General features: G+C 42.4%; 3 protein-coding genes across 5 annotated transcripts; 2 read left to right on the top strand and 1 right to left on the bottom strand.

Annotated features, from left to right (window-relative positions):
- Positions 1-26,087: 26,087 nt before the first annotated feature.
- On the top strand, positions 26,088-28,437 carry LOC103713935 (NAC transcription factor NAM-2-like). The gene is made up of 3 exons (XM_008800988.4): positions 26,088-26,561; positions 26,742-27,055; positions 27,290-28,437. Exons 1-3 carry the CDS (start codon positions 26,369-26,371, stop codon positions 28,019-28,021), a joined length of 1,239 nt encoding a protein of 412 aa, XP_008799210.4. The 5' UTR covers positions 26,088-26,368; the 3' UTR covers positions 28,022-28,437.
- A 12,928-nt stretch (positions 28,438-41,365) lies between these two features.
- LOC103713934 (putative protein phosphatase 2C 64) lies at positions 41,366-48,597 on the top strand. 2 transcript variants are annotated; one of them, XM_008800984.6, is made up of 5 exons: positions 41,366-42,345; positions 42,484-42,846; positions 42,945-43,065; positions 43,172-43,395; positions 47,961-48,597. In XM_008800984.6, exons 1-5 carry the CDS (start codon positions 42,085-42,087, stop codon positions 48,414-48,416), a joined length of 1,425 nt encoding a protein of 474 aa, XP_008799206.3. In that variant the 5' UTR covers positions 41,366-42,084; the 3' UTR covers positions 48,417-48,597. The 2 variants fall into 2 exon arrangements, with proteins under 2 accessions (XP_008799206.3, XP_088558356.2); XM_088702230.2 differs by lacking the exon at positions 47,961-48,597 and adding an exon at positions 43,500-43,660.
- A 13,493-nt stretch (positions 48,598-62,090) lies between these two features.
- On the bottom strand, positions 62,091-67,858 carry LOC120110539 (uncharacterized). Of its 2 annotated transcripts, XR_015967690.2 has the most exons (8): positions 67,046-67,858; positions 64,109-64,249; positions 63,905-64,018; positions 63,626-63,799; positions 62,975-63,090; positions 62,735-62,816; positions 62,313-62,620; positions 62,091-62,242 (listed from the first exon to the last, which is right to left on the bottom strand). XR_015967690.2 is itself a non-coding variant. In XM_039125790.3 (7 exons), exons 1-7 carry the CDS (start codon positions 67,592-67,594, stop codon positions 62,606-62,608), a joined length of 1,191 nt encoding a protein of 396 aa, XP_038981718.3. In that variant the 5' UTR covers positions 67,595-67,858; the 3' UTR covers positions 62,271-62,605. The 2 variants fall into 2 exon arrangements, 1 of the variants encoding a protein (XP_038981718.3); XM_039125790.3 differs by lacking the exon at positions 62,091-62,242 and having other exon boundaries at positions 62,271-62,620.
- Positions 67,859-71,633: the final 3,775 nt, after the last annotated feature.

Raw genomic sequence — 71,633 nt, 5'->3', positions numbered from 1 at the left:
TCGACCTTTGTTGAACCATCTGTGCCCTAGTCCGAGTATAATTTGATGAATTTTGCTTTGATCAGACCGATCGAGGTATCAGACATTCACGCTTGGTCAGCCTTATTAGGGTGTTAGAATTTAAGATTTTTATTTTTTAAAAATAATTATAATGAAAATTTAATGAAAAATATATTTTTTTGATATTGGGTTGTAAGAAGAATTAATTGGATCTATTAGTTGGATTGCGTTCGCAAGTAATGTTCCATTTTTTCTGAATTTATCGGCAATCATTAAATTATTATATTCGTAACTTTTGAGTGGTATTATTCATGATGCATGAATTAGATGGATAGTACATTATTACGGAATATATTATTTTGGAATATTATGATGATATATAATCTTATTATGGATATGATTAATTGATTTTGACGCCGCAAGATTTTAGAACTGAAATATGAACTTAGAACCGTTTCAATTACGACTTGGCTATGTTGAGGACCCTACTAGGGGGCTAATATATTGGCACATGATTTGTCCTGAAAGTTCTTTCCAAGATGATGAGCAACATACTGCAAACAGATATGCGGTGCTGAAGAACTTTGCTGCAAGATGATGCGCAGCATACTACAAGAAGATTAGTCGATGTTATATCCCTACCACAGAAAAGATATGGTTATAGCTCGAGAATGATAAGATGAATTGAACATTTAAAGAAATTTGAATCTATGAACAAAAATTAAATATTTTAAGAAATATTTGATTCGTATATCTACATTATACTTATTTTCTCCAAATTATTATCAATTTGATTACCTGATTTGTTTAGCTAAAGTAATAATTGCTTACTCGGTTGTCTAGCTCATTATACGATTTTTTTTTTTTTACAGATTTAGAGAACTAGCCTGATCGGGATTTTTAATATGGGAGAGCGACTAGCAGAACTTTGGCATAGATTATCTTAGATTGGAGTTTATTTAAATTGATATACTACCCTACAATATTATTAGAATCATAAGACATTTAAATGTTGAGCTAGTTATTGAAATAGAGTTTGTATATTATTATTTAAATTGTTCTGCTGTATATTTATAATATTATGTTGAGATGTCCTGCATACTTGTGAGGAGGGTTCTCTATGAATATGCGGCGATTGACACGGCCTCCGGTTCATGAATTAAGATTGGGGGTGTGACAGATCCATTATGTGATAGAAATTTATGAAACTTAAATTTTGAGACTTGTGCTAGTTAGATCATCACTTTGGCTTGTGCTCATCAACAATTCAGCTTGAGTTACCGAATGTGAACCCTGAATTCCGCCGTGCATCAGAGCTTGCAGCGCAGTGCAATTAACCCAAAACAATTGATGAAGCATAGTTAGTTGTTACAAAATGTTACTAGTTGCATAGAGGGAGTCGGACTGTTGTATACGGTTGGATAAAACCTTTAACAACCAAATCATTTAAATAAAACCAGGTTATTGTCGATTGCCGGTCTAGTTGATGAAGCTACCAATAGATCCTTGCTATGACTTTACACCGGTCAAGTACTCCAAAAACAATTACCCCAAATGGAGCCTTTTTTATATATTTTATTTGGTACATCTTATATCTTATCCAGTTTAATGGATAATTGTAAATCAATGTAATGCAATGGTTGGAGGTATTCGCATATTGCATCTATTTGACTTTATAAAATTGGTGGGGAAAAAAAAAAATCTTGAACCTGTAGTAAAACAAAATTTGTGTTGTATAAAATAAAAATATACAGGAGTAGGGATCCGATGGCCTCTTAGCCACACTTCTGTAGATAAAATCAGTGCCTTGGATGTTAGTGATCGAGAAATCAAGTTTCTTGAGCAATTAGTTAAAGCTAATTAGACGATGCTAACAACCCTGCAGTCAAGCAATTAGTTAACAATTTCTATTTAATTAAAATTATAAAGAATGCCATGAGTGGAATGTATATATATGATAGGTATTCATAACTTCTAAATAGTTGAGCCAGTGTTATGTCTGGTCAGGATTAATCTGGGCCATAATGGAAATAGCCTTGGGTTTATAATTTTGAGGTAGCGTTGTCCGCTAAACGTCGGCAGCAATCTTTCTGGGCTAGCCAATCCAATGTAGACCTCAACTCTTTCTTCAGGTACACAAGCCTAAGATGATCTCTGTACACCAAAATGGAGGGGTGCTGCAAGGAGCACAAATATGAATTCCCTGTAAAACCAAGTATAGGCTTATACTTGCCGGACACTTGTCTGTTGTTTATATCTTAGCCGTCAATAGTATGGCCTAAGGTAGGTGGTTTCAAATGGAGAACAAGATACTGTTTTTGCATTTCAAATATACATCCTCTTCATGATGGATCATGGCTTATATCGGTCAGAGGTTCCTGGAATATTTTTTCATACCTCAAGCAAGATGACTCAAAATTTGTCACGCAATTGATATGGAAATAAAAGAGAGAAATAGACATGATGGGCAATTCACATCATTCTAATATGTATACGTCCAAAAAATTTAGAGAGTAAAATGTCTTAAAGTGCTCTCAGAGTTGGCATCAAGTCAGTTTACAGCACCTCACCAGCGCGCTTACCCACAAAAGAGACCCATCAGTCTGTAGCCCCATTTGCTTCTTGATAAACATGCCTCACAAAGAATGGAGTGTCCGGGTCCCCAACTATCCTGCAATGGGCAGATGGCCCTTTAGTTCTTGGGTGTAATTGATTTCCAAATATTTTTTTTTCTTTTCTTTCTCCAGGTACAATTAGGGGTTCTAGCTAACCCCACAACTTATCCTATATCCTCGCATTCACTCCACCTGGATCGAAAGCCAGAACTCCGAGCACGCCGAGACGAATGCCTACAGAGCTGGGTACTGAGGTAGAGGCCTGAATCGAACAATGCTTCTTGACTTAAATGGCGGAGAGTGGTACCAATAAGACACCCATCATTAATGTCGTTTCTGCCGAGTCTGCTATCCGTATAATGAGCTTGAGTTGCAAGAAGTTTCTCTGAGATGACTGTACATGGAATTTTCTATGAATTCTGGGTAGATTAAAAGCAGTTTAATAACTTAGAATGAGTTGGTTTAGGGCTGCACGCTCCCAAAGTTATTGCACGCTAGGTCCAATTCAACCCCATCCTCCACTTCATCCCGGTCTAGCACCAAATTACATGTTACATTTAATTTTTTGAAAATAATAGTGGGGGCCCAATAGATCATTTCTTTGACAAAATGGCAGGTGAATTTGATAATTCCAAAACTTGGAAAACATCTCTCACTGTTTCAATTTTGATTCCAAACCATTAGACTCTTGGCACCATATAATTACGATTATTATTGAATGCCTTGTTGATAGCACATATAAAATATTTTTCAGTTGTAATTAGAATGGAATAGTCAGCTCTTTTTATTTCTTCAGCAGGCACTGGAGGCTTACGGCTTCCACATGTGGTGGATTAGATGGGTCTTAGAATGTGTCCGAAGGCCAAAGTTTTCTATCTTGGTCAACGGCACATTGTTACCTTTCTTCGAGTCCACCATGGGGCCGCGTCAGGGATGTCCCTTATCTCCATATTTGTTTATTATTTGTGCTGACATTTTGTCCAGTGATTTGCAAAGAGTGTGTGTCAGCCGGGAGCTGAAGGCCTATGTTCCAGCATCAGAGGTTGACTTCTCTCCTACTTACTCTTCACTGATGATTGTCTTCTTATGGCCAAGGCGCAGGTTTCTGATGCATAGGTCCTCCACAGGATGGTGGTAGGTTACTGCGCCGCATCCGGTCAGATAGTAAACTTTCTGAAGTCAGCTATCCATTTTAGCCCGAGCATGGAGAGCAGGGTCAGACAGAAAATTCGGAAATTTTGCAAATACCTGAGCAGGAGGGGACACTGACTTACCTGGGAGTCCCCATCACTGGCCGTAGATTACAGATGGCAGAGTGCTCCGATTTGGTGCAACGGGTACAGAGCAGGTTAAAGGGATGGAGGGCGTCCTCCCTATCTATGATGGGGAGATTGACACTAGTCAGATCGCTGTTGGGGTCCATGCCGATATATCTCATGGCCAACACTATAGTACCGAAGACGACTTTGCTGAGGATCGAGGGACTCCTTTGGTGCTTCTTGTGGGGGTCACACGGTGGAGGCCACGGGGTGCATCTGGTGGCCTGGGAGCAGGTCTATCGTCTCATCAGTGAGGGTGGTCTAGGGGTGCAATCCCTACTGGAGCGGCGCGAGGCTTTCATTGCTCGGCATTCAGTTCGATTCCTGTTAGAGCCACACGGACTCTGGAATCAGGTAATGGCAGCCAGATATGGTCGAGGAGGCTCAAAGGTGGCATGGAGTGGTCGTCGAGTCTTTTTCATGTAGGGCGAGATCGGGAGGTACTTGCCAACTGCGTCGGCAAACACCAGGTGGCTGATAGGCGATGGGCGGAGTATTGAGGTGACTACCGACCCACGGGTGGATACTCTTCCCCTGAGGTGCTAGCCGACCATGGTCCATACTGAGATAGTGGGGGGGGGCTGCGGGTATGCGACCTCCTAGCCCCAGGAGGGCAGCATGGGATGAGGCCAGACTACGATAGTTGTTCGGGGTACACTTAGTTGAGAGGAACCGGTCCCTTCAGGTACCAGGATGTGCGGGGCCAGATGTCAGAGTTTGGGGCACCTCCTGCTGGGCCAGTGTCAGATTGGGTGACCTTTCCCGTGTCATCCAGCGGGAGCATGAGCCGGGGCAGGACTGCACTTAGATCTGGTGGTCGAGGCTTCACCCGAGGGCAGCACTCTTCTTATAGAAGGTGACATGGGACCGTCTTCCAATAAAAGCAGTGTGGAGTAGGCGTGGCCGGAGGATCCCCACGGAGTGCGGGACATGTGGTGTTGAGGAGTCGGTAGACCATGTGCTATTCCAGTGTATATGGGTGAGGTCGGCATGGCAGTGGTCAGGGATCCTGCAGGAAGCCTAGAGTGGGAGGCTTCAATTTTTACAGGTGATACGACAGTGGTTAGCCAGCCCCTGGACATGTCAGGGGCCATCAAAGCGACTTGCACAGCACATCAAATCTAGCTGGCAAGGAACGCCCATACTTTCAACGAGCGCAGGATGTCACCGAGGTTTGTTACAGAGTTCGCTCGAGTACAGACGATGGAGATCAGGCCAATCCGCTCTTCAGATAGATCTTTGACAGCTTAGGACACCTAGGGTTCCCTCTCTGCTCCGACAGCTCCTCAGTTGGTGTTCTTCACCTGGAAACTCCCAACCCCGAGCTTCCTTAAGGTCAACTTCAACGGATGGGTATTGGATGGAGGCGCGCGGGGTGGTGCGGGATTTGTTATACGGGACCCGCACTCCATGGTGGTGGCAGCGGGTGGCTGCCAATTATTTGGTACTTCGGTTTCGGAGGTAGAGCTGCGAGTCGCCTAGGCTGGTCTTCGATATGCGCGGCCGGTGCTGCAGGCCAGCTCGATCATTCTGGAAGATGATTCGGCAACAGTTATCGGATGGATTTAAAAGGGGCTGAGGGGTAAGGGCACAGACCACCCCCTGATCCGGGACATAGGGATGATGACGAGGGATGGGGCGGCCTTCTAGGCCAAACATGTATTCAGAGAAGTCAATGGAGCGGCTGGCTGGGTGACTGCCTATGCGGCTCACCACTCAGGGTACACCTTCTGGTCAGGAGAGGGGAAGCTGCCACAGGCACTTCGCGAGTTAGTGTTTTTTGACTTTATTGGGTGTATTCGTACACATATTGTATGAAGAACCCGCTTCAGCTTATATATATATATATATATATATATATATATAATGTTACTTTAAATCACCTCAACAAATCACTCAATTGTTGAGGTTTAATTATTTGATTTCACATACCAGAGGTTGTATCATTGTATGTGCATCCTGTGTAATCTTCTCTTCATTTCAGCACGGTATCCTTGGTGCGTGCAAGACTTCAATGCTGTATTTTTCGCTGAGAGTAAATTAATCATTTCTCGTAAATAATGCTAGATAGATCTACCAACATTTGCCGTCACTTTTATGTCCAGTTGACATTTTTCTTTTTTTTCGTTTTTTCTTTATCAGTGTCTCCTTTCACTTTCCCTTGAAATCAATGGATTGCAATCCATGGGAATTGGGGCCTGGCCCACATTAACCCTCTTCTGAGGAAAAATTGAGAGAGAGAGAGAGAGAGAGAGAACATACCTTTCATTTTGTAAGCAAATATAAAATATATAAATAAATCTATTTCATCTTATTAGTTGAAACTTTTGAGATAATTGGTGATTTTAACCTGGTTGGTATCAGAGCAGATGTTCTGAATTTGAACTTTGGCTCTGCAATCTTTAATCCAACTAATCTACCTCATCCTATGTGCAGTCGTGAGGTGCACCAATATCCTCTCCGCTCGTCGCCCCCATGGTCCCTCCCTCTATCTCTTATCCGGCTGTATCTGAGCTAGCTGAAGCTGTAGGAGCAACCTAAGGTGAGGGCCCGGACGATTCCCATCTCAGTCACCCTATGGTATGTCCCGTGCTAGCTTTCCTAGTGCACCGTTATCTTTGCCTCATTTCCTTTGTTGCTTTCTTTTGCCTCCGTTGGAACCCATTTCGTGGGTAGCCGACATTTTCAGTTTGCTCTCCCACCAAGAGCATTGGGACCGAAGGCCTGCAGCTTTTTGTGCCGACACGGCCTGGCCGCTGATAAAGCGAATGGGCCAAAAGGGCCTGAGCCTTCCTTCTAGAAGAACTGATGACTCGTTTCTGACTCCCAGCCCTTTGGGCTCTCCCAAGGTGGTAGGATGAATTCATCCTAGCCCAGGTTGCTATTACACATAATTTTTTAAAAAAAAAAGCAAAAAAAAAAAAATCAATCTTAAGGTCTATGGCGCATCTGATCCATCTAATAATTTCTTCACGTCCAAGCCCCCCTCCCCTCTCCTGGATATGTATATAGTAATATGTATGACTAGCCAATGTGTGAGGACCCATGCATACTTAATCCCATTTCAGTTGTACCTTGGATACATTTTAGGTACTATTGTTGCTAGAATCTAGGTTGAGATCGGTCTCGGCCCGAAGTGTGCTGAGGTCGGTTGGAACTGAGGTATGGTGAGGTTGGCTGGAACCGAGGTATGCTGAGGTCGACTAGAATTGTAGAGAAAGGTGGGATTGATTTGCAAAGAAGTCCACTTGCTGGAAGGTTTCAGGTGAGGAACCTTCTGATGCTTAAGTCAGAGATTTAGAGCAATAGTGAGAAAGATAAAGAATCAAGGTAGAGGAGCGTAGTATTTTTTTACTTAAGGATCCTCTTGTCATCTTTATATACAGGATGAGAGTAGTGTATGTTATCTAATTTATCAGGTAGTGCCATAACCGCATGATAATGGCTAATCGTGCATCAATCGCATGGCAACAACTATCCACAATCATAATCGCGTTAATTGTATCTTTACTATTGTAACTATTATAAAACCAGGCTTGCAGCTCATTCAATGCCCTTTAATACTATTCCTGGGTAAGATCGACCAGAATGGCACGTCAGCCAATACCGAGGTCATTCATTTTGGTCAGGCCCCAAGCCAAAGAGGTCGGAACAATCCAAGGTCGGGATGACTAATATTCTCTTCATCAGATATTTATACAAAATCAATAAATCTAAATAATACATTCCATTTAGTTATTTTGGATGAGATCATAGCTTGTTGTAAATAGTATCAAAGTGGACTCAGCAAATAGCTTATGTAGATTAGAAGATACTGGAGCACGGATCTATTTTGTTGATTATGGATTTTGTGAGTGAATTTAAATAGATTTAGACTCTTAGTTTGGTAAGGACGGTAGAACCTAAATAAGAAAAACACGTGAGGACCCATGCATGTCAGCTATATAATATAAAGATCTTTGATACTTTTATGGAGCCGGTGAACCCAAATAATATTTTAGCTAGATCTCCCGAGTGAGGTCTTAAATTGTCGTGCAATAACTAAACAATCAATCATCAGTCATTACCCATAAATGATGGCTTCTGTGAATCCTTTGGAGTCCGCCACCTTGCGGTGACCAATGATCCAATCCATGGCCAGAGGAGGTCCTTGACGGCGGTTTTGAGCTACTTCTTAGGCAATACGAGCTCCAAGATTTGTTAAAGCATTTTACAAAATAAACTAACAGGTAGGTGGGTTTCTTGCTGTAATTTTGTATTGGATATTTTATTCTATTCTTTCCCTCAGTAAGACGGCGAATAAAAGGGGCAAAGGCCGACTTTATTTTGAGAAGTCGGTCTACTACTTCTTCAGTGCTTGCATACATCTGCACGGACATGCAGATAGGAATCTCTCCTTTTCAGGAAGAGTTTCAATTCCATGAGATGGAATAGTATGGTGATTAGTGATGAATCATTGAAAAGAGAGAGCCACGCACTACCACAAAAGCCACCGGCATTATGGATGAAAGAAAGTTAAAATCCAGACATATTAAGGATAATATGATCCATATAACCCCTGAGGACGATTTTACTATGAGGAGAAGGCGGCTTTGCGCGAGCCAATTAAAAGAGTATACTAGGAGACGAACTCACCCAACCAATTAAATCTTTGATCATGACATACACTGTGACCCATGAGAAACAAACAAATTTTCTCAAGCAAAAAAATATCTTCCTGAGCGTTCGATATTAGTACTAATCTTAGCACCAGCATGCAGAATAGTTTCAGTAGGTTCATATGGCCACTAGTTCCAAATTCTGAGGAGGAAGAATTTGAGAATAAAAAAAAGACGGAGTTGATATCGAGGAATAGAGTCGGTTCCCCGAACGTTCACATTATAATAGCGGACACACTTAAGATAATTGTAGTTCTTCGTGTAATCGGAGATATTGGTGGCTTAGTTGGAATAAACATCAAATGCCGATAAAATTGATAATGGTGATGATTATCCTCAAAATGGTAATCTTATTGTATTATGAATCCTACTTTCCGAAAAGTAAAAAATATCAAGAAATTGTCATGATAAAGACCGCTAAATTTAGCCAATGAGATGGTACTTGAAATTATACTGGGTGTAGACGAGGATAGCAGAACCGAACATCTGTGGGCCAATCTTGCCGGACTATGTCACGGGATAAGGGTTTGGTGACGCTTGGTTGATAGGCCATGCTTAAATAGATTGTCTAATCTACAAATTCAACCAATGGGCCCAAAACAGATTCATGATCCTTCAGTCAGCAAAATTGTTACCATCATCCCTACTAATCTGGATCTTTCCTCTATTTTAATTTCTCCAGCCCTTCGTCGAGCAGGTAACTCTTTCATATTTTTGTCTTCAATTAAAAGAATCAAAATTGTAGTTCACTTGCGTACGTATGGACATATTTCTGAATGTAACAAACCTGGATATCTATCACCAAGAAGGGATTGGGTTGTATCATCCACACACAAAAGAATAGTTGATCTTTTTGTGAAATATCGACAGTTGGGTCACACTTTGCATAGCTCTTGAAGTATTTCAAACTCTTGGGGCTCGTTTGGTTCGCGGAAAGTATTTTTTTGCTAGAAATATGATTTCTGGAAATAAGATTTTTAGGAAGAGAATGCCTGGGAATGTACTTTTGGCATGTTTAGTTAAAAATGAAAGAGTGACAGATTTTCAGAGTGCTTATGTTTGGTTGACCAACCACTTTTCTGGAAAAGTTATGTGTAATTTCTATTATACCTTTAATAAAAATTAGATCTTTAATGACTCTTTAATGCTGAAAGGCCTTTTTCGGAAAAAATAAAGGAGTGATTCCCGCCTCATAGAAAAAGAACTTTCCCGTGTTTTTCATGGAATAGACTTTTCCATGAAATGTGGGAATCATATTTCAATGGGAATACAACTTTTCCATATTTCTTTTTTGAAAACTCCAACCAAACAAGAGGCATCTCATTACTTTTCCGTTGACCACACTTTTCCTTCTTTTTTCCCCGCGAACCAAACGAGCCCTTGAAGTAGCTATTGTGCAAATCAATCTCTTGGAGCCAAAGATAAGAGAGCCAGGGAGAATTTTAAAGGCATGTCGGTCGCCATGTTTTTCATGTCAAAAACTTTTCCATAAAATGTGGGGATCACATTTGTATAGCAATACAATTTTTTCATCTTTTTTTTTTTGAAAACTCCAAGTAAAAAAGAGGCATTTTATTACTTTTTCATTACACTTTTTTTCTTTTTTTTCCGCGAACCAAACAAGCCTTGAAGTAGCTATTGTGCAATTCAATTCTTTTTTTTTTTTTTTGGTTAAAAATAGGAGGGGAGGAGGAGGGACCAGCCCACCCGCGTAGCAGCCCCATTACTGAGCCCCCCTTCCACTAGGGAATGTTCGATACAGGTCGCAGGTTTCGCGTGCCTTCCCCGACCCGTGGGCTCACCCCACTGGGTTCACCGCCTCACGTGTGGGTACGTCACCCCAGTGCCACCTTGGTACAAGTAGAAGGAAAGCATAACCGCCAACAAGCCAGCCGAGCGTGGGGCATCCGGTCCCCTAATTTAATCGACGCCCGTGCGTTTCGAACCCGGGCAACTTGGACGGAATTATCGCCCCCTTACCACCAGGCTACTACCTTTGTGGCATTCAATTCTTTGGAGCCAAAGATAAGCGAGTGAGGGAGAATTTTAAAGGCATGTCGGTTGCTATCTAATCATTCTCCTGAAAGCAAACCAGTCTGACAACAAATCGAACGACGGTTGTGCCAAACAGTGGGGAGGGTGACAAGAACCAGGTTTCCACGCCACACGTGCTCCCCAGTAGCCACCTGCCAGGCTGCCACGCGGACGGTTACGCCAAAACTTCCTCATAAATTATAGTCCTCATAAATTATAGTCCTTTTCGAGCTGATCTATGGAGCTGGGGCGAGCCGAACTTATCAGAGTGGGGCAACGGCTGTAGTGCAACTTGGATACAGGAAAAGTCTCTCGAAGTTGTTTCGAGTCCATGTCATAGCTTTTGCTTGAGCTCAAGAGGATGGTAGTGTCGTTCGGGTCGAGCCCACTTGTATGGTCCGGACGGATGATGGCTGGAAAAGGCCAATCCTCGCAGGTGCGACCGCGCAAGATGAAGATGTGATGAGATTGGGCGCAATTGGGCAAGTGATTTTTGCGTGTTTGTTATGGATAGCAACGTTCAACGAACAGGGTCACGCCTTACGTGATAAGCCGCGGAATCCGGTGAGATTGGTGGTGTGGTGGGTGGCCCGCTCTCTTTCCTGATGCTGCCTTTCCGGCTGCTTCGAGCCAGACCGATGTGATTTATGTTTTTACACCCCAGCCATCATATAAAGCTTTGTATGTGTAGGTCTTGAAAACGCACGTGAACGTAAGCTAACATATCAATATAATTGAGTTTTTTTTTTCTGAGACGGATGATTCATATAGTTCTAGTATGGATACATCTAATAAAATCAGAAAACAACAAGTTTCGAAGGACTTTAGGCAACTCTCACTTTCCAACCCATAGGGTACCTTTAAAATGATTTGCCACGTACGAGGTCAATCCGCAGCCCTATTAGGAAAACTTCGAAAAGTCTGATACTTAGAAGAATTTTGTTGTTTTTTAATCCTTATCTTGAAAAGCAAATGGAGCTTTCATGGGAAGAAAAAAAAAGAAGGCTGTGCGTCATGGGATGGAAAGTGGAGAGTGGAAGGTGCATATACTTTTCTCAAGGAAAATGCCAAATAACAGATATAAAGAATAAAATGATTGTATATACCGGCATCATCCTATTTCCGGCTCTTTTACATCTCCAATTATTAAGAAGCAGCCCAGATTTTCCCTCTTATTTGTTTATAATAAGGAGGAAAATCCACGCAAGAAAGCAGTAACGTGGAAGGAAGCGTCGGACCGAGTCTGGTCAAAGTGTCTTCCATTCCACGTCCGACATCAAAACACACGTGTCCTCATTAACCGCCGTCATTCCATGGTTCTAAGCGACTACTCTAAGTCAATTACCTTTTCTCGTATTCAAATACACCTGAATGAATCGCTCGGAGATTGGCATGAAATCGTGTCTTATGACGAGGATGAGAATTAGCTGCTGCCATGTTCTCTTCTCCAACCCAAATTAGTCTGGACTTGGGTTTGACCGCACGCAGGGACGGACACAGGCTAGTTTTATTTTGGAAAAGGAATAGAAGAATTCACCTCATTTTTTGGATGTTGATAATGACGAGAATAGTCTCAGGTGGAGCACTGCGTGGCAAACGCTGAGGGATAATAGACCAAACCGGGCTTGCCTTAGCAGTCAGAATCTCCTCTCCTGCTAGTAAGTTTATGAATTCAATTCCCATACGCTCCTGATATATTAGATTTTTCTAGCTGCAAAAGGATTAATTTACTACCATGTCCTTGGGATTTTTTTTTTCTTTTTGCTTAAGCGGATAAGTCATATTACATGGATACAGATACACCTGGTAAAATCAGTAAACAAAATGTCACGGAGTACCCTAGGCAGCTCTTCCTCCCGGGTCCACATAGTGCCACCAGAATGGCAAGCCACATAAGCAGCTATCCAATCTGCGGTCCTGTTGGCCTTCCTAAATACATGCTTGACCTGAAAAGTCTCCCATCTCTGCCCATCGCTCTCATGTCTCGAGTCAAGAGATGGTCCCCCTACTGCTCGAGCCATTCCGGATCCATCCGATCACTGTGACCGAGTCACCTTCTAATATAATCAAGTTGGCCTGTAGGGTATATCGTGCATAGTAAAGATCCTTCCAAACAGCACGTAGCTCAACATCAAAAATCGAGATGTTAGATAGCTGATGGCCATCACCTGGCACCACTCTTGAATCTGGATTCCTGATAACAAAATCAAAATCCGCTTCTCTGCTCTCCTCCCTCCATCTGGTACCTACCCATCTAGCTGGCCATGTCCTTGGGATTAGATAGGTCTGGCGGACGAGGAGTTGTCGCTCATCGCTAATTAGTGGCATGCAATAAATGGCATATATTGCAATTTAAGGATGCTGACATAGGCATGGTGACTTGTCATGTGGAACAAAGATAGATCAGGAGCCATGGTGTGTGAATGCATTTTGTGCTACCCTTGCGGACACAATTTGGCTGGAGAGAAGACATCTGGACTTCCAAATTTTGGCCAAAAATTGTCAAAAAGTAATGACATGTGAGTTTTGAATTTGTTTCCCTTCATATTGAAGCATCTCAGAAGATGAAGAAGAGTCTTGGTATATTTTCAGCCCATATTCAAAGATGTGTAGGTAACAGCCGACTTTCTAGACACTACATCAAATTCAAATTTGGTAGCTGTGAAATGAAAAGATAGGTAAAAAAAAATCAGATGTTCTACGTTTTTCGGGTCACCTTGAATCAAAATATGTTACTAAAATTACAAAAGAAAATATGTATTAAACAAAATACCTCCAAATATATAATTTTTTATATGGAGATATATTAAAGAAATGGATCATAGATAGAGGTTTAAATATTCATTTTGTAACTCTCATCTTTAAATTTGGCAATATCTATAATCTTCTATTTTCCACCCTACGCATGTTATAACTCAACCCCATTTTTGTATGTGTTTGAAAGTTTCCCCCAATAGTGATGGGCTATGCTGTACCTTTTATTTCCTGAGTAAAAAATATGGGAAGCACCCATCAATTTATCTCAAAAGAGATGAAGTTATTATAGAATAGGGGCCAGTCAAGGCATAAATAATGTACAATAACAAGTTTATTAGATTATTTAGCAGAGAGAATAGAAAAATATTGAAACTAGAAGACCTTAGTCTTTCAAATAATTAGGCTATGTCATACATAAGGGTTAATGTAGCAAATAGACAAAATCAAGCTCCTGTCATGCATGATATAGAGCATGCTAAATAGGGATGGATTAGACTACTAAAAACAACATTAAGGTATTTAAATTGAAAATCCACACCATTGATTATAGTCTATATTACTAAAATACCTAGAAATTTAAATTCTATATTTTGGTAGTTTCTAATCTATTTATCATATGAATAGAAAATGAATACCTTTTGTTGTACTAAAGATTTAAAATATATTATAAAGTATTTAATTAATAATTCATTTTATTGATCATGATCTATATATATATATATATATTAAAATAAATATCAATTGAAAATTAATAGATTTTAATGCATAGATTATAGTAAAATACGGTCTTATATTCTTTTAGCCATTTATTTCTATACCTACTTGATATAAACAAATATTTTTTTGATTTCTTATTTTTTTTAGTAGTATAAATCATGATCAGCGGTGCAGATCTTTAAATGTTTTATAATTAAATTTGAATTCAAGTGCAATCTTCTCTCAAAAGCAGCAAAGTTTGTCTCTTTCCTCCATAGTAAGTCTCCTTTGCAAGATGGATTCGCCATTTTAGACTTAGCTTTAATGTACAATTCACACCAAAGAGACATGGAAGTCCCCCAATGAACTTGGAAAAGGTCGTAGTTTGGAGGCATCCAAAGGGGTAATGTCGCACAGGCATGCATGTAGGCATGATCTGCATCTAAAGGGTGATCAAAAGCATCTACAACAATCACTACAAAAGAAAGGATATATCCCAGCGCCTTGTTGAGTCTTTACCGATGCTTTTAAGTATCGATAGGTTTTCTGCCGACACTCCCAAAAGCATGGGTAAAGCGTCGGGCAGGTAGGGGTGGGAATAGTTTGCGCCGACGCTTTCAAAAAAGTGTCGGCCAAAAATAGAATCTATGTCAACGCTTTTAAGTGTCGGTCCATATGAAAGCGTCGGCCAAAAACAGAATCTATGCCGACGCTTTTAAGCATTGTTTTACTTGGAGTTAACTGACGCTTAAAAGCGTCAGCCAATATGGACTGACGCTTAAGACAATGGTTTGTTTTGGACTAGGCCGATGCTTAAGGGGGTCTAAGCTTGTTAGGAAGCAAGGGCCAGACCTTACTTAATAGCAAAACTCATCTATTCAGTATTTACAAAGATAGCTAAGAGTACAGGTAATCAAGGAAATGGATCTTATTAAGGGCATAATGGCATGTTCAACACCTAGAAAATTTTGTTAAAAATTTGAAATCTATGCTAGATGTTCCGAATGGAAGACAAATCCTCTCCAAAAAAAAAAAAGAAAAATAAGAATGTCTCATAACAAAATAAAGATGTCAAACAATTGATATATCTGTACAGAAGAATAAAGCAAAGATACCTCAAAATCTAGAGTATATGAGTAAGCACAGAAGAATAAAGGAAAAATACTGCATTACCTTGGGTAGAGGCGGACCTCGATCGATCATTGCTTCGGGCCGGTCGGTCGATACCGGTCTCCAGAGAGGAGGGCTATCACGAAGTTCGATCGAGGCAACGAGCACACGAAGAAGAAGAGAAGGGGGAGGAGAACAAGCAAGGAGGAGGAAAAGGAGGAAGGAGAAGAAAAATACCTCGGGCAGAGGGGGTTGGGTTCGGTCGGTCGATGCCGGAGAGAAGGGAGAAGGAGAGAAGGTAGGAGTCGGACGGTCCGCATCGGAGAGGAGGAAGATGGGGGCTAAGGCAGCACTGGAGAGGAGGAAGACGAGGGCCAGGGCAGCGCCAGAGAGGAGAATGAGGGGGCTCGGGGAGTAGCTAGGGCAAGTATGTGGGCTCGGGGCCGGCCGCTGGGTTTGGAGGGGGCTTTGCCTTCGCCGATGCTTATAAGCATCGTTTTAGGGTTGACCTTCAACGATACTTATAAGCATCGCCTTAGGCGACAACAACAACGCTTTAAAGTGTCGTTTAGCTGGAGGCCTACTACGACGCTTTTAAGTGTTGTCCTCTATTTCAAATTGTCGACGCTCATTAAAAATGTTGGCAAAATTTGGCGTGGGAGCAAAACTTACCGATGCTTCTTCCTAGCGTCAGCTTTTCCTTCTTTTCTTGTAGTGAATCTATTAGTGCTTTCATGTGTTTGCTGAGATTGACAACAAGGCTGATGCCAATAATTAATCGAATGATGAGCTGATGAATATTGAGATAAAACTAAATAAATGAGAAAGATAAAGCTACCTCTGTCGGTAAATAACTAAATAAACGAGAAAGATCAAGAAGACCAAGCAATATTTGCTCTACATGCCAGTGGCAAAGTCTCAAAAATGAAAGAGATAGAACAGGGGATGAGGCCAGAAGAGGGGACAGAGCGACAAGCAACCATAGGTGATCAGAGATCCGACTGCACCATAACCTTTACCTATCCACGCTTAGACTGTCTCTGGATTCCAGCTTCCTCGTTTCCATAAACATATTTAATGTATGGCACATTGTAAAACTTGTTGAAGTAACGTAATGGTATATACAAATGTATGTTTAGTCCCGAATTAACTATGCACTAGGTAGATTTTGGATATTCAAGACTAAGAAATCCAAATAATACCTTCTAACTAGTTTTTTTGGATGAGATCTAGAATTGTGTTAAATAATATTGGAACAGATTCGGCTCATAGCCTATATGGACTAGAAAACTACATCATGGATTGTGGTGCTTGTGATTATATTTAATTAAATTTGGAGCTTTAGTCTGACGAGAGCTTCAGAGCTTAAACAGAAGAAGCATATGATCCAGACCCATGTAGGCGTGTATTTAGTCACATATCGACTATGTACATGATAGATCTTAGATGCTTATACAAAAATAAAAAATCTAAATAATATTTTAAAACTATATTTTTTTGAGTGAGCCCTGAGCTTTGATAAGCTGGACTGTAGTCGGCAACTTTCCATGCATCACTTGGTCCATTTGTTTTCTGGTTGTTCCTAGGCAATGCAACAATTCAAGATTGAGTACTTTCATATTTTTTTAATGTTCCCTTTGTGTTCGTTCATGGCTTACACCTATGAGAGGTGTCCATATTTTTCTATATATGCCTCGCCCGGAGTTAGTGTTTGCTGAGAAATTGAATAAAGAAATAAGAAAATAGTGAGGGAGAAAGAACGAATAAATTTGAATGATAATAATTGTGACACAATATTATAAAAAATTAATAAAGATAGTAGGACCTCTCTCCTCCTCCAATCATGACTAGTTCTATTATTCGAATCCCGTATAAGAAAAAGATAAGTTGACTACTTTGTTTGTAGGTGATAGACTCGATCTCCATTCTCCACGACTGCTTCCTTCATGATAGATATATAGGTGTCCATAGGCTTTACGAGTTACTCGTTCTCCACGCACCACCAAGTTGACCTTCTACTCCAAAGATCCCTCAACTTCCATGGGTAAACATGTTGAACCTCCAATTTATGAATTTGTCAACAACTATGCAGTAGGTTAATTATTCACATTTTGGACCACTTGACATCCATATGAGAATAGATTGAACTTTTGCTCTTCAGGAAAAATTGGAGTTCTATCCATTGATCATTAGAAAAACATTCATCATCAAGAAAGGCTTTGGATCCCTGGAATCATAGATGGTGTCATCAGACCAATTTTTTCGTAGGCTTGTAATTAATCTAAGGTCAAAGGCGGGTAACACCTGTTAGTAGAGTTATATAATGTCAAATGTATGGAAGGGGAGCAAATGAATCTTCTTCCCTTCCTTTATCATGCCGTTTGAAAGTTATTTCCAGTAATAACTTTCTTTAAATGATGGTTACCAGTAGTGTCACTCCATAAATAACTTTCTTTTGGATGGTTATTCATGCAAATAACTTTCTAATTATATCTTGACAAGTTTGTTTGAAAAGTTAATTACAGCAGTAAACTACTTATGTATGACCTCTTATATAAGCAGCAAGTGTCTAATATCGATCAATTCTTCCACATGTATATGCATAGCCTGTTCCCAATCTCGGTCGATGCATCATAATCGATCTAAGTTAAACTTTGAGTGCAAACACTGAGCGTATGCAAATAGCTTATATGGAAGAAAGCTAGGCACTCTCCTTGACCCATTCAACATTTGCCCAAACATGACATTTAGTTGTTATGTCTCACACTTGATAAGTTACTTGAGCATTGGAGCTCATGTGACAAGCACCGTGGGTTCCACAAGCTTTGGAAAGTATATGTCTCCCCTTCGCTTCATATAGATTATTTGCATCAGACGGTGGACTGACAATTTGGCTGTATCTGTACTAAAACTATATGAATCATCCATTTTAGCAAATAAAAAAAAACAAGAACAGACAAGCCGCTGTAGCTAGGAACAAATTACAACGGTATGAGTTGATGCATCAAATCTCCATTAACATATAACATATTATTTATCTGTCAATTTAAATGGCTGTGATTTGATTATCTTCTTACATCATAAGGCAATCTATAGGCCCAAAACCTTCTCCTGCACGCAGAACTTCACACCGTGTTCTAGAGTAACAAAAAAACAGGACTTCTTAGAGCCACAAGTGAGGTTGCTTGTTTTGGAGTCAGAGAGTGACTCCCTTGATTTTAGAGGGGGCAGGAAAACGTATGCTTCTTTACAGATCATCGGCTCAAACAGCTATACCAGTAACAGCCTGCGAGGTTGTTTCAGAAATTTATTTGCTCAACCAATACAAGCCTTCCTCAAGAAAACTAATTGCCATATAAAAGGAGGGGCTTCTTCTCTCACCTCACCTCAAGTTGATAGATGGCCCAATCTTATCTTATTCTAAGTGACCAATTACTGCATGTATTCTAGGAGTTTGATAAGTGATGGGGAGAAAATTAGTCATCCTAACCTCGGGTTGTTCTAATCTCCTTGGCCTTGGTCTTCACCGAAGTGAATGACCTCGGTATTGACCAATGTGCCATTTGGTCGGTCCTGCCCAGGAGTAATGCCCAAGAGCATTGAATAGGTTGCAATCATGGTCTTGGTAACGTCAGTAAACACACGATCAATGCAATTATCGTTACCTGTCAATCATGGATAATCGTTGTTATTCGGTTAATGCACGATTAACTGTTACCGTGCACTATCCGATAAATCAGATAACAAATATCACTTTGACCATATATATATAGGGATGACAAGGGGATCTTCAAGTAAGTAATCTTACACTCCTATGTATTCATTCTTTTTTTTTTGCCACTATTAGTTTAGATCTCTACTGACTTAAGCATCGAAAAGTCCTCCGCTAGAAACTTTCCAGCAAATGGAATTCTTTGCATGTCAATCCCGCCTTCCTCCTCAGCTCCAGCCAACCTTAGCACACTTTGGGCAGGTGCCGACTTCAACCCAGATTCTAGCAACAACAAAAAGCATCCAAAGATAGATCTACCAAATCAATTGGTAGTCCATGGAGAGCTGATCCAAGTTTTTGTACTGGGTAAGATTCAGACTAGACGTTGATTATCCTCTAGAGTGTGAGCACTATCCAGTGTCTCAGTGACCACTTTCGCTATCATGATGCTTTATTGGTTAATTGCCTTGATGTATACTTGACCAGGTAATAGATTTTTCCCTTATTGGCTGACAAACTTACGCAGCATAAAATGTTGGGTTCGTGGGTATGTGGTTGGCCACTAGAATGTTGCTTCTCTTTTATATTATTTGAATCTTCTGCATACAAGCAAAAGATTAAAATTTTCAACCATCTTGGTATCATATATACCACTTGTATAATTAACCATAATATTTAATATTTTTAAAAGCTGAAAAAATACCGAAATTATTGAGTATGTGCTGGATGCTTAATACATCAGTTATAGCATAAGGCTAAGTTGATCCTCCTGTACAAGCCTTCAGTCTAGTGAATAGGGGTTCATGCATGTTAGTATTTGGACCATCCTGTTGCTCATTGATGGGGGGCAGTGCCGGCTCGAGCCTTAGGCGACCGCCTAAGGCTCATGGAAGGCCCCCCGCCCCGCCCCGCTCTGCCTGTGGACTCGTGAAGAGTCCTTTTTTTTTTTTTTGAGCTTTCACATCCGAAAGCTGGCAGTAGCAGGGTGACGGGCGACAGCGGCCTGCTATAGTGCATCCGCAATCCCCATCTTCCCGACGAGGCGACGGCTACGCTGCTGCCTGCTGTGACAGGCTACGATTGGACGGGCATGGCTATGAGCCTATGACAGCTGAGACAGGCAACGGTCCTCCCCCTTCTCTCCGACTCCCCTCCCCCTTCTCCGGAAAGAATAACAGCCAAAATAAAGATCAAGAGGAGTGTTTCTTTTTTTGCTAAACGGCAGTCGGCAGAACCCTTCAAAGCAAAAAAAAAAAAAAAAAAAAAGAGCGTACCTTCGGTTCTCCTCTCCGGCTCTCCCGATCTCCCCTCAGTGCTTCTTCACTTCAGTTCTTCGGCCCTTCCCTAGTTCCCTTCTCTGCCGGCAGTCGGGAGGCTCACCCGTCGACGGCTTGAGGCTTGACCGCCCCTGCTTCGGACTCCGGAGTCTGGATCTCCTCTCCAGCTCTGCTCGCCGTCCTCGGCTCCTCCAGGCTCCGGGCTCCGGCCTCCGTCCTCGGCTCCGGGCTCCGGCCCCCGGCTCCTCTAAACTCTAGTCTCTAGGCTCTAGCTCCGAGCCTCCGACCTCCGGGCTTCGCCGCTCCGCGGCTCCGGCCTCGTCGCCTCCTCCCGTCCTCCGTTGGCATCCCTATTCCCAAATCCCAAATCCCAAAGGGCAAAGGCCAAAATCAAATCCCAGGCCGCAGACCGCAGTGGTGAGTTTTAAATTTTTAATGTTGTATATTGACTAATCACTATTCAATAATTATTTCACATGGAAGTATTTTTTGGTTGTTATTTTATTATCTAATAGTTCTGTGAATATGTGATCACCGAACAATTATATATAAATAGGATTTCTTTCATATGCCATATTGTTGTTATTGGCTTATTTCACAGGGAAGTATTTTTTGGTTGTTATTTTATTATCTAATAGTTCTGTGAATCTGTGATCACCGAACAATTATATATAAATAGGATTTTTTTCATATGCCATATTGTTGTTATTGGCTTATTGCATTTAATGTTATACAATAATGAAAAAAATCAAGAGAATATATGGCTAACTGATTAATTTTTGGATCCAATTAATTTTGATTTATTCAAGTTAGAGACACTACAATTATTTTTTTTTGTCTAATTGTAGGTTGGTTGTGATTTCGGCGGTTCGGCCTCTTCTCAGTTCTCTCCGTCAAGTTCGGCACTATTCGACCTCTTCTCCCCGTCAAGTTCGGCACTACTTGTCGGGATCTGAGTTTGTTTTTTTTTTGACACAATCAAATTTTATCATTTTCAACTTTTTTATATCTTAATTTGTTTGTGGTATTTTTTTAATTGTTTTATTTGATAATATTATTTTTAGATTAAAATGTCTAATAGAAAATATGAATGTGGGTATGAAAAACTCAAAAAGAAAAGAAAAATTGATAAACTCATTCAATCTCAAAAAGGAGCTCTAGATAAATTTGTTGTCACAAACAAAGAAAAAACCACATCAAATTCAACTCAAGAATTAACAACAGAGCATGCACCCGAAATAGAGTTAGAAAATGACATAAAAAGAACGAAACAAAATAAAATTGATAACCAAATTCATAGTAGTATTCAAACATCTACTGAAACAATATCTAGTGAAGAGCACAATGAAGAATCGGATGGAGATAGGATAAACAAGAAAAAATATTGTGAAACTAGTTCTATTCTTACAAATTTATATGATCCTGCTCAATGAAAAAATATTGGTACAAAGTTGAGAGACTTAATAGTGGAAAAAGGTCCAATTAGAGATTATGATGTTCATTTTCCTAAAGATGAAAATAATAGACGCTTCTCTATAATACATTACATTCGTAAGTTATAAATGATGAAAAATATGATAGAAGGTGGTTAGTGTATTCGAAGGATTTGGATAGAGTATATTGTTTTTGTTGTAAATTATTTTATTCAAAGCCTAGCACAAGTCAATTAGTCAATGAAGGAACTAAAGATTGGAAAAATTTAGGTATCAAGCTCAAAAGTCATGAAACAACTAATGAACATATCACTAGCATGAATAGGTGGATTGATTTAGAAGGGAGATTGCTAAAAAATAAGACAATTGATAAAAGTCTCCAAGAACAAATAAACCAAGAGAAAGATCATTGGAAAAAAGTTCTATTGAGAATTATTGCTGTCGTGAAAAATCTTTCAAAAAATAATTTAGCATTTCGAGGAAAGAACGAAAAGATCTATCAAAACAATAATGGAAATTTTTTAAGTCTTATTGAAATGATTGCAGAATTTGATCCAATAATACAAGAACATGTTCGACGCATTCAACATGGTGAAATTCACAATCATTATTTAGGTCATAATATTCAAAATGAATTGATTCAAATATTAGCATCTGAAATTAAAGCTATAATAATTAAAAAAATTAAAAAAGCAAAATACTTTTCTGTAATACTTGATTGCACTCCTGATGCAAGCTATCAGGAACAAATGACCTTAATTTTAAGATGTGTAGATACTTCAACAAGTCCAGTAAAAGTACAAAAATATTTTTTAGAATTTTTAGAAGTAGATGATACCTCTGGAAAAGGTATTTTTAATGAACTTATAAATATAATAGAAAAACATAAACTTGAAATTAATGATATAAAAGGACAAGGGTATGATAATGGGTCTAATATGAAAGAAAAACATCAAGGTGTACAAAAAAGATTATTAAATATAAATCCTAGAGCGTTTTACACACCATGTGGATGTCATAACTTGAATTTAGTATTATGTGATACTGCTAACTCATGTTCTAAAACTATATCTTTTTTTGGAGTGATACAACGGATTTATACATTATTTTCTTCTTCTACAAAATGATGGAAAATTTTACAAAATAATATATCCACATTGACTCTTAAACCCTTGTCACAGACACGTTGGGAAAGTCATATTGAAAGTGTCAAAGCAATTAAAAACCAAGCTCCTAAAATAAGAGATGCTTTAATTCAATTAGCAGAAACTAGTAAAGATCCTAAAATAAAGAGTGAAGCCACATGCTTAGCTGCATATGAGATTGAAAATTTTGAATTCTTATTAGGCATGAATATTTAGTATGATATATTGTTTGCTGTTAACTCAGTTAGTAAGACTTTACAATCTGAAGACATGCATATTGATGTTGCTATAGATCAATTAAAAGGTCTTCTTTCTTATTTGAAAAGTTATAGGGAAAATGGATTCATGAATGCTTTGAATTCATCAAAAGAAATTGCAAATGAAATGGAAATAGATCCTACATTTCGTGAAAAACGTATGATCCGTAGAAAAAAACATTTTGATGAAAATAGTGTTGATGAGACAGCAAGATCAGCTGAAGAATCTTTTAGAATTGATTACTTTTTATATATAGTAGATCAAGCTATTTCTTCAATTCAAAATAGGTTTGAACAATTTACCATATATGAAAATATTTTTGGTTTTTTGTTTAATTTTAGAAAGTTAAAATCTTTGAATGAAGATGATTTGAAAAAGTGTTGTCTTAATCTTGAAAACTTTTTAAAGCATGGTCAATATTCTGATATTGATGGTCTTGAATTGTTTTCAGAGTTAAAAGTTTTAAAAGAAGTTTTACAAATAGAAACTAGTACCCCTATTGATACTTTAAGTTTTATAAAAAAAATAAATTCTTTTCCAAATGCATGCATTGCTTACAGAATATTGTTAACAATACCTGTAATAGTTGCTTCTGCTGAAAGAAATTTTTCAAAATTAAAGTTGATAAAATCTTATTTGCGGTCAAGTATGTCACAAGAAAGATTAAATGGATTAGCTATATCATCGATTGAAAATAGTATTTTAATGGATCTTGAGTATAAAAATTTGATTAGTAATTTTGCATCTCAAAAAGCTAGACGAGTTATTTTTAAATAAAATTTTAAAGTATTTTATACTTATTAAAAAAATTTCATCATTTAAAAAAAAAGGCCTCTTTTTGTGAGTTCGCCTTAGGCCTCCAAATGTTTTGGGCCGCCCCTGATGGGGGGCGAAATGGATCATTTAGCCCACAGCTAAAAGGCCGTCCAGTTTTGACCCAAGAAATGCCAACACCAACCGGTTGAATTCTCGGTCCGGTTCAGAATCAGCTCGGCCTCGAACTCCGCCAAAAGCACCATCGGCCTCGGATATTCGCCAACTCGTCCGACCAAGTTCGAGGTGTCTCCAATATTCGCCGACCCGTCCCGACCGAGCTCGGGCCGCCCACTTCAGTAGTACGCCCCAACCTTCGAGCTCGGGGCGCTCTACCGAGCACACCTCGGAACCCGGAGAGCCGAGCTACCCTCAGCACCCGTCTAGCCGACCTCGCCAAACGCATGATGCGACCTCTTAACGGGTTCGGCCTCGCCAACAACCGCACCTATGTGTGCGCCCACGCCCTCCTACGTGACCATACATTGCAACGCCACCGCGCCACGCTTTGATAACTAGCCCTTAACAGTCAAAGGACAGCACCATGACTACTCCGTCCATACCCTACTATGACAGCCAATACCTTACTGTTTTCGAGAATGGACAACACAACATGTCACCGGCTAGCCTTAGTTGCGCGCTATTCGGCTCAGAGCCACGCCCCCTCTCATAATGAGGGCGGACAGTGCCTCTACCATCTGGGCATCTCTACCGGAACTACAAATAGTCCGGTCGGGTAACTTCTAAGAAACTTTTTGGTTGGACCAAATTTACCTCACTCTAACTTGAACGTCGGAGGGCCCTCACCCAAAACACCGGTGAGATTTTGTGCAGATCCGCTGGCGTCGCCGCGTAAGAGGTGGCCCCCGTCTTCTTCCTCCAACCACCGGCGGCTCCCTCGATTCCTCCGGCGTAGTCACCCTCGAGCCAAATTTGAACCACAACACCCATCATAATTTGTACTGTATCATTACAAAACTAATTCTATTGTAATGTACACTTGCCATACATCCTGCGTATTTTGAGACATGACAGACGACCCATTCCGTGTTGGTTGATCTTGAGGGATACAAAGCAGTCTACAGCCACCCTGCATCTCCCATGCCAATCAAAATAAGAGATGGTACCAAGTTCATGCAGGTCTTTGGATTTATCACTCATCTAAATGAAGTTCGTATTTTAGCCCCAAGTAGGGATGGCAAGGGGTGGGTATAGATCGGATAGGTCACTATTCATACCTATCAGTATGGAACTTGGGGTAGGATAAGGTGTAGAATTAAATAAGGCAGGTTGGGATGGATAGAGATATGTAAAACTACAAAAATTATTATTTTTATGTACAAGTTAAAATAAATAAAAATATAAAAGCAACTCTCAATATTTCACACAATGTTCAATAAAATAAAAATCGAGGACATAGAGTATAACAAATCAAATTTTCAACAATAATAAAAACAATAGAAATATTATTCATTAAGCAATCAAATATTTCTTAAACTATGAAAAGCAACCAACTAAAAGAAAAAAATAATTAATTATGTATCTCGTGATCCAGTACAATATTTTTTTCTCTATTATTATCATAATTATTAAGGATAGTTTGAATTTTGCTATATTGGGGTGGTGTAGATAAACTTAAACAAGATGAAGAAAAATAAACTCCGTAGGCCAATAATGTACAGAATATAATCTGGATCAAAAGGGGAGGGTCCAATTGGTTAGGACTTATATATAATTGAGTTAGATTTGAGGAGAGAGATATAGCCCTTATCACCGTCATTGTTACCGCGGCCATGGCCCCAACCCGAACCGCGTCGCGTCGCAGCCACCGCAGCAAGAAAGGCGTGACATCGGAAAAAGGCGTTGAGGCAGCTCACTTGTTTTCTTCGTTCATACCGCGCCCTGCACCAGGCTGCGATAAAACAGAATGCAGGCGCAGCCGACGAGCGAGCATACCGGCTTTCTTATTGGCTGAAAGCCGAGGTGTATGCATCGCTGGACATAAAAATTAGTGTGCGAGGGGTGGGAAAGAAGGGAAACTTTTTTTGCTTTTCTAAAACATAACTTTAATCTGGTGAGAGGAGGAGAAAAGAAAAAAGGGGGAAAAAAAAAAGAAACAGAGATTTGCAATTTTGTGAGACAATCTGGCCGGAAAACTCCCGTACCGAACTTGGGTATCATCGCACGTCCTTATTTCAACACGTGTCCTCCAGACCTCCTAGGTGGGAATAACACGCGTCGCGCGATGACCGGCGACCGTTCGGTAAACCAGCGGAATCCTCGGCCCAACACCTTCAGTATTCCTCCCCCCCACCCCGGATGGAAGGATAGCAATTAATTCCCAGTTCCCACCTCCCTATCATCCCATCCCGTCCCATCTCTCTCTCTCTCTCGCCTCTGCCTCCTCGCCGGTTCTTTTCACCGTAGATAATAGATAGGCCGTCGGGGACAGGGGATATCGTTCCTTCCACCGTACCCACGAAGCTGAAAAGATAGAGCATCCGCTCGAACGCTCTTCTCGGCATCACCGCCGTCATCAGTATGGAGAGCGCCGACTCGTCGGGCGGCTCGCAGCAGCAGCAGCAGCCGCAGCTCCCGCCGGGCTTCCGGTTCCACCCCACCGACGAGGAGCTGGTGGTCCACTACCTCAAGAAGAAAGCCGCCTCCGCCCCCCTCCCCGTCACCATCATCGCCGAGGTCGACCTGTACAAGTTCGACCCTTGGGAACTCCCAGGTATCTATCTATATATCTATCTCCCCCAGTAATTAATCCCCCTAACACCCCACCTCCCCCAACCCGGCCGCTACCATTTGGTACCTTTAATTTCGAGTCTTCTTAATTCTATCAATACTTCTTATGGGCAAATAATCGACCCCTTCTCTTCTCGCTGGGATTTGTTGTTCGTGTGGTCAGGCAAGGCCAGCTTTGGAGAACAGGAATGGTACTTCTTCAGCCCCAGGGACCGCAAGTACCCCAACGGAGCGCGTCCTAACCGAGCTGCGACGTCTGGGTACTGGAAGGCGACGGGGACGGACAAGCCCATCCTGACCTCCGGGGGGACCCAAAAGGTCGGGGTGAAGAAAGCCCTCGTCTTCTACGGCGGCAAGCCCCCCAAAGGGATCAAGACCAACTGGATCATGCATGAATACCGGCTGACCGACACCAGCCCCAGTAGCAACTCCAGGCCGCCCTGTGGCGACGTCGGCAGCAAGAAGGGCTCTCTCCGGGTAAAGTTTCAATAGCCGCCTGGCGGCATAGTTCTACTGCTTGCAACCTATATGCCTTGTGACACAAATTCAAAACATTTTACGTTTTATCACTCCGAATTAAAACAACCTCAGGTTACCTGGAATGACACCACTCTTGCACGCGCAACATACATCAGTCCAGGGTAAAAGAGATGACTTCATGGAACTTTTACTTATTCTATTAGGTTTCCCCTCGTTCTTTCTTTTTTCCAGTTAGATGATTGGGTCTTATGCCGGATCTACAAGAAGAACAGCTCCAGCAGCAGCAGCAACAGCAGCAGCAGCAATAACGACCGTGACAAGGAAGATTCCATGGATGGGATGCTGGCCAGGCTGTCGGACCGTGACATGGAAGATTCCATGGATGGCATGCTGGCTCCACCGGCAGTGACACAGCATCGAGCCATCGGTTCGCAGCCCAACCCAAGGCCTCAACCTCAGAGAGCTCCCAACATCTACACCGCACTGCTCGACAACGACGATACCTTCTTTCAGGGGCTGCTCACCTCCGAGGATGGACCGGCTACCAGTTCCATGACCCAGTTAGCTGGAGCCCCAAGAACCAAGCTGGACCTCTCCACCGTTCAGACCAACAACGGCACCCTCGCCCCGAAACGTGCTCTCACTTCCCCATACTGGAGCGACGGAGGGATGGTCGCACCACCGCCACCCAAGAGATTCCAAGGCTGCAACAACGGCAGCAGCAGCACCAGCTGCGCCCCCACCAACAACAACACCAGCAGCGGCAGCAACAACGGCGCCACCACCAACGACAATAAGAACAGCAACAGCAACGTCCATGGCGGCCACACGATCACGGCTCTCCTCAATCCGATCCCCCAGGGCACGGCTTACCAACACCAAGCGATCCTAAGTTCGCTTGGGGACGGCAGTGCCATCTTCCGGCAGCCATATCAGCTCTCCGGCATGAACTGGAATTCCTAATAGGAAAATATCCGGTGGTGTGTATTGATTCCTCCTTAAACCATTATTAAGTCCATAAGAGATGCATGCACACAAAAGGGTTGATAGAGGAATAGCTGCTGATGCTAGAACCCCATATCTGGATAGGCCAAGTGCCAACTCTAGGGTCCACGAGGGCTCACTGGCTTAGTGATTGCCGTTGGATTGTGCAACCACAGATTCGGGTGCGATCTTTTGAGAGCCACTTGGTTGTTTATGAACACAAAGGTAGCATATAGTCTCGATTTTACATTAAAAATCATGCCGGGTTTTGTGAGTGGAGCTGTTTCAGTGAGTTTCAGGTGAGATTTGCTCTTAGCATATATTGTAGATTGTATACTTCATATTATATAAACCTTACATTTATATAAATTTGCATACATATATGCATCACTGTATATTGGCGCTACATGTGTTTCTTCTTTACATAAGTGGATGGGGATACCCATTACCTAGGTAAATATTTCCCTATGCCACAGGGGAAGAAAATCCTATGCCAAAATGTCCGTATATGAATGCTTGTTTGAAGGACGGGGAAGAAAATTTCTATGGTATTCAAGTTGCTTGTCTAAATAAACGTTAGACGTGAAAGAAGAACATAAACATGCCCAGATTTTATTTTGAGGGCTAATTATTGCTGCTTCTCCTTCTTGGATCCGCCACAATACATTTTTTGATCATAGAAGTGATGATTTGTCTATATAGTCTGAATATAGTGCTGGAGACCGCTCTTATTTCTGGCGCATGCATCTAATACGTACATACATCATGTGCTTTCTTTTGTCATCGCAATCTGAAAGCATTAGAATCCAAAAACACTACTGACCTGGTATTGGTCTGGCATCCTTTAGCCTAGACGAGTGCAAGGGGGATTTGATAGCAAAGGTTCTGAAAAGCATGTCTCAAATTTCGGCGATTGGCGGTTGTTGAACCCTCTTGATGCCTATAGTAACTACAAACTAGTAAATTATAGATGATTACAAATCATTTTAGCTTTTTTATTTCTTTCTGTTTTCCTCCTACACTAGGGTAACAACGTAATGAGTAGTGCGCCTTTTTGTGCTTCTATTTGTTGGATACGGTATAATAAAGATGGTTGAGCTTGATTAATTCCTTTCTTGAGAGGAAATTACAATGTTCATATCAACTCTATATATGGTGCTATGGTAATCCTTGAGGTGTAATTCATTTGGGGGCTCCGAGGCTGAGACTGTTAAATCACATTCTGCCCCATTAAATCTCTTCTATTTTTCTCTCGCGATGTCAATGGATGCGCATGAAAGGCAGCGGGGGAGATGGAGAGGATAGGGAATATAGGCGAAAGGTTTGTGAAGTGGATGCTATAGATGGAAGAAAGATAGGCTCGCTTCGAAAAGAAGGTAGGCTCGAGCTTCCATTGGGTTGAAATGGGAAGCCGACCTAAACAAACGGCAGAATTGATCACCCTTGCAGATGCCTTTCGGTGTTGTCTTTTCCCCGCCACCCTTTTTGGGTAATTAGCCCGCGACTGATGTGGATGAGACCAAGGCTGCAGTAGGACAAATCCTACGGGCTTTCGCATTAAATCATTCCTTCCCTTCCTTACCTCCACTGCCATTCTGCCAACCACCTTGGCATCTTCCCCAAGGCCCAGATATTTGTGGAGGTCGCTCTCCCTGGAGTCTCTCTCTCCGGGATGGGAGTGGGGAGGGTGGTGATGAGGTGATGAGACATGGGACGTGTGTGTGTATCCCAAGGGCTCGCATTTCACGCTAGCTAGCTAGCTGACAAGCCGGGTGGTGTCTCATGCACCCAGGTGAGGGGCCGCTCTCACCATCGCAAGAGGAAGGAATCCTAGCACTCCCTCAAGGAATAATCCACCCATCACCACTAACCACTTTCCAGTTCTGGGAAAGAGAGCGAGGCAACTTTACTGCACTCAAGATCGAGGCTTTCCATATCCAGTATATATAGCTACCGAAAGAGGAGGATAGAGGAGGGTGGAGGACGTTATTCCCATTGCCCTCAGTGGGAACAAGCCATCACCTCACCTCACCTCCGTGAACGATCCGGACTCCAAGACGTTCCATACTTGGGTGGTTATCTTGTGGGTACCATCGCGATCATTTCTTCTTTTAAATCCGGAGAAAACGAAGGCTATATTTTGTTCTGGTGCTGATGCAAATATGGAATGGGGTCGGGGCAAGTTCCTGTGAGAGGACAAGGCAGTGCGGGGTCCTAGTTCTCAGGAAAGGACAGACTGCAGATGGGTGGTGGGGTCACACTTTATATTTTTATCCTTATTCCAAATACCCCCCAGCAAAAGCAAAAGAATGACACAAAACAACTGAAACTCTCGTTCTGCTCAAAAGCATTCCATACTATGTTCTCCATCTGAAACCACCCATCTTCGAGCTTCCTCAAGATTAATTTTGATGGATCTGTTTTGAATAAAGGCAGAAGGAAAGATGTTGGCTTTATTATCAGAGATCCGAACTCCAGAATGGTGGTAGCGGGTGACTATCAGCTTTTCGACATTTCAGTCTCTGTTGTTGAGCTGCGGGCTGCTTGGGCAGACTTTCGTCATGCACGACGAGTGTTACAGACCAGCTCAATCATATTGGAGGGTGACTCGGCCATAGTGATCAATTAGATCCACGGATATCCGAGGGGTGGCGGTGTGGATCACCCTCTACTTCGAGACATCTGGATGATGGTGAGAGATGGAGTGGCCTTCCAGACCAAGTATGTATTCAGAGAGGCTAACGGGGCTGTGGATTGGATGGCTGCTTATATAGCTAATCACTCTAGGGGTACCATGTGAGACGGAGAGGGAGAGTTGATCCGGACACTCCGTGACTTTTGTTTTTTAATTTTATTAGGTATATTCGTACATGTATGAAATATCTGTTTTAGTAAGTAGTAAAAGAAAAATAACTGCAAAAGGATGACCGACAACTGATTTTGTTTTCTCTTTTTTCTTTTGTTTTTTTTTTGAATGCCGAGTACCAGCAGTTTCACAAAACTTCATAATACAACCGAGACAATGCGTAAGAGATTAAGTGCGGTAGGTCCTATTGATGCCAAAATTTTGTCCCACGAAGGCGAAGGCTCGAAAAGAATCGATGAATCTGTACTCACGAAGAGAGAAGAACAATGGTGCTCGCTAGATTGGCTCTGACCCCAAATCAAAAAGAGCTTTGGAACAATATTAAAAAATAATAAAAAAGGAGAAAAGATTAGTGTAGTATAGAATAATATAATTTGTGTAATTGGTGTCCTGGATTTTTATTTTATAGAAGAATCTGCTGGATAGGTCGATTTTGATAGCTCGACTAATTAGATAAGTCGAACTAGATAGCTCGATCTAGATAGGTTAGTTTGGGTAGCTCGATCTAGATTGGTTAGTTTGGGTAGCTTGGCCAAAATAGCTCGGTCTAGATAGCTCCGCATAAATAGTTCGGCCTTGGTGGTAGCTCAGCCTAGATAGCTCGTCTTGGAGAGCTTGACCTACAAAGCTCTTCAAGCCGAGTTGCCCCCGCCCCCCCCACACACACACACACACTAAAGGTACCATAAAGGTAGTTAAAACTCGTCCAACGGATGGCTATTACTACTCGGCCTACGATGCACGTCCCACGTAGTTAAGCCCCACGATATGCACAATGTGCAGGCGGTTATTACTTGCTGAGCAGTTCAAATCCACGTCCGCCTTTCTTGGTAATCGGTGCCGACTCTCATTCTATATAAGCTACACTTGAGAAATCTTCAAGAACACTTATACTGTGCTACTCTTGTTTTCATAACTCTCAAATTTTCACTATTCTCCAAGATTTGATCCGGCTTAAGCATTGAAGGATCTCTCATCGGATAAGTGTTCTTTTCTTTTGCAGATCCATCTTACCGTTTCAAGCTTAGTTCAATCTTATGGATTAGACCCTCGTTGAGCAAGCAAGCACTAATCTTAAAGCGCAACTAAGTTGGATCAGATTTTGGTGGCAACACTGCCATATATCTATTTTTTATTTTTTTTTAACCAAACACCACTAACAACAAAGGGAATTGTCCGCAGCCCAGTCCGAACAACGAACAAGTTAATAAATCAACATACATACGTACGTGTGTTTGTAATATAATAATTAGATAATGTTTGCATTGCACCCAAGATTTTTTTTTTTTTAAGTTTTGGGGGGCGGGGGGAGGGGTTGTCGAAGAAATTAAACCCTGCGCCATGCACACTGCATTAGCAGTATATGATGCCAATCATGCATCTTAGTTCCTATGGGCTCCATTCATCATGCGCTTGTATCGAATTGCCATCCTGTATTCCTTGTCTGCTGATGTGGTGCACATGGTGCAGGATATAATTTTTTGGAAGAGAGATGGGAGGAGGGCTTAGGGGTAGCTGCTGTAGTTTCGACGATTTTGGATGTTCTCACATCCTTCTAATAAATGGATTAATTGGACAAAATTTGCAATGCTCCCAAGATTCACTTAGCTGCTAATAACTTTACAACGTCCACGACTTCACCTTTTGAGCAATTTTCACATCTGGCTAATCTTCTTTGACATTGTTCATTTTGCCAATCTCTAAATTAGGCTTTTGCGTCTTGTTTCATTCCATTAGTATGAGTATGTACGTGCATGTGCACGCATGAAAAAAAGAATGATGACCGTATTAATTTTTGTTTATGACATATTTTATAAATCCGAGTTTTTTCCTGCCCTTCATTTCTTCCATTCAAGCATGGTGATTTTAACTTGATAGACAACATATATCATTCTTCTGTGGATTTGTTGTTGAGGCTTGTCTTCTTTATTTAGTGAATTGAAGTACCAAATTGTGGCCATAAATCTTCGTACATGCCTTTTTATTTTTTTTGGTAGAAGTACATATCTTTCAGTTATACAGTAAATAATGCTCTGATTGCGGTTTCCTCTGTATGCAGGATGTACCTTCATTTCTTACTATATTATATGTAATACATGCTCTGATTATGTTGAGTTATGTATCATTTGATAACCCAGGAAGTAGCTCCTGTCCCTACTTCGTAGAAATGTGAAATATAGATCCCAGCAAGAACGCTAACTTTTAATCCATTCGAGCTTACAATAGCCTTATATACATAACATTCCACATATACATAACTTCAAACAAAGCATTTGCGAAAGTCAATAGATTTCAATAATTAAAGCACATTTTCCCTTAGGTTTGAGTAAATCAGTATTTTCTTGATCCAGAATTTGGAAGATCTCTTGAATATTCTTTGAATAAGGTGCAAGTTCATTAATCATTCTGGTGGCAGCTTTGTTGAGAGCCTCGGGGGTTGGCAGAACGTTAATATTAACAAGGACAGAGCATTTGATTTGTTACCTCACATGAAATTCCGATTTTCAATTACATGTTGAGTGGTGTATAATTGAAAAATTAATTTGAGCAATGGGATGATTTACTAGTATGGTTAATTTGTAACGGACACTGCAACTCATATGTATCTTACTTGAGATTGTGTTAAAACACACAATCGAGCAGAAAAATGTGAATATAAAGTAATTGAAAGAGAATGAACGATAAAAATGGACATAGGAATAATAATTTATTATATGTAATAAAAATTTATAAAGACACAAAACCTGGCCTCAACTATAAACACTCAAAATATTTAAGAGGTTCAAAAATGCTTTGAGATGCTTCTTTATTATCTCTGCCCTTTATATTTTTCTACTCGATGAATCTCAACGAAGATTGTTCTCTTTTTTGGAAAATAGATAACATGCTATTTGGAGATGCACCACTTGTTCTGACTGTATCATCCTTTGCTACTTGGGCAAGGGGACATGAGTTTGATTTTGGTTGGATACAGCCCCGAGTGGTATAGGGGAAAAAAAGATGGGGATTAGCTCCTCCGAATATCTCAATAAAAAAAAAGTGGGTGCACCTTGCTATTGAGTTTCTCAATTAATAGCAATTATGCAATTGGAGCATCTTTAGGGCATTTCTTTCTCATTCATCATATCGCATCATAAAGATCTAGGAATATTTTCACTAAAAATGGTTACCAGTCAGTCATCTAGCCGAATATATCTAAATCAATGCTCGAGAATTTGATTTTATATGTACATGAGAAGAAAAGCATAATTAAATCATTATTCTATGACAAGCAATTTGTCATTAACTTCAATAAGCATGTCCATGAGTTTTACCATGCTCTTCAAATTGAAGGAAATTAAGCCATAGATCTTACTTTAAGAATATTTTCATGTGGCATCTCATTTGTGTCAAATATACTTGGCCCTTTTCAAATGATTCGGGTATTTTTCCTTCAACAATCGAAACATATGCACTTCTGTGAATATCAAGAAGGTGCTTTTTTTTCAAAAAAAATGCATGCATGCACTCATGTCTTGCATTACAAGGTGGAAATAAGCAATCAATGTGTGCCTTTGTGATCTACAACCAATTGTCATGTTCCCATCTCTTTTGAGTGATGGGGTGTTAGGAGGTAATTTACAATGCCTATCATGGGTGGCAACTAATCCAATTTGTAACTTGGGAGCAAGTGCTGCCTCCACCTTGATTTATGATTTCGATTAATTTTGATGAGCTGTGCCTATTTTCCTTTGAAAAACATAGCTTTCTTTTGTGATACAATGCTTGCTCAACTTGCCAAGACGTGCTACTATGAATGAGCTGCATAATCAGAAGTATAATGAAAGTCATGTAAACCTGACTTGCTTGGCAAGATAATCACTAAAATAGAGTTGGCTTTTGCTTCAATTAGCAACATGAATATTGTATTTTTCTACATATCTGTCCATTAATAGTGTTGCTGGAAATTGGACCCGGGGGCGGCCGCGAACCGGGAAGGAGGAGGAGCTCCGGCGAACACTGGCGGGCGGCGATCCGTCGGCGAGCGGCGTCCTCCGTGGGGGGCCTGCAAAAAGCCGGTGGCCGGGGTTTCCGGCGCCGGCCCTCCGATGCTTAAGTCAGAGGGGGGCTTAATTTTGGAGAAGGAGAGGGACTGTATTTCCAAGTCCGAAGCCTCCCTTGGGAGGAAGAAGCCTCCAGCCCCCTTTTTAGAGGGAGAAGCTCCCCTTTTATAGGGAGAGTGGCAGGGTTACCTGTGATGTGACTAGACGAATTAATGGGTTACCGTCACGATTGGACGTGGGCGTGTGAAGTAATGAGTTGCCGTGGATGGCCCGTTTCCATCATGGGAGGAGATGGCGTGTAGCCAGAGCTTGCTTGTGGTGCGTAGTGCAGTACATTCTTGGGAATGGTGAGGTGTTGACAGTCGTAGCAGGGTATGGTCCCTGATTAATATGTCGTGGCGTGGCCGGCAAGTAAAGCATGGTGCGGTGAGGCTGCTGCAGGGGATGGCCGCAGCATATAGACGACGAGGTCGGCCTTCTGAGGTCAGCTCAGCCTTTTGGTCTCGGCCTGCTGTGCTCGGCCTTCTATGATTAGCCTCCTGTGCTTGGCAGCTTTCTGGACCGCAGCATATAGACGACGAGGTCGGCCTTCTGAGATCAGCTCAGCCTTTTGGTCTCGGCCTGCTGTGCTCGGCCTTCTATGATTAGCCTTCTGTGCTTGGCAGCCTTCTGGATGAGCTCGGCAGCCTTCTGCGCTCGGCGGCCTGGATGAGCTCGGCAGCCTTCTGTGCTCGGCGGCCTGGATGAGCTCGGCCTGGATGAGCTCGGCAGCTTCTGTGCTCGGCCTTCTGGGCCTTAGCCTTCTGAGCTCGGCAGCCTGGATGAGCTCGGCAGCCTTCTGTGCTCGGCGGCCTAGATGAGCTCGGCCTGCATGATGAGCTCGGCTCGGCTCTCTGAGCTCGGCCTGCATGATGAGCTCGGCCTGTATGGTGAGCTCAGGCTTGTTGTCAGATTTGGGTGCTTTAATTGTACGTGTGGGGTGGTCTATTTTTCCCCCCAACACTACCCCCCGACTTCCGAGTTCGAGCTGCTTTTTGGCTCGGACGAAGGAAGTAGTCCAGTCGTTGATCATCCTGTGACATAGCCAAATATATATGGAGATGTGCGTGCCAAGTAGGGTGTACCTCTCATGCAGTTGGAGTCAAGTGCTTCAGGTCGACTCAGCAGCCTTCTTTGGCTTGTGGTCGACTCAGCTCTCGAGAACGTCGAGACGACGCGGCAGATCTTCCGCGTCGCACTTCTCCCAGCATTGGAGATCTGTGTGGGCGTTGCTTTGTTGTTATCCACGAACATTTTGAGGGTGCTTTGTTGTCAATCACGAACATTTCGGGGGGCCGCGAAGGTACTACCCCGTCATCCTGAGGTCGAGGGAGCTCGGGCTCACTGTCGACTCGTCGGGGCATCTCGACCTTAGTCGAGGAGGCGCTACGGGAGGCCGCGAAGGTACTATCCCATTGTTGGTGTTGAGCGCCACGGAGGGCCGCGAAGGTACTACCCCGTCTTCCCGAAGTGTCGAGGGGTCTGGGCACGCACTGTCGACACTCGGGGCATCTCGACCTTAGTCGAGGAGGCGCTACGGGGGGCCGCGAAGGTACTACCCCGTTGTTGGTGTTGAGCGCCACGGAGGGCCGCGAAGGTACTACCCCGTCTTCCCGAAGTGTCGAGGAGTCTGGGCACGCACTGTCGACACTCGGGGCATCTCGACCTTAGTCGAGGAGGCGCTACGAGGGGCCGCGAAGGTACTACCCCGTTGTTGGTGTTGAGCGCCACGGAGGGCCGCGAAGGTACTACCCCGTCTTTCCGAAGTGTCGAGGGGTCTGGGCACGCATTGTCGACACTCGGGGCATCCCGAACTTAGTCGGGGCATCCCGAACTTAGTCGGGGCATCATTGGAGATACATACAGGAGATGGATTTCGTTGGCGATCGTGCGCCCTTATTCGGAGCGGGGCGACGTTGGAGATAGGGATACCCGTAGGTCGTTTTTTGGATTCTCCGACCTGAAAATAGATGAAATATTGAAATTATTTGAAGCCAAAGTGGCATCCTGTACCTTTTGGAGATATTTTGATGGCTCTCGAGCTTCGAAGTCCCTCAGGACTTGGCTCAGCACCGGCCTTCTTTGGCTCGATTTTCTGGGAGGGGTGTTCTGCACTCGGGCTTCTGAGCTCGGGCTTATGAGCTCAGCAGCCTTCTGGTCTCGGCCTTCTGAGCTCGGCCTGCATGAGCTCGGCCTGGATGAGACTGCTGCAGGTCGTGGCTGCAGCATGTGGATGACGAGCTCGGCCTTCTGAGCTCGGCTCGGCCTGCACGAGCTCGGCCTGGATGAGCTCGGCAGCCGTCTGTGCACGGCCGGGGCTTCGGTAATGGCGACGCTCTGAAGGAGAGCAACGTCACGAGCGCCGTCGTAAGGACTTACACCCATGAGGAGGGAGTACATAACTCTCCTTCTTCAGACCTTAGCTTTTATTTCTCTTTCCCTCCAACTCGTTGATGTGAGACTTGGGCTACTACTTCTCACTAGTTGCCCCCACGTACGTCGTTGTAGCGGGAGCCATGCCTGATTCGAGATGGCTCGGGAGAAAGTTTCTTCCTCTGCTTAACATGAACCCGTGGAGGCGGCACAGGAGGAGCCTCCACTTGTTGCAGGCTTTGGGCTGCAATGGCTAGCGCTTGGACTTGCTGCACTAGCGCGTCGAAGTGCTCGGGTTGGACTTGTGGAGCTTGATCTGCCGGAGGTCTTGGTGATGGATTCTGGACTGAGCGCCCGGGGCTTGGAGCATGATGCCGGGAGGTATCAGAGACTCCTCTGCTCCTTAGTTTCATGGCCACAACTCGGGCCCTTCCTCTAGCGCCAACTGTTGCTGGAAATTGGACCCGGGGGCGGCCGCGAACCGGGGAGGAGGAGGAGCTCCGGCGAACACTGGCGGGCGGCGATCCGTCGGCGAGCGGCGTCCTCCGTGGGGGGCCTGCAAAAAGCCGGTGGCCGGGGTTTCCGGCGCCGGCCCTCCGATGCTTAAGTCAGAGGGGGGCTTAATTTTGGAGAAGGAGAGGAACTGTATTTGGGAGGAAGAAGCCTCCCTTGGGAGGAAGAAACCTCCAGCCCCCTTTTTAGAGGGAGAAGCTCCCCTTTTATAGGGAGAGTGGCAGGGTTACCTGTGATGTGACTAGACGAATTAATGGGTTACCGTCACGATTGGACGTGGGCGTGTGAAGTAATGAGTTGCCGTGGATGGCCCGTTTCCATCATGGGAGGAGATGGCGTGTAGCCAGAGCTTGCTTGTGGCGCGCAGTGCAGTACATTCTTGGGAATGGTGAGGTGTTGACAGTCGTAGCAGGGTATGGTCCCTGATTAATATGTCGTGGCGTGGCCGGCAAGTAAAGCATGGTGCGGTGAGGCTGCTGCAGGGGATGGCCGCAGCATATAGACGACGAAGTCGGCCTTCTGAGGTCAGCTCAGCCTTTTGGTCTCGGCCTGCTGTGCTCGGCCTTCTATGATTAGCCTCCTGTGCTTGGCAGCCTTCTGGACCGCAGCATATAGACGACGAGGTCGGCCTTCTGAGGTCAGCTCAGCCTTTTGGTCTCGGCCTGCTGTGCTCGGCCTTCTATGATTAGCCTTCTGTGCTTGGCAGCCTTCTGGATGAGCTCGGCAGCCTTCTGCGCTCGGCGGCCTGGATGAGCTCGGCAGCCTTCTGTGCTCGGCGGCCTGGATGAGCTCGGCCTTCTGGGCCTTAGCCTTCTGAGCTCGGCAGCCTGGATGAGCTCGGCAGCCTTCTGTGCTCGGCGGCCTAGATGAGCTCGGCCTGCATGATGAGCTCGGCTCGGCTCTCTGAGCTCGGCCTGCATGATGAGCTCGGCCTGTATGGTGAGCTCAGGCTTGTTGTCAGATTTGGGTGCTTTAATTGTACGTGTGGGGTGGTCTATTTTTCCCCCCAACAAATAGAAATGTATACATAAATATGTTTTTATCTATTAAAAACATGCTTGTTATTTTTATTTAGGGGTGAGGGATCCTAGATCTTGTACGATGCATGCTTTGTAGTTTGCACCATAAAGCGCTGCCACATTGCTCATCTCGAAAATGAAGGGCTCTTGCACAATCTCTCAGCGCCATATAGTTGGCAACCCCATTGCGATGCCCTTCGTTTCTAAGATGAATAATATGGAGGTTGTCCGACCATGCACAACTCTCTACTGTACAAAAACGTCCATCATAGAGGATCTGTAACTTGGGTTGCAGAGTGCTAGGTTCCCATAGTTACTATCATAAAGAAGTAATTGTTTGAGCTACTTAAAGTAGATTTTCTTTAATTCCGAAGTAAGATAGCCAATCTTGCAAGAATAAAGATGCCTATATTATTGTTAATAGGGCAAGCCATTTGCGAGCAACTTGTATTTTGTTAAATGATTGGCTTGATATCTTTTTTTCTTGTTTGCTAACAGGCTCCATCGGTAAATGAGTTGAGCTTAAGAAATAGTAGATGCTTTGTGGCCAGTTTGATTAAACTAATATTCAATTCTTTGAATTAGTCATTATCTACTTACAAAATATTATAATTTAAATTTATGATCATGATTAATAATAATCTAATTGCTAAAGAGTTTGCATCCGATAAATACTTAAGCCATGTGATTGAGATTTAATGATTCAGACATCTCACTCTCATGAACAGTTAAAAATAATTGAAGGTATATACGTAATACTCCAAAGTCCTATGCTAATTATTTGAACGAACCATTCATGAATAACTAAAGTATGAGTCAAAATTGAGATTACTTAATGGCAGGACTTAGGGCAAAGTGTAATCAAGCTAAGAAAGCTTGAAAGTCCAGCCTTTATTTAAGTTTTGGCCAGATTTCCTCCCATCTTAATTCACAAAAAAAAGATAAAAAGAAGATTAAACTTGGAAGTTAGTTCAAATTATAATTGAGTTGCTCAAGCTATGCTAAGTTACAGCTTAAATATCTTTATTATTTAGAGTATTTTTAAGATAAGGGAACTTAACTTGGTCCTTTGTTTGATTGTCATTTGATTATCAGTTATTAACATAATTTTTTTTTTAATAATTAACCCATGTTCTACATATAGTTACAGTTACTACTACACACAATTGTTTTGTTTACTAAACCACACACTTATGTATAGACCAAAGTTTGAACATAAAATAGCATTCCTGATAAAAAGACATAAAATTTTGAGTCAATTGGGACTAAATATAAATGGTAGTCAATCACCGATAGCTGCTCCACTGGTTGACACCCCTGTCTTAGGACGAGGTCCAGGGTAAATCCTCGTGATTAAACATGGCCACTATATTGCTCAAATAATAAATAAATGGACTTCGATCCTAAGAACATATCTCAAATTTTTATATAAAATATTCTGGAACGTGGCTGCTCGAGGACCTCTTGCATGGTTAAAGCAAACTTCTCTACAAAGGATATTGGCTTATAGGAGTGAAGGAAGCCAATTGAAACATTACCAGAGGAAACTCTTCAAATCAAGATTCAATAGCTCCTTGCTTTTCATGGAAGAGAAAGTAGGACACCCCAAAGGAGTGCAGCAAAAGAAGGCAAGCCAGTATCTTCTCCTTTTGTATCTGAAGCCACATCAATCTGACGGAAATACTGATGCCATCGAGCAAGGTGAATTGGCTGTCTTGCCTTGTTCAAGCAATTCCAGGAGGTACACTCTCTGCATGACTCCATGCGCACCAAAATAGGGACATGACATCATGTTCCGTGCAATCCTCTCTCCTCCTCAGCACTTCAACATTCTCCATTCTCCATTCTCCAAGTAATTCAAATTGATCTGACAGAACTGGACCAACCCTGGGTTCTCAATGCGTTAAGGCTGAAACTTGGCTTCAGAACAGTTATTACTTTTATGAGAACATCTCATGCTTCTCTATTTTTTTTTTCTTTTTTTTGTTGAAAAGGATGGGAAGATGATCTTTCTAGGGCTTCTTTGATGGAGCTAGGAATGTTTAGCAAAACCTCAGAGATGGTTTCTCTCAAAGTCCAGTTGGAGGAGAGTGAAATGGACTCGAGTCTCCTCGACAACTTGATCGATATTTTTTTTTTTAGTGTTAAAAAAATTTCGTTCTGATAAGGTGGTATCAGTTTGTCAACTGCAAAGTCTCCAAGTCTCCTCCTCATTCGTTGCCTCTTCTTTCTGAGTTGGAAGTATGGTCAACGTTCAGACCATGTTCTTTCCTTTCTGCCACTTCGTCCAGTCCGTGGCGTTCCGTTCGTTCGTTCTTTCTGATCCGGTCCTTTCTCTGTTGGAAAGATGGTCCAACCCTGCTTTTAGAAAGTTATGTATTAATGCTTTTCTGGACTACTTTTAAGGCTGCGGCAGTTGCAGCAGAGATTTATTAAATGCTAAAAAGGATCGTCGGTCAATTTGATCCCTGGATGGATGGCCAGTCCGGCTGGTCACGAGAGGGAAGGAGGAAAAAAAACAGGGAGAGAAAGATTTTAAAATAAAGGAAAGAAAGAAACAGGACACCGCTGTGGTCTACGCCTTCACGCCAATCCTACTTTTCGTGAGTGGCGGTTTGCCGTCTTCCCACGGGCCAACGACATCTCGCTCTCGTTTCCTTTTTTTTTTTAATTTATTTATTTTTAATGTTTCTTCTTCGCCCTCGAGTGGGATCCGGCTAGCTTCTGTTCTTTTTTTTTTTTTTCTTTATGGTAAAGAGTAACAGCATCCGCCCTTCCTGCTCCGTTTGTGTGAAAAGTCGTCTCGTCAGATGATTCTCTCGCTCGCCCTCACTTTTCCGTTGGTTTTGACGTGTAGTTGTTGTTGGTGTTGTCGCTGCCAGACTTGTTCATGTTTTCTTCTCCATGCGCCTCCGTTTTGTTCCCATCGCTCTATCCCCAGAGTCGTCTCTTCTCCTGTGCGGCCCTTCTGCTGCTTCCCCTCTCTTTCCCTCATTCCTTTTTTTTTTTGGGCATACAAACCCCCATTCCTTTTCTCGCCTCTTTTTTTTTTTCTGTTTTTTTTTCTTTTTTCCTTTCCTTATTATTTAGCGGGGAGGAGAGGGGAAGAAGGGTCTTTCTCTTTTCCTATTCTTTCGTCGGCTGGTTTGCGGGGCTGCTGTTAGATGTGGTAGCGTTGTGGGGCTCCTGATGGGAAACTGCCAAACCACCGTCGCGACCGCCACGAGCGGCACCAGTAACGCCGCCGCCGCCGCCTCCAGGAAGAGGAGGGGGAGGGGGAACGGCACCCGAAGAGAAGGGAAGAGCAATGGGTCGAAGTTGCCGGGGGAGGAGGATCTGCATCTGGTTCCGGGGCGGATCTTCTCGAACGAGGGCAGGAGCAGCACCTCCTCCATCTACACTCAGCAGGGCCGCAAGGGCATCAACCAGGACGCTATGATCCTCTGGGAAGTAAGAAACAAGGAGCAAAGCCTCACCTCTGTTAATCCTTCCCTTCTTTTCCCCTTTCTATCTTTGTTCTTTTTTTTTTTTTGGTTTTTTGTTTTTTTTTTTTGTAAGTACCATTGATTGATTGAATCATCGATCAAGGATTTCGGCGTGGAAGGCGGCGTCCTCTGCGGGGTGTTCGACGGCCACGGCCCGTATGGCCACCTCGTGGCGCGCAAAGTCAGGGATGCTCTCCCCCTTAAGCTCCTCTCGTCTCTTCCCCTTCCTGGCGGCGGCGCCCGTCGCACTGGCCTTGGATGCCTCGGCAGGTCGCGCGCCCCTCTAGCTTCCCCCGGCGAGGCGGAGGCGGAGAAGGAAAACGTGGAAGAAGAGGAGGCGGCGTCGCTCTCGGCCTGGAGGGAGGCGTTCGTGAAGTCGTACAAGGCCATGGACAAGGAGCTCCGTTCCCACCCCACCCTTGATTGCTTCTGCAGCGGTAGCACTGCTGTAATCCTGTTCAAGCTGGTGCGCTCTGCTTTAACCTCCCCCATCATAACCTTCTACAACCCCACCTCCCCTCCCTCCTTTCTGATCCATCGAGGTTCTTGGATTTGTATGTTTAGGGCTCGAAGCTTTATATGGGCAACATAGGCGATTCCCGTGCAGTCTTGGGGTCCAAGGATGACAGCAGCGGTTCCATGGTCGCGGTGCAATTGACCGTCGACCTCAAGCCCGATCTTCCAAGTACGAAATCCATTTCTTCCATCCAGTTCCTCTTCTTGATTGAATTGAATCATGTTGGACTATATTGTGTGCCAACATTTGCTTGCTGCTGTTCTCTCTGCCGCAGGAGAAGCGGAGCGGATCAAACGGTGCAGGGGCAGGGTGTTTGCGCTGCAGGATGAGCCCGAGGTGCCGAGAGTGTGGCTGCCGTTTGATGATGCTCCTGGGTTGGCGATGGCTAGAGCTTTTGGGGACTTCTGTCTGAAGGATTATGGAGTGATCTCGGTGCCAGAGTTCTTCCACTGGATGCTTACAGAAGGGGCCCAGTTCGTTGTTCTCGCATCTGACGGCGTGAGTTGCCTCTGTCGCCTTTGCAGATCAGCATTCACATTCTGTCATTCTTGTTTAATCTTTATTGAATGCCAACATCATGGACAAACTATTAATTCTTGCAGAAAAATATGAACTTTTTATTATGGCACTGATCTCTTCGGTTCGGAAGCATTCAATTGTCGACATATGCTCAAGCATACATGCTCTAACTATATATATAAAAAGCCTCAGAGTTGCATTGCTAGTTAATGGCAACACAGCATTATTCTCTTTGATCCGCATATCTCTCTGAACTTTCTTTTTAGTAAATTTAGCATTCCTGTAAACTTCAAGGTTACAAATGCCAATATCTTGTAAGCACTTGAAGTTCAAGTTGGAGAAACATATAGCCTTAAACCAACGTTTGACTATTCCCTTCTGTTTCAACTTGATTGCTTAACTGTCATTCACCTGTTTGTATGTCTAAACAATAATAGCATTAGATGTGGTGCTCACTGCTTGGATTGCTGGCATGCATGCACACCATTTATTAATTAACTTGAGCATGAAATATCATAATGGAATGCATTCAGCCACTGATAGTATCAATCCATCATTAGTAGCACATTGAAATCATTGGGATATAAAGATTATTTGTTGTGGTCTAGTCTTGACGGTTGATTGGATGTAGAAGAGTTATGTTGAAACCGATGGCCAAATAGGATATGACGAGAGCCATGTTGAGACAATGCGGCTGTATGTTCCTCATCTTCTTGCCATTCTTATTTTTCCTTTCAAAGAATTGTTTTTTGAAACCTGGTGGGACAGGAAGAATAGATGAGCTTGGAAGGGCAATAGCCAATTCTAAGGGATACGTGTTAGATATAAACATATTCTAGTTGTTTGGTTCAAATAAATTAACAGGATCAAAAGACGTCTCTATAAATTCCATAGAGCCCTGTTTTTCATGAAACTTCTTCAGAGATCAGCTTAAATTTCCATATCATAAGAAATGGAAACTATTTTGACAGTGAAGTGTGGGCCTCATTATTATGCTTTGATACCACATACTCTTTGAACGGATGCCCAACAAGGATTGTGCTCCTTTGGATGCATCTGGTGACAGTAAGAAGCCATTGCCAAAGTATCCTCATTTGTTAGGACATTGAATTGAGAGAAAAATACCCATATGTAGAAGTTGAAAGAGCATGGGTTACTTGATTCAAGGAATGCTTTACCACCACATTTTACCCTAACCCTTCTCCTAGCCATAGTGCTCAGCTTATCAACCTGTCCCTTTGTAGCACACTGAACTACATCCAACTCCAAGCAAAGAAAGACCATCTCTTTCTCTCTCTAGTTAGGGATCTACTTCATGTAGGTTCAAATATCGAGAACATCATGTGGATAAAGTGGCCAAGGGAGTGAACAACAGCAGCAAGCGTGCCATCAACTTTCTTCTCTTCACCCTCTCTTTCCCTTTCCTTTTTCTTTAGCTTTCATTAGAATATAAGCTTAGAGTCTGGAGAAGAGGCCCTTATGCAGGGAGAATGTGGGGTGGTCGCATGAACTTCCGCTATCTTAACCATGGCTTTGAGTGAATTGTTGATTGACAGAATAGTTTATAGGGTAGTTTCTTAGGTTTGATCACTTAAACAAACAACTCCTCCCGAGGGGGACGAGGCCGGAGGCCGAAAGGGGGTATAATACCATAACATTGAATCTATAGATTGAGGATATTTTGAAAAAAGGGGGGCTCTATTGGATCCTTTTAGCCTAGTGGTATGGCTGCACCATGCAAAAATTCATATTTACTAAAAGCTAGAGGCAATATTCTGCTATTGCTGCATTCAGTGTCGTCATTGTTTGTTTTTTCCCTGTTTTGTAGTTGCTTTACTTCTATGATTTTATCTGGATTGTTTAGATTTTTCGCCGAAGCCTTATATTTAATGAAGCTTTGAACCCTCTTATTATCTAATTATTGATGACATAAAAGGTCTCATAATCTTGCCCACACCAGTGGACTATTTTTCTCTTGTTATGATTGTGTGTCAAAGTCATGTGACTGATCAAATCCGTGCTTTGTTCAATGATGTACACTGATGTACACAGGTCTCTTTGCATACTTGTTGATATTATCCACCAAATTGCATTAATTAGAAGCTCTGCTAAATTGTCTCTATGTTGTTTAGCAGTGAAAGGATTCTTGTTCTGAAATGATCATTGATTTTTAAATTTTCGGTAGGAATGTGAAGGTTTAACTAACCAAGTAGCTTCACTGTGACTAGGATCTAAGAAATGTATTTAGTCATCTATGTTAGCTACTGTTTGCATCATGTGATGCATTGTAAGAATTAGCATTGCTATTTGGCAGATGCACTAGAACAGGGTTTGCTAGGCTGCAGGATACACATTCTGTGCGACTCCTAGTATCAGAAATAGGCATGATAGCTTTAAAACATGGCGGGCCAATATAGCGAGCTTCATCTCTAATACTAAAATATTGGCTATGTTATCCATCATGAGAATGTACTCTAATCTGTCAAGGAACCTTTTTCTACAGTAACCCTTTTTAACTAAATTTGCTGCTTATTACAGTCAAAGGTTATAGTCTAACAATTTGGGATTAGTGCAAATATCTATTTATCTACAGCAAAAGTTATTAGGAGATTGTTAGGTGTGCTTATTTTACTCAAACCAGGCCTAAAATTCACATTCTTGAGAATACGTATTTGGAGAAAATGCACTAATAGTGAGTCAGAGTCCCATGATATGCAAGAGTAAAGACGCTTGAGATCCTATTGGTCTTAAACAGAGATGTGCATTTTGAAGAACAAAGTAGAGATAAAAGAGGGAGGGTGGGAGGAGGGCATCTGTTGACTCATATAGAAGTTTTGTTCTCAGCTAGTAAAATGAGAAGATACTGAGTTAGTGATACATTTGCTCAAGAACAATGCAAGTTCTAAACAGGAAGAACCCTACTAACTATATGCCAAAATATTAATTGCATCTCATTTTTTAAAACAAGATCTGTTAAGAGGAGAGAAAAATATAATGTAGAAATTTTAGACTCCAATTTTATTTCTCTGAAAGGTTGATAACACACATCTTTCCCAGGTTTTCCATGCGTCTTTCTCTAGGGAACCAGTGACTCTCTCCTTGTTACTGTCTATCATGCTTTTTTCATAACACTATTACTATGGTGTTTCATGGACATAGATACGAGAATTGGATTTGGATACATATTCAAGTATTTGGCTCGGCAAGAGGAAAACGAGAATGCATAGGATAACATATAAATTTAACTGAATTATATATTTATTTTCTTAAGCACTATCTGTTTAAACACTAAGAAAGAAAATATTAAAAGATAATATTCGTAAAGATCTTTCAGTATACATGTTTCTTATCCAAACTTTCCAATTAATTTAAGGATATTAGCAAAACTATATTTTGCAAAATTGTTTTAATATCTGCATCCTTAACAAATCTCGAAAAAGAACAACTACTCGTAATATCAAAATAGAAGATTAAACTCATTGTTGAAAAAGTTTAACTTTCTTCCTATCTTTAGAAGTGGCTACTACCAAAGAACATCATAAATAACTAAGTATCAAATACCTATATGATTGGGATGCACATCCAACATAGATTTTTGGAGCTGGACGTGACTGTCCGGTTAACACTGATTGCCACTCCTTGGTGCATTATTTTCTAATAATTATGCTTTGTTGCCTTTTTATTTGTCTTGCTATGTAATCTTCCATTATAGTTTTGATACATAAAGAATGGATATTTGTTTTTGTCAATAAAGCAGAGTGGCTGACTTGACATCTTAGAACTGTGACAGTGGAGAAGACTTGCGGAAGAGTGATTTACCTGCCTAGTGTAGTGTTGATCATGCCAAACTTTACATACTCAGATCTGCAAATTTCTAGTGTCATAATTGCTTTTAGCACTACTAATACTTGCATTTGTTTTCCTTTTGTTTTTTTTTTTGAAGATAAATTCTTGGTTATGCATTTGGCTCATGCCATAGTTTCTTCAAGCAAAGAATGCGCACTAATCTTATATTAGTACATGACGAATAATTGAAGAAAAATGCAGATCGCTTCTCTGATAGCTATATATGAATTTGTGACAAATGAAGTAGTGATTAGAATCATGATGAGTGGAAAAGTATTACATAATGCTATTCTATCTAACAAGTGTTCTATTGGACATGGTTGAGTTTATCTCAGTTAAAAAGAAGCAATGTCTATATAGGCTTGGATATGAAAATATTAGGAAGCCAGATGAATTGATGTCTCTACAGCTCTTGCGTTGACTGCTCTTTGCCCCACTTTTTAGGATATGTTCAGAGGTTATAATTGACCCTGATCATGAAGGAGATGAGCCTCTTGCGTCTTGTAATTTCTGTAAGTTTGTCATGGAGGTGATAAAAATTGTTCTTCACTGTTGTTCAAGCACTTTGATCTCTAAATACTTTTTTTTAAAGCTCTTTTTTTTCTTTTTACCAGATGAAAGGTATGATACAATAATATGCATTGTTAAATCCCAGATACGGTTATCCACTAGACCAGTTCTAAGTGTGGACGTTGCAGGTTTGGGATGTGCTCAGCAACCAAGAAGTTGTGGATATTGTATCCTCATCTCCAACTCGATCATCAGCTGCAAAGTTCCTGGTTGAAGCTGCTGCTCGGGAATGGAAGCTTAAATACCCTACTTCGAAAATGGATGACTGTGCAGTGGTTTGCCTATATTTGGATGGAAAAATGGATCCTGAGCCCGAATCTGAGGAGAATAGCACATGTAGCGTGGCCTACTGCAGCCATGAGGAGTCCACAGACGAATCAAACGCAGCACGCAACCAAGAACCCACCTTGGATCGAAATTTCACGGTAAGATCAGCAGGAAACGCAAGAATGTCTGTCGCGGTCGATGAAAACAGGGCAGATAGCACGGCGGACGACCAGAGTTGGTCAGGCCTGGAAGGAGTGACACGAGTCAACTCGCTCGTTCAGCTTCCAAGATTTTCCGATGAGAAGGTGACTGTGTGATGCTTGTTGAGAATCTCATAGTTCTGTTTGATCCATTGCCATGCAATGGTAGTTTCCTCATGTGGAGTGAGTTGTACATTTGCACAATCACCTGGCAGTGCAGAGGTTTTGCTTGAACCTCGTCGTCCAACTTAGTTCATGGAAAACGTTAAACCTGTGTAAGGCTGGCGAAACTTTTGTTGCTGTTCGTGTGATTCTTACCACTAGACGAACCAAGTCAAGGAAACTGTTCCCAGGGTACGACTAGTCTCCAAAACCACTACTTTATTGAGTGGCCTTCGATGTACCTGGATCGGACGGTATGCGTCGCATTCGTTGGGCTGGTCACCAGTTTTAGTGGCCGACCATCCCTTCCAGCTCAACCTCATCCTCATGCCGTGCGATGCAGCTGCCGTCGAACTTTTAGCTGCCTGCCGGTCTACGAATGACATCAAATTTGCGTAAATTCTGGAGTAGTTACCGCTTTTCAGACTGTAAATATTTTTCACCTATATAAGGTAACAAGCAATGGATGCAGGTGCTATGATGAGCTTCAACAAAACATTCCTAATGTTTTCATAACAAAAAGAGTCTTGTAAAAAACGGGACTTAAAAAAGGGAAACATTTCTTAAAATATATTGATGTGCATGTACGAGAGTCATCATATGTCTTGCACAAATCTAGAAGCCAGAGGAAAATCCTTTTGTTTTTTAACATAAAAGTTATTATCTATGACTGGCAAAAAGATCAACGTATGCGACCCACAAATTGTCGAGTAAGGCCCTTTCTCATTTACCAAAAAAAAAAAAAAATAAGGCCCTTCCCATGCGGACTGGAGCGGTACCCAAGTCCATAACAAGATGATGCCTTTAAACAAGGTTTTGGATCGATAATAAGAACAAATAAGGTCCCATAATTTGGCCAAGTCTTATTGCTTTAAGGTTGATTAGGGCAATGCCCTAAAAACATGAGGACCAGGTTTTAAAGTTTTTTTTTTATTTTTTTTTATTTTGCTAAAACGGAAGTATCATGCATAGGTTTTAAAGCTTTTGAACAGATTCATCTGGCTCAAGGTTTGTGTTGCCAGGTCCACCCTCGTACATTGAAACTTGGATTACGCAATAACATAACTTTTCATATAAAACATATTTTTATTTTAAAATAATACGTATTAATTTATTTTGTTAATCCATGAATCTTTTTGACTATAGGAAACTCAGTACTGAAAAAAGAGATTTGGATAAGTTAAATTTCTAATCAAAGAAGGTAATTTAGATTTTTTTTTTTTTTTGTGTAGACTTTTAGAAAAGATATTTTTTTCCTATGGTGAGATCAGAGAAGAATAATCTAGTTAGTTTAAAATTCATAACATGGCACCCTTAGTTTTTCTATGACTTTTCTGTTCTTTTTTTTTTGAAATTTTGTAGAGCGGTAGAGCATTCTCCTTCCTATCCGTTTAAGAGATTAGGTTCAATTGAAACCTTATGACTATTTTGAGTTGGTCTATTTCCGCAAGTGTGCCTACATATCGAGGATCCTGCCTGCTGGACCCACCAAACCGAAACAGCAAACCGCGAACAAATATTCTGACGTCCGGGTTGAGAAGTAATTTTCATCTGGATTGGTTAACAGAACATAAGAATGTAGTAATTCATCATATATTTACCTGTATATTCTTTATCTCGGCCAAATGCAGAGCTAAAATTTACAGTTCCCGGCCAAATGCTTATGCGTTTACATCGTAGTTAATTGAATTTAAGATTGGGGATAATCCTACGCCCAGCCATAAGTACAAACCGGGGATAGATTTCGACCCAATCCAGCCCGACAAACTAAAAAAGAATCAAGATCAAGTTAGGCGATATCCGGTTGAGAAATTCAGCGACGTGGAGAACCAAGTGGAGTCGACACGTTGGCCCTCCTGCACGAAAGAATTGCTCGGTGCCCTGCTCAGAAACAACCGGCCGGCAAGACAAACGCTGCAAGCATGCGCCCACCTTCTCCCCTTCCAATTAATATGTTTCAATACCACGGCGGCCAAATCCGGCCGGCCCCACGTTTCCTGGCCTCTTTCCAATTATTTCCAAAAAAAAAGGAAAAAAAAAGGATCCATAATGCCTGTTACAGTCTAGTAACTAAATCAATGGATCACTGGTCAAGTTGTGAAAAGTAATTAACCCAGGATGGTTTCATAGTTCGGAAGGCGGTAAACAGCTTTGGAGCCTACAATTGAAGTGCAAAAGAACAGGAGGTGACTCCAGTCTGAGCACATGAAATTCTTCAATTCGAGGGGCAACTCACCAGGCAGGTGATTATGTGAGACAACTGTAGCTTACGTACAGTCCAGAATTGCTTCACTATACTTCTTAGGTTCTGGCAACCCAATCCAGCCTGCGGAAGGACTTCTGTGGACGAGGCTGTTGATGCATGGTGGGCTCAAGCAAGCTTCACCACTTTCTTGCTATACAAAAACGATTCACTTGGAAAGCCCGCATTGAGATCGGATTCCATTAAAAGGCCTTAATTTTAATAACTCAGTGAAGCACGCTGGGTCCCTTAAATCAGCCACACAGCGATTGCTGGAAACTAGATATGTCAATATCAAGGTTCACAGTCTCAGTATCGGACTCCGTACTGGTGCCATACTAGCATAGTATCGGTACGGTATGGTATGAAATATTTTTGGCATATTAAGTATCGTTACTGATAGATGGTACTCGATATGCCATCCATATCGGTACGATGCGGTATGTTCCGTACTGTCCTATTTGGACGATACAGCGTACCATGGTCGATATATAATGATAAAGCTGAACACAGCTGTAGGATTAGCTTATATTGCTAATTTCAAAATGCTTCAGTTCTTGCTAAGATTGCACCAATTGCTCACTTCTCATGGTGGTCATTCGGCTAAGAGCTAAGAGCTAAGAGCTAAATTTTAGTTGCTTTGTATGGCAATAGAGCTCATTTTTCGGAGTAACCTGTGTGGAGTAAGGGAGATTCATGAAATGTTCAACTACTTGAATGACGCAATAATATAAATCCTGATCTGCAGAGACACTGAAAATCCAACACAATATCCAGATTTAAACCAATTAGAATTCAATGTATTGATCAAAATTCACATTTTCTTTTTCTGATGAAAATGGTCGTAAAAACCATGAGAGTTCTATCGAAATTAATGAAGAAATTGGTCACTGTAATTGTCAGGATTAATTAAAACAAGAAACCATGAAGATGAGGCCTTGATTGGCCGGCAACAAAGTATTTGGGAGTTGAACCTATCTCTTGAAATGGAAAATCAAGCTTGCTCATGGCTTTATGCTCCCCACTTACATGCAATGTCCTCCAACCTTGTAATGTAATGATAAAATTAAACTTATGAGAATTCCCCATGTCATTTTCCAATCTTTCAGTATGACAGAAAGAGACACTGTGCAATTAAACCATCGCATGGAACAAATTAATTTTATCAAAAAAAACAAAGATCTAGTACACAACACGCTTCCTGAGAATTCCATTATTGATGTGCACTTGAATCAATATCATGATAGATTATATTCTGAGTCATGAAACACCAGTGCTGCTGAAATTCACTCGTAACCTTATTTGATCCAACATATTCTTTGTTAATACTTCTTCATATATATCATGTGCCTTATGAAGTGTGACCAACTGTTGATATCATTTTTGATAGTCATATAGTATGTCACATATATATCACGATCTTGTTCTTATGCCAATGCAAGATCTTCGTCAACCAAGATACGAGTTTAGAATTTGTTTGGTTCGCCAGAATAATTTTTTCTTACTGAAATATATTTTCTGAAAAGTGGATGCTTAGGTATATGATACTTAGGAAAGCGGTTTTTGCATGTTTGATTGACAATAAAAAAGTGGCATATTTAAGAGTGACTTATATTTAGTTAAGTATCTAGTTTTATAAAAAAATTATGTAAAATATCTGTTATCTTATTAAAGGGAAAAACCATATCCCATTCTATCTAAAAGCTCAAGAGCACTTTTGAAAAAAAAAAATTATACCAATTTTCAGCCAGTGGGAATTAGACTTTACCATATCCTAGATGGATTTTTTCTCAAAATATGAAAATCTTATTTTCATTAGAAAGCTACTTTCCCATCTTTCTTTCAAAAACTCTAACCAAATACAAGGCAAAAACTCTAACCAAATACAAGGCATGGCTCCATTTTTCCCAAACATTCCATTTTTCCCTCTTCTTCTCCTGAGTATCAAACAAGTCCTCATTGTGATTTGTGTTGGATTCTCCAAGTAAATGAAGTCAATTTGCTAATTCTGCAAAGCAACGTGTCGTATTTTCTTTTTTTACTTTTTGACATAACCAATAAGGATGCTTCATGTAAGCACCACAGGGGGCGTACCGGTGGTGAACTTACCGAGTGATCTAAGTAACCGGTGAACATCGGGTAATAAATTGAACGCAGAGAAATGGAGGCCAGCAAATTTGAAAGTACATGCCTGTTCTTCAAGAAGAAAAGAAACTAGCTCTCCAAAGGGTGGCACCATTTATCTCCTCTGCTCTTTATTCTTTGTGCTGACTCTCTTTCCAGGGCATTGCGGGGTGCGGTGGATTCTCAGCGGCTGGAGGCTTATAGACCGGTGCAGGGGGTCAGGCTGATATCCCACCTATGTGCAAATGATAGTTTGCTCCTGCCCCAGGCAACCAGGCAAGCTGCCCAGATTATTAGATCAATACTTAGTGCCTATTGTGCTGCTTCTGGACAACGAATCAACTTAGCAAAATTAACGATCCACTTTAGCCCGAAGACTAAACTACAGGTGAAGGCAGCTATTATGGAGATTTTGGGGGTGAGGCAGCAGGAGAGCAGTCTGAGATATCTGGGAGTTCCGATCACCGGATGACGGTTACGCAGCGGGGATTGCCTCTCACTAGTGACTAGCTTCAAACATAGGTTGGAGGGGTGGCAGATGCATTCTCTCTCTATGATGGACGGGTCACTCTGGCACGGTCAGTTTTGAATTCCATTCCGATATACCTTCTGTCTAACTCTATTCTCCCTGTGGCTTTGTTAAGATCATTTGAGAGGCTTATAAGGGATTTCATATGGGGAAGACATGGTGATAGAGGTAGTATTCATTTGATGGCGTAGGAGGTAATATGTCAGCCGATCAGGCAGGGCGGTTTGGGGATGACTTCATTGATGGTGAGACGGGAGGCTTCGGTGATGTGACATGCAGCCAGAGTACTGTTGGAGCTTGATAGTATGTGGTCCTCTTTGATGAGGGCCAAGTATGGAAGCCTACTGATTCGTACCCGCGCACGTCGTCATCATTCACCCATCTGGAGGGAGATTTGCGCTAGAGCTCCTTTAGTGCTGCTTGCGATTAGATGAGCGGTAGGCGATGGTCGTTCCATTGATGCTCTTGAGGATAGTTGGATGACGGAGTTTCCTATCAGTCGGGTGCTGACGATGGTGAATACGGACAGGCTACAAGGGCTTAGGGTCTGTGATCTGATTGTCCCAAGAGAGGGACGATGGTGTGAGGGACTGGTACGGAAGATGTTTGGAGAGCAGTTAGCGGCGAGGGTTATGGCGTTACCGGTACCGTCACGGGAGGAGCCAGACAGATTGATTTGGGAGCTGATGGGTAGGTCGAGAGTTCGTGCCAGAGATCTTCATTCTTGGATTAGCAGGGTGCTAGATAGATAGATAGATGCAGGTTGGATATGGAGGTTGAGGTTGCATCCTCGTGTGGCGCTCTTTCTTTGGAAAGTAGCCTACGGTTGCCTCCCGACCATGAGCATGTTGGTTAGATGGGGGGTGAGGATGACCCAATTTTGCGAGGTATGCCCGGATCTCGAGGAGTCAATATGTCATGTCTTACTCCTTTGTCCGAGGGCGGTACAGATTTGGAGCTGTCTGTCTGCGCCGTTACCCTTGAGATGGGAGTCAGTGGAGGATTTATTACAGTTCTTGAGGGACTCTTCCAGAAGACCTAGCACAGCTGAGCTGGGGGTAGTGGTTGCCTATCTAGCTTATCATATATGGCTGGATAGAAGGTCGCTCCCGAGGATTGTGGTGGATAGAGCCGTGACCCAGGCTACGGAGGTCTTTTCTATGACTCCATCGACTTCATCTGAGTTGGCCAGAGATATCTGGAGTACCTTTTCTGCTGTTACAGTATTTAGGTATGCTTCTCTTTCCTAGGCACCTCCACCCCTTGGTTATCTTAAGGTGAACTTTGATGACGGTATGACGATGGATAGAGCTTTTGGTGGAGCAGGCTTTGTTGTTAGGGACCATTATGGCAGATTGATTGCAGCTGGAGGTCGGAGCACACCTGGTTTGATTGTTATTGGGGCGGATCAACGGGCTGCTTGGGAGGGCATCCGGTATGCGAGATGTGTGCTGGGTGCCGACAGATTGTGTATTGAGGGAGACTCTGCCATGGTGGTTAACTGGATATGGGGAGTGGATAGGTATGGTGACGGTCATCCGTTGATTCGGAAGATTCGCAGATTGGTACAGGAGATGTTCGCTGTCCAGATTGTTCATGTGTTTCGTGAGGTGAACAGAGCTGCAGACTGGGTAGCCTCATACGTGGCACGTTATTTTGGGGACGTCGTTTGGACGAGTTTTGGGGGTGTTCTCCACCTGTTGCATTATTTACTTTTCTTTGATTTGACTGGATGTACTCAAACTTGATTTATTGGAATTGAAAGGCCGTTTTGACCCAAAAAAAAAAAAGAGTGCACCAAAGTGACCAAACACAAAATAAAATAGGTGAGAGATGTTGGCCCTCGACTGAAAAATCCCATGACTAACCGCAGTTTTTCACCCAAGTTTTGAAAAAAAAAAACATACTCGTATATAGAAAACTTATGTTCCTCCATTCCATTCATCAACAGAACATCCTATTCTCCACTCCATTCTTCCCATGGCGTGCTCTTCTTCCACTCGCTCCCCCCCTTATGTTCTTGCTTATGCTATGCTTCACCCAGGGGACCCGTTGCTGGATCATGAAGGTACTGATAAATTTGGGTTGACAGATTTGGAGGCTATTTAGTTCCTAGATCACGGCATGTGAAAGCATAACACCTAGTTCTTTAATGAAATCTTCACTACTTACAGGGTGGGTACAGAAGGCACTTGACTGTCATTGACACTTGACTGTCATTGACAGTGTGAGAAATGGTCACATCTAATTCTTCAATAAAATTTTTTTGTGTACACACAGCGACACATCTTAGAACATGAGATACAAAGGTCTTTTTTTTTTTTTCGAAATTCCTAATGATCAAATCCTTAAATCAGTTTTACGATGGAAGCCGTTCTCTCTGTAACAATTTACAGGGCCTTGCCCCAGCTGACTTTGTTGAAGGAGAAGAGAGGGAGAGGAAGAGATGTGGAGAAAGGAGGAAAATGAACTCTTTTCATATATTTCACTTAAGAATAGCCATAGCTCTCCTTTTATAAGTGAAGGTGGCTATCATATACAACTCATGTACAGCTACAGTATAGATCATCTATAGCTATAGCTATAGTACAGATCCCAACAGGTAGTGTACAGCTAAGCTAACAATAGATCCCAACGGCTAGTGTACAGCTAAGCTAACATCCTCCCTCAAACTCAAGATGGGAGCGAAGATGCCAACTTGAGTTGGCAAACCAAATCACAATGATGCCCTGGTGGATGTGCCTTTGTAAAGATATCAGCAAGCTGATCCGCAGGAGCAACATTTATCAACTGAATAGTACCTTGCTTGATATGATGCCGAATGAAGTGACAATCATTTCAATATGCTTCGTTCGCTCATGAAACACATCGTTACGAGCAATCTGCATGGTACTCATATTATCACAATGAAGAGGAGAGCTACTAGTCAAGGGAACATCCATATCATGTAGTAGCCATCGAAGCCACAAGAACACAGAGGTAGTATCTGCCAGTGCACGATACTCAACCTCTGTACTGGAGCGAGAGACAACCGATTGCTTCTTGCTTTTCTAAGGGATGAGAGATGACCCAAGTAAGAAACAACAGCCTATGGTAGAGCGACGATCTGTAGGATCTCCTGCTCAATTAGCATCAGAGTAGGCCTGTATATCTAAAGTGGAGTGGGCTGAAAAGTAAAGGCCGTAAAATAATGTACCCTTAATGTACCGAAGAATACGTAGGACTGCGACATAGTGTGTAGAGCGTGGTGCATGCATAAACTGACTAACTAGGATGATTGCATAAGAAATGTCAGGGCATGTCACGGTCAGGTAGGTGAGACTGCCAACTAATTACCGATATAGAGTCACATCTGTCAATAGTTCACCATCTGTGGGAAGAAGCTTAACATTCATTTCTAGAGGACTATCCACGATCTTGCTATCTGTCAACCCAGCACGAGATATCAACTCAGAAGCATACTTAGTCTGTGAAAGATAGTAGCCATCTGAGCTGGATGTCACCTCGAGACCAAGAAAGTAGCTGAGGAATCCTAAATCCTTCATCGCAAATTGTTGTTCAAGAAACCGCTGAAATGTATGAATCCCTAACACGTCATCTCCAACGATAACCATATTATCCACATATAGCAAGAGAAGAACAATACCAGCCTCAGATCGGCGAAGAAATAGTGCAGAGTCATATGCACTAGGAGTGAAGCCCTGTTGAGTGAGGACTGAGCTGAACTTAGAAAACCAAGCTCGAGGAGACTGCTTGAGGCCATAAAGTGCCTTTCGAAGATGACAAACTTTTCCCTGTGGATGAACAAGACCTAGGGGAGGTTGTAGAAACACTTCCTCAACTAAGTTACCATTGAGGAAAGCATTCTTAACATCCATCTGATGCATCTTTCATTGCTTAACAGCTGCAATTGCAAGTAAGGAACGAAAAATGGTAAGACGTGCAACTGGAGCAAAAGTTTTCTCATAGTCAATACCATACTCCTGGGTGAATCCTCGAGCCACAAGACGGGCTTTGCAACGTTCTACTAAACCATCAGCATGAGTCTTAATCTTATATACCCACTTACATCCTACTGCAGTCTTTTCAGGAGGCAAGTCAGTCAGATCCTATGTATGCGTATCATGAAGAGCTTGAAGTTCATCAGACATAGCCTTCTGCTAAAGGGGATTAGAACTCGCCTCGCGATAATTGCGAGGCTCATAGAGGGTAGCAAGAGCATAAAAATAGTGATAATTATTAAGATGAGACGGGGTGGATCTCACCCTACTAGAGCAGCGAAGAACAGTACTGGGAAGAGGCTTGGATGCTCCGGTTGTGATGATTGGATTAGTGGACGATCCAGACTCGGTAGAATTGGATGTAGAGAGATTACCTGATGAGCTCTCATTACCTCCATGAGAAGGAGAATCTGGGAAGAGATCAATAGTGGGGTTATTGAAGACAGGAGAATACTAAGGAGGACCCGTGGAGAGCGAAGAGATGCTAGTAAACATCTTGTGTTCCCAAAATTGAACATGTCGGGATATACGAAGTCACTTTGAGATAGGATTTTAACAACGATAACTTTTATGATCGATACCATAACCAAGAAAACAGCAGAGACGTGAGCGTGGTTCAAGTTTAGCACGCTCATGTAAAGGAAGCAAAATAAAACAGGCACAACCAAAAACTTTTAGGAAAGAGTAATCAGGAACCTTCTCATAAAGAACCTCATATGGTGATTTATTTGAGATCGTAGGAAAAGGTACCTGGTTGATGGTATAGACTGCTGTGAGAGCAGCCTCTCCCCAAAAAGACTCAGGTAAGGCAGCAGAAAGAAAAAGGGATCTGACAGTGTCCAAGATGTGTCGATGCTTTCGTTTCGCACAACCATTCTACTGAGAGGTGTAAGGACAAGAACGATGGGATATTGTGCCGTCTTGTTTAAGTACTTTCATGAATGAGGTGGAGGTATATTCCATGGCATTGTCACTATGAAAGACTTTTATGGGTCGACCAAACTGGGTTTTGACCATCTGCTGAAAATCATGAAATGTGTCAAGAAACTCAGAGCGATCACGTAACAGATAAATCCATGTATACTGCGAGTAGTTATCAATAAACAACACAAAATATCGTGATCCTCCCTTAGTCTCAACAGGAGCAGGGTTCCAAATATTAGAGTGTATCAAATCAAAAGGTGCGGTAGAGAAAGAAACACTTTTATTAAAAAGCAGAGCATTTTGTTTACCTAATTGACAAGAGACACAATCAAAAAGTTGAAAGTTAACTTTCCCCAAAAAACCGCTCGAAGCTAAAGATTGGACACGAGACAAGGAAGCGTGCCCCAAACGAGAATGCCAAAGACTCGAGGAGACAGCAGTAACTAATGAAAAAGAACTAGAGCTAGGTACATGTAATGATGTGATCTCAAACAGACGACCGACTTTACACTCGGCCCAACGAGCTAATCCGTCTTCTGATCCTACACATTACAACCTTTGTCAGTAAAAGTTACCTTAAGGCCATGTTCCACAAGTTGGCTAACAGACAGCAAATTAAAAGATAATTTCGGAACGAGATATGTATTTGGTAAGGAAAGAGTAGAAGTAGAGACAGAGCCTATGTGATTAATAGCCATATGGGAGCCATTAGCAGTGTAGATAACGGGAACAGAATTCAAGTTAGTTTTCAAGGAAACTAAAGAGGAATCAGAGGTCATGTGATTACAACATGTGGAGTCAAGGAACGAAAATGAAGGTTTACCTGAGGTGGTAGAGAAAGTAGTGCGAGATAGAACCTAATGAGCTATTGCCTCAATATCTGCTATAGTAATGAATGAAGTAGGTATAGAAGAATAAGATGCAGACGCTGACGAACCAGTAAAAGCAACAGCCGCAGTTCGATGTGACGAGGCCGTCTAAGCTTTTGTAGCTGCTTTCTTCTCAGCTTGTTTCTTTCTATACTATAAGATTTTTGGCCTATTTTGCCATAATGAAAATACCGTTCTTGAAATTTATTAGATTTTTTTATAGAAGAAATAAGGAGTGTTTGACGTGACTGAAACTACTTTATTGTGACCGAAATTTTTTCTGTTACCACGCCTCTGTACCGGGCATGAGGAGAAAGGTCGTTTTGTGTCATGTCGCTCAGAGACGTGATCGAAGCCTTTTGAATTTCCAACCTTTGTACCTAGCGTGAGGAGAAAGTGGCTTTGTGTCACGTCTCAAGAGAGGGGTGGCAGAGACTTCTCAGTGACTGAGGGAGAAGGAGAACTGGAGAAGGCAAGGGAACTGACAGTGATGTTGCGTAATGAGAAAGCTGGCCAAAATGGAAAAGGCTCGGGATCTCAAGAGGCGGAGGAAAAGAGGTAACTGTTTGGTCTCACCCTTGAGAGTCGAGACGACCCTCGGCAGTGGAGGAGATGTCGACGGACACAGAGTCGGAGGTGTCCGGTTGGACTATGAGGAGACAGAGCTGAAGCTTGGCCTACCCGGGGTCCCGTATCGCCGGATCGAAGCCGGAGAAGAAGCGGGAGTTCCCCGAGACCGTGGATCTCAGCCTCGGGAGAAGGAGAGCAGTGAGGAGGAGCAAGGAGAACGGGGGTGACAACGGGCGGCGGCGCTTCTCTTCACCGGCGGGGAGTGACAATGGGCGGGCTTTGCAACGTTTTACTGAACCATCAGCACGAGTCTTAATCTTATATACCCACTTACATCCTACTACAGTTCTTCCAGAAGGCCACGTATGTTTAATGAACTCCAAGCTTTTCATGGTACACATACATGGGAGGATGTTAGCTGTTCGATGAAATACCTCACAGAAGAGGAATACACTCTCCAGCAGGTGAGAAAGAAGAAACCAAGAAGAAAGGACTGCTTCAGGATCTCTATAGCTTTGATACCATGTTGAAGGAGAAGAGAGGGAGAGGAAGAGATGTGGAGAAAGGAGGAAAATGAACTCTTTTCATATATTTCACTGTAGAACAGCCATAGCCCTTCTTTTATAAGTGAAGGTGGCTATCGTGTACAACCTACAGTACAGGTCATCTACAGCTATAGCTACAGTATAGATTCCAACGGCCAGTGTATAGCTAAGCGAACAACTGCAGAAGGGATGCCATGTTGTTGCACTTCTGCTTCCAATAAGAATATGTTGCTTTTCTTCTCATAATATATAAAAGAAAACGGTAGCTCCAGTATGTGCCTGTCAGTCAGAAATCCTTCAAGTTCTTCGTTTGTGCTCCACCGTCAATGTAGTACGAGGAGGAGCCTGGAGGTCGTTAAAATTGGACTTTAATAATATGACCTCTATCTTCTATAAATCTGAAGCTACTGCTATCCACACAATTGCCAGTCTTCCAGTTCTATCTTGTCTAAACAAGTTTTCTTTATATCTAATGGATCAAGTGTATGGTATTGTGAATTAGCACAGTAATCCTCCTAGAGATGCTTCATCTCAAATGACGGTTTGTGTCACTCGCTGCTAAAATTCTTCAACTCACGGAAAACAAGTGCAAAGCGCAGAGTGAGCATTGTGCAATGAGTTTAAGTAGTTCAGATCGATAACAATAACATCACACATTACTGGAAGAAGCTGAATTCATGTTTGATCTTCGGTGACAAAATATGCTGTATCTTAAGGACATGCATGTTCAGGGGAAAAAATGTTTGATCATTGATAATATGCAAGCGACAAAAAGGACAGAATTGTTAGTCAGAATGGGTTACAAGGGGAGATAATCGAATGCCAAAAGCTAAGGAGGCTTTGACGCTTCATGCCATGCAGAATGTTTCTTCTTTATATATAGGCACATCATGGCCTACAAGCAAGACCGGCGGGATCCGGAAAGGCAATCCAATTGCGAGCTAGAGGATCCATAGTACCTGCATCCTCTCGAACTTAATATTCATTATTTTTTAAAGCGGGGTTAAGGGATCTCTTTTCTGCGACGAATAAAAATCAGCGGAGCAGATTTGACTTGGCACAACCTAACAATACATCCAATACCAAAAAAAAAAGGGAACATAATCCCACTTTAGTTCTTTACCATAACCATGCATATATTTTTTACTCATCTCTAAAAATAGAGGTATATATTTATACGCTAGATGAATATGTATCATGCTTTTGACTATTAACGAATATATATCCTGATCTCTCTCGATTAATTTGTATGAATATCTATCCGATATATTATTTATATGTCAGGAATCATTTGAACTATCCTCTACTGTACTAATTGAGCTATCCCGACCATTTCCCTATACATCCCATGCAGAATGTACCAGTTATAATTCATTAAAAATCGGTTACCTTACTACAGAAAGTTCTGATTGGACCTTTCCAAGTTTCAATGAGGGAGGCAGCACTAGGTGTTGAATTGAATGACCGTGATTTCATGCCTCCAACCCATATCATCGGTTCATTGAATACTATCATGGTGAGAATGAAAGCTAACAGAACAATATCCATCCAGAATCATTTTCATATGTAAATCTAGAATAGCTCCAATTATTTTAAAAAAAATGTATCCCTCAACCCTTTGCCATTCATCGTTCAAGAATCGGTAATCACCATCTAAAAAAAGACAAACAGAATCATTCAAGAATCAGTAATAAAATTTGATCAGTTTCCCAAACCACCCAGAACCACAGTACTCGTCTGGCCTAAATGGCCCAAAAACTACAAGCTCGGGATTCATCACATGATCGCCGAAGCAATAGCAATGGCTCCATGCTTCCAGGACATATTTGGAGTACAGTTCTAGATGTCCATTTAAAGTTACTTCATAAGGGCCTCTTCTCCGGGGTAGAGTTTTCAAACCCCACAAACCATGACCAGCTATTTTAATCCTTATCTTCTGTTACATGCACACACAAAAAGAAGAAAGATAAAGAACAGCTCGCAACAAAACAATCTAGAGGATGGGTAATTATAAAGCATACACACAGGAATACTTATTTGAATCAACCCCCTATGACTGTTACAAGAAGCCATATCCTATTGACATTCGGAACAGCCGATTCCTACTGCATTCTATATCGTAATTCCGTATGGCAAAACATTTTTTTTTTCGTAAGGACTTCCGTATGGGGACACTAGTTCTCATTAAAGAATTATTGCTGTTGTTTATTATACACGCAATCTATACAGCACCCGCTTGATGAACACTGAGGCAGCTTTAGCTGCAGTTCCAGTCACCAAAAATCTGTGATGCTCATTCCCTCAACATCCCAGCCAACACATTTGCTCTGGTTTTGCCATCTACTTCATCAATTCCTGTAAAAGAAGGATAGGGGGAATTTTTTAAAGAGGAACATCAAGATTCAGAACTACTATGCCTCCCTGTCAACACTTCGAAAATATCCTGAAAGGAGTTAGTAATCACATTACCTCAGGAACAGCAGATGGGGGCTTAGCGTTTGACTCTGACATTGCCTCTGAATTTCTGGCTTCAGATTTCTCATTTGAATAACTAAAAAGAAGAAAAGGACAAAAATTACTGTGATGAAAAATATCGCATGGCTGGTCTTAAAATAAATACCTTAAAAGCAGCTTAAGGGACTTAATACCAAAAACAAGAAGATAGAAAATTATAATCATTAATGCTGAGCAGGCTAATGAGATGCTTACGTGGATAATATGGTCACCCACACCAGCTCCACACAGTCCACCCAGAGAAGTCTCTGTTCTACTGGTATAACACCATAAGTAATCAGGTGAGCAAAAGGCCAAAGCTTCCACCCTGCCTGTCAAGCCAAAACACCCCAAATTGTCAACCCAAAAATGCTGATGCATCACACAAATGATGTAACCAAACGAAAAAGTGTTAACCTGATGAATTTCATTAATTCATGATGCATATCATTGTTTTTGTTACATACTACACTCTCCATAATGTCCACACCACACTAGCCCTTGAATAGTGACTAAATTTAAAGTAACTTTGAGTGGTCAGCCAATCACTGGCAACTCTGCTCAGTCTGGTATGGGTGAGAGTTTAAGTTGAGGCAACAGTCAGTTGCTCAGTTTCCACAAGACCAATAACTTCCCAGTGGCAAGGCTGTCAGGTCAAACTATAATTATTTCAAGTTTGCCTTCCATAATACCGATCTTTGAATCAAGAGGAATTGTGATCAACTCAGATGGTTCTCACACTTGATATGCATGCCCGTTAGGTTTGTTATTCACCCATTGGAAAGGCAAAGCAGCCTCGGTTCATAAAAAGATAGGGACATAACAAGAAAGAAGTCACATAAATAATCAAGGGAGAACATTGCATACAGTTAGCATTGGCCAAAATGTAGCCTTCAGTTCACCGAATACGTTAGCTGGTGATTCAGAACGCAAAAGTCCCAGGACTGCATAGTAAATGCTGTTCCACACTGCAGCCCAAGCAGTTTGGTCAAACAACACTTTCGCAGGAACCACCCACCAGTCCTGGAAAGGAAAAAGAGCCTGGAAAACAAATAGCTCCATCTCAGTCTCTCATACAACAAATTAGTCATCACAACAAGCAGCAATTGCTATCAGATATATCTAACAATACTAGAAGCCAGCTACCTCACAGAATTGGTAATAGTAATGAGAAAGGGACCCATGTAGAGTAAAACCAACAAGACCAGATCTGAACATGCGAGCACGGTCAAAATCAAAAAGTGGTTTTCCTTCATAGCACTGCATCAAGATATGACAAGAACACAAGTTAGATGCGCATGGAAAGGTAATATATTTTACGATTAATCGATAATCTAAAAGAGCATCCACCTGTGCAATCCAATCTCCTAGAGAATAAACCACTCCACTTATCATCATTTTGGCCAGAACAGGGTTTGTTTTCAAGGCTTCCTCATAAGCAGTCCAATTGTGCTGGGGTGCATATCTTAGGATCTCATAAAGGGTCCATCCCTGTGATACAATGGAGCTTGAATAAGGCCATGAATTTAACAATCCAAGAGGATTGTAATTCTAGTGCTCCTAAAAATGATAGAATCCTAACAAAAAAAACAGACTTTTCCATAAGAGAATCGCATTTCATGTTAAAATGGTTCCCAAGCCTTTAAATAATACATCATCTAAATTCATAACTAGCATATACTGGAAAGTTATTTTAAAAAATGTAAACAAGTAGCTTAAGATTAAGAAGAAAAAAAATTATAAGCACTCATGTCATATGACAAATGTCAGGACAACAAAGCAACAAACAAGCATAAGAATGTCCGAACATGTCTATACGATAATATAAACTTATAGTTTTTGCATTTTCCATACTAAGGAATTTCATGACCTTATAGGGTTGATAATCTAGTAATTAATTAAATAAGCCTGTTCTTCTAGATAAAATGCTCTTTTTTCGTAGGAGAAAACACAGGCAGAGGATGAGAAAATATAGAAGTTGCAATTTCCCTTTTATTAGCATAAGTCAAAGAATGAAGTCAAACTTTTTCTCAAGAAATGAAGTGGATTCACATATAAGTGGAAGCAATTATGCCATGGAAAGTGAAGGATATTAATGATATGAAAGGAAAAGAGTTTGGTTCGGATAGTATGAAGAACTAGGCTAAACACTCAAGTTTGGAGAGATATGACAAATGAGCAGTTCAAGGCTGGCTTAAACATATGCAGATCATGCATGTCCACAACATAACATGCCAAACATGTTTCAAATACAAAATTATAGAGCAACCATCACTACATATCTCAAAAACTGGAAGAAAGAAAATAAATAAGTAATTTCACAATTGAAAGCTCCTTATTTGGGGAAAATAAAATTTGATATATTTATCCTAGACTTGGAATAACCGGACTTAGTTGGAGTTATTGCTCCAAAATTAAGTGCAATAGGCATCAAAATGACAAAACAATTAGCCACATTGTAATTTTCTATATATATTGTCAAATGCCTTACAAAGTATTAGTTAAACTTTTGAAGATAATGTGCAAAAACACTAAAGAACATGATTCTTCCTGAAATGCTACACCAGTTTTGAGTAAGTATAGAATGCCAACACTTCTGGATCCCTAAATATGGCAAGAAATTCTGTAAACTTCAAAAATGCAAACTTTCTTTTTAATTTGCCTATACTCTTCCACACATACACAAGATGCTCCTCTTATAGGGTCACAAGCTGAAACTGTAGCACATAGATGTATCATCTAAATTAGAACTCACATTATCTTGTCTAGTCTAGTTCAACACCTCATCAATACAAATACCATGAAGGGTTTTTTGCATGAATATTATTCTAAGAATTCAAATTTATGTGAATACCCTCTTAAAATTTATATTTATTTATGTATCCTCATAAAATACTGTTTTTGCACAAATGCTCCTAATATAACAGTTCTTGTAACACCGTTAATAAAAACCATATTTATTTTAATTAAAAATAAAATAAAATTTTGAAATTACTTTCTTGTCCCCCATCAAAATCACCTCATAAATGTTTCTTTTTGCACATCTACCCAATAAGAGTATTTTAGTCATTTAATTTAAAACCGTTAATTTTTTAACGGCGTTAGATGGCATGGGTATATATACAAAAACAAGGATTAAAAAAAAGATAGAATAACAAAATCAATGTTTTACGAGGGTATACATGCAAATTTAAATTTAGGGAGGATAATCATGCAAAATTCGATATTTAGGAGGGTATTCATGCAAAAAACTCTTCCATGAAATGTGTTGAAATGCATCTACTCGCACCGTTTTTAGTGTCCAACGCGCTAGACACATAACCTTGTCAATCTTAAAGCATGCATATAAAAATTTCCCAATTTCCACTTAGGCATGTATTTGTAAAACAGCAGGACATAAACAGACATCAGCTTTGCAGAATCAACTTAGATAGGCTGGTTAAGCAACAGTCAGCTGGCACATACAGCTCTGTATGGATCCAGCTCACCCTTGATTCTGCAACATGTGTCCCCATTATGCAAGCAAGCATGTGGCTCGTGCAGGCATGCTTTGGTTGCATGCCCTGTGCTTTGCTGGGCAGGACTATATGAGCACATGCTCCAAATGCACGTGCACCCACAGCACCTTCAAATACCTATTAGAACTAGTTTCATCAGTCGTTCAGTTTTTTTCACTTTCATATTGACAAAAGGAAGATGCCAATCCAAACAATCTGTCAGCTATCAGTCTTGATTATGATACTCATCTGCCTCTTGCCGGTTTGGCTGATTTTGAGATTCTCAACTTCGAAAGCTTTCTCTGTGCAATCGCCATGAGGATGCAAAATTGAACCAAGCTTTGAAAGGTAGATGGTATCATCAGAAAAACATTGAAAGGCAGATCGATAAGCAAAAAGATCCAAAAAGATCGAACAGGAAAAGGTTTATCAGTTGATAAATTTTGAAAAAGAAAAGAAAGTAAAACCTCAAAGTAAATCGATGGTGAATACTAAGTGCACATAATTTCGGGGCACTTGTATCAAAGCGCCAATTCCACAAGCAAAGGTATCTGGCTGACAAAGAACAAAAACCCTAGCAAGAGCCAAGAAATCAAAACCAGCCAATCGGAGAACCAAACTTGGAATCCCAAGAAATCAAGAAAGGTCAGCCATAGCCACCACAATCAAATAATCCGGCACAAACAAATAAAGCTCATTCAATTCAAATCACAATTCTTATTTATTTATTGACTTAATTCTAGAGAAAGAGGCTAAATTAGGGCAAGGGAGGGAGGGAGAGATCACCGACTTGCCAGTAGTCCCTATCGATGGTGAGCAACTTGGTGATGGCATAGGTCCCCGCCGCAAGCACGATCGCGGCATTGATCGCACGATCCACCAACCGATCCACATCCTCGCCTTCCTCGAGAGACGAAGACGACGGAGAAGAGGATAAGCCCCCACCACCGCCACCGCCGCCCGTCACGCTACCAACCCCTCCGCTGTCCAAGGCGAATCCTCCGACCTGGCTGTGACTTTTGCTCCCACCGCCGTCCTCCTCATCCTGCTCTCTCCCCGCCACCACGGCGACAATCCCGTCCTGCTGGTCCGTCGAGTCAGGGCTCTGCACGGGGATCACGTCCAAGTCCTCCGCCGCCGTCACCGAAGCGGCGACGGCCCGATCCCTCCGCGCACGTTCGGACCTCCAAAGAGGGCCAGGAGGCACGTGGGATCTCGTGGAGGAGGGGGGGAAGGGCCTGGAGTTGGAGAGAAAGGAAGAAGTCCGTGGCTTGGGCTGGGGCCGGGAGGGGAGGGGTAGAAACCTCGAAGGCGAGGCGATGCTGCTGACAGCGGCCATATATCCCGCCTGCCACCACCCAGAAAGAAAGGGAGAGAAAATAGAAGCAAAGAAGCGAAGCGGCCGCTTCTTCTTTTTTTTCCTTCCGATCTTTCTCGTGGGGATTTGGGGGTCAAAGACGGATTGAGAAGGGCAGGGGAGAGGGGTTTTATATTAAGCTACGCTTTTTTCCCCCTTATCGACTGATACGGACAGCGACTTGAAGCTTGGGTGGGTGGAGGTGAGGAGGGGGATGATGATCCTGGTCCACATACCCTCGCCGACGAGGTGTGACTGACGTGTACGTGATATATCCAGGAAGCAGGCTTCCGGCTTTGGCTTGGCTATTGCTGAAATTTTGTCCACCATCGAAAATATACATACGGGGGCTTTGGCTCGGCTAATTTTGTCCACCATCAAAAATATACATACAGAAGGCGGTATTTTCCGTTGGCGAGCAGCGTCTTGCTGCATCAAAAGTCGTGCGATAGATAAACTTTCGTCAAACACCTGGTGTGCGGCCATGGCGGCCCTTGGCATGGCTACGTCGGGGGTTCCGGAGGTGGCCGGCCTCCAAGCCTTGCACTCGAGCAGGCCGAGACCACTCCATTGTGGCCGGAGGTGGCAGGAGGGACCGTGCGGCGGTCGGAGGATTCCTTCCATCACTTCACGGATGCGGAGTTGGACAAGCTTCAACGGAGGTACCCCTGGGTGGCGGTGGTTCCATCGGAGCGAGTGTCACAAGCCAAAGGTATTTGGGAGGACACGGCAGTGATTACTAGAAGCCTGGATTGGCGGGTTCCCCCAGAGCTAGTGGTGCGCGACCTCCGAAGCTGGGGCAAGCTGCAGAGCGAAGTGGAGGTCCTGCCAATGATGGAGTGATTTCTCACCATCTGGCTCGCTTCTGGCAACGATCGGGTGGCAGTGCTTGCGGTGGGCCCATGGTTGGTTGCGAGCCAACTGTTGGCAATGGAGAAATGGATGCTCGATTTCATTCCAGGCATCCACACAGTGAATCGCACAATCATTTGGATTCGACTGCCTAGACTTCTCCTTGAGTATTGGGACATGGAGGCTATCCGGGTGATTGTGGCAGAGGTGGGGGGACCACTGGAGCTCGACCGGTTCTCCAGTGAGCAGTGGCAGATCGGGTATGCAAGGGTGAAGGTTGAAATCGATTCCCAGCAACCCGTGATCCCGGGGACCATCGTCTAGGGCGTGAAGGCAAGGTTTTGGCAGGCTTTCGTCTATGAAGACCTGTCGGGCCTCTGCTACCGGTGTGCTCGCATCGGCCACCAGTTCGGTGAGTGTCGGTTCCAAGACTTGGTTCTGAAAACGGGGCAGAGTGTTGTCAGCGCCCGCGCCGGAACCCACTCACACCGGCGCCGCCACCGACGTCGGACAAGCAAAGAGAGAAACGAACGGATAAGCACTCTCTCGCTCCCTCGACACCGGACTCAAGGATCACCACTTCGCTTCCGCTACGAAGGGCAAAAGATTACCCCTGGTATCAGTAGGGTAAAACACTTGAGCACCGCAACGGATTATCAAAGATCAAAGGAAGAAGAAGGAAGAAAATAGCAAAGCAAACACAAAGATGTAACGAGGTTCGGCTACAAGTAGCCTACGTCCTCCACCGCTCCAAATCTCAATTAGGATGATCTGATTACAGAGATAGCACACACCCGAACGATCACAAGCGATCGCTCTACAAGAGATTCACACAGAATTCCCTTTGCACAAGAAGTAGGATCCCAATCCTCTTCTTCTCTAGAATCCTAGCCTCACAAACAAGAGTCTCTCTCAAATATACGGCAATCTCTATCCCCTAGGGCTCTCATGAGTCCTATATATAGTCTCAAGACCTTCAGATGATCATAGCCGTCGAAGTGCCACCAAAAACGCCAAAGGAAACTCGTCCGTATGATTTCCTGCGAGCTCGAGTCGACTCGACTTTAGTTTGAGTCGACTCGGGCACGTCTGGACAACTTCCAGTATAACTGGCACGATCTCGGGTCGACTCGACTGTGGCTCGAGTCGACCCGACGATGCTTTGAGTCGACTCGACTGTAGCTCGAGTCAACTCTGACAGTCCAGACAGAAACATGGTTTTTCGGCTTTTCTCCTCCCGGGTCGACTCGACTGTTCCCGAGTCGACTCGACTGTTCCCGAGTCGACTCGACTGTAGCTCGAGTCGACTCCGACAGTCCGCCAGACAGAACTATGCAGAATTAATTCTCCTTCAATTCTCTTCATCACCAATGGTCTCCACATACCCCAACAATCTCCCACTTGGAGACCTTGGGTATATCCTCTTGTTACTTGGTTCTCCTCTGTGCTCCCACTGAAAAACTGGATCATCCTAGTGAAATCGGTACGATGCCTCCTCAACGTCTTCAAGCATGAAGACCAGCAGAAGCTGAACAACTTCTCAGCTTCTCCACCGTGACGACCTTCGTCAACATATCTGCAAGATTCTGACTTGTATGAATCTTCTCCAACTTGACAAGTCTCTGCTCGAGCAATGACCTCACGAAGTGGTACCGTATGTCAATATGCTTCGTCCTTGAATGGAAAGCTGAATTCTTCGCCAGATGAATTGCACTTTGACTATCTGAATATAACATGCAATCCTTCTGCTCCTTCCCAAGCTCCTTCATCAAGCCTTGAAGCCATATTAGTTCCTTGCACGCCTCTGTGGCTGCCACATACTCCGCCTTCGTAGTCGACAATGCAACAACTGGTTGCAACCTGGAAATCCAACTGACGGCTCCACTGCCCAAGGTGAACAAGTACCCTGTCGTGCTCCTTCTGCCGTCCAAGTCCCCTGCCATGTCTGAGTCCATAGAGCCCTGTAGCCGGATCTCAGAACCTCCATAGCACAATGACATGTGCTCAGTGCCTCTCAGATACCTCAGTATCCATTTGACCGCGCGCCAATGCTCCAAGCCTGGGCAGCTCATAAAGCGACTCACAACTCCCACTGCTTGAGCAATGTCTGGTCTCGTACACACCATAGCGTACATCAAGCTCCCCACTGCCGATGCATACGGGATTTTTGACATATTGAGCTCCTCCACCCGCGTCTTCGGACTTTGCCCTTTTGAAAGCTTAAAGTGGGCACCCAGCGGTGTGCCAACAGGTTTGGCACCCTCCATGCAGAATCTCCTGAGTACTCGGCTGATGTACTCCGCCTGAGATAGTCTGAGGATATGTTTAGACCTATCTCTGCTGATCCACATCCCAAGGATCTGTTTTGCTGCTCCTAGATCCTTCATTGCAAATTTTCTTGACAGCTTCAGCTTCAATTTTGCAATCTCATGCATGCTAGCTCCTGCAACTAACATGTCATCAACATACAATAGCAAGATAATGTAAGATGTACCGAAGTCCCGGAAGTAGCAACAGTGATCCTCCTGACATCTCCTGTATCCTATCTCAAGCATGTAACTATCGAACTTGAGATACCATTGTCTGGGTGCCTGTTTCAAACCATAGAGGCTTTTCTTTAATTTGCAGACTAAGTCACCCGTGCCAGCTGCAATGTATCCCTCCGGCTGCTGCATATATATCTCCTCATCGAGATCTCCGTGGAGAAAGGCCGTCTTTACATCAAGCTGCTCTAAGTGTAGATCCTCTACTGCCACCATACTCAGCACCGCTCGAATAGAACTCATCTTAACTACAGGAGAAAAAATCTCTGTGAAGTCGATACCTGCTCTCTGCTGAAATCCTTTTACAACCAGCCTGGCCTTGTACCGCTTCTTCCCACCTTGCTCTTCCTTCAGCCTGTAAACCCATTTGTTTGACAGTGCTTTCTTCCCCTTGGGCAGATCCACCAAATTCCACGTTTGATTCTGCTCCAATGACTTCATCTCATCATCCATGGCCAACTCCCACTCCTCCCTGGTATCAACCTCCAATGCTTCCGTGAAGCATTCAGGTTCGCCATTATCTGTGAGCAGCAAATAACTAAGAGTCCCATCATACCTTTGAGGAGGCTTCCCATGAGTACTACGAGTGGACCTTCTTAGTTGTGAAGGGGGTGCCAATGCTTCAG

Source organism: Phoenix dactylifera, chromosome 1 (assembly GCF_051530095.1).
Source record: "Phoenix dactylifera cultivar Ajwa chromosome 1, Ajwa_hap1_PhDact_Kaust_v1.1, whole genome shotgun sequence".
Lineage (NCBI taxonomy): Eukaryota > Viridiplantae > Streptophyta > Magnoliopsida > Arecales > Arecaceae > Phoenix > Phoenix dactylifera.
The sequence above is the reverse complement of the archived record's forward strand: the minus strand, read 5'-3'. Positions and strand labels throughout refer to the sequence as shown.

What these genes read in the sequence shown, in the direction of transcription:
- LOC103713935 (XM_008800988.4), top strand. Translation starts at nt 26,369, where the DNA reads ATGGAGAGCGCCGACTCGTCGGGCGGCTCGCAGCAGCAGCAGCAGCCG. An exon ending in CGACCCTTGGGAACTCCCAG is followed by an intron (nt 26,562 to 26,741) that starts GTATCTATCTAT and finishes TCGTGTGGTCAG; the next exon opens with GCAAGGCCAGCTTTGGAGAA. An exon ending in GCAAGAAGGGCTCTCTCCGG is followed by an intron (nt 27,056 to 27,289) that starts GTAAAGTTTCAA and finishes TCTTTTTTCCAG; the next exon opens with TTAGATGATTGGGTCTTATG.
- LOC103713934 (XM_008800984.6), top strand. Translation starts at nt 42,085, where the DNA reads ATGGGAAACTGCCAAACCACCGTCGCGACCGCCACGAGCGGCACCAGT. An exon ending in CTGTAATCCTGTTCAAGCTG is followed by an intron (nt 42,847 to 42,944) that starts GTGCGCTCTGCT and finishes TTGTATGTTTAG; the next exon opens with GGCTCGAAGCTTTATATGGG. An exon ending in CCTCAAGCCCGATCTTCCAA is followed by an intron (nt 43,066 to 43,171) that starts GTACGAAATCCA and finishes TCTCTGCCGCAG; the next exon opens with GAGAAGCGGAGCGGATCAAA.
- LOC120110539 (XM_039125790.3), bottom strand. Translation starts at nt 67,594, where the DNA reads ATGGCCGCTGTCAGCAGCATCGCCTCGCCTTCGAGGTTTCTACCCCTC. An exon ending in TCGATAGGGACTACTGGCAA is followed by an intron (nt 64,250 to 67,045) that starts GTCGGTGATCTC and finishes ATTGTATCACAG; the next exon opens with GGATGGACCCTTTATGAGAT. An exon ending in CATTTTGGCCAATGCTAACT is followed by an intron (nt 63,091 to 63,625) that starts GTATGCAATGTT and finishes TTGGCTTGACAG; the next exon opens with GCAGGGTGGAAGCTTTGGCC.